Below are 72,089 nucleotides of genomic sequence, written 5' to 3' on the forward strand. Positions count from 1 at the left end.
GATTCCCAAACCTAATGAATAGACAACTCTAAGGAATGTGTGTGATTTTTTTTTTTTTTTGTACCAAGTATATATTCTAGTAGTAAATTCTGCGATGTTCCCTACATCAATGGTGCGTAACCCTGTGCTATTCTAATAGGATTTATGCCTGTCGGCTTTCTCTATGCCCTGCCATGCTGGATAAAGGCAGGCAGAGTTCCCCTGGTAACCATGGCCACTCCACTCCCAACTCTTGGCAAATTCCTCCTCAGCATAAAATAGGCAGCGCTGGGGAGACAATGTCCGCTGATACATAAACATGACAGACTCATCTCTGGAAACCTAAGGTATCCAGCCTCAGACTGCGTTTCGATTTTTCTGATTGTTGTGCCAGATACTTCTATTCAATCTTCCCTTTCAAACATCTGCAACTGGCAAACAAGAAAATCTTAATTCTTTCCAGATTCAAATCTATTCCTAGTCAAATGTCACCCAGGCTCCACCGAGGACGGAGGAAGCAAAACTCTTCATGCATCTGCTCAAATTGAAAAGGTTATTTCACTGTCTTCAGGATGACTCTTGAGCCGCTGGTGGAGGTAGAGGCCGCGCCCTGAATGCAGGGGTTGCTAGGAGACGAGTCCAGCTTGCAGAGCGCATTGGTTGGCGTTATCTCTAATTGACAGCTCCTCACCCTCAGGGTCTAATTCTAACCTTGAGACCAAGACCATAATGAGAGGGCAGCTTGCCGTCACCCCTGTTTCGGGCTAAGGCAAGGAGATTACTGGCGGCCTGTTTTTCTGGGGTTTTGTTAGGCTTCTTTAGGATGGAGACACAGAGGGAGAGAGAGAGAGACTGCGGCTGCTGTCTGCAGCCCCCCATCGCATCACTGGGGGCTTGTTTGATTCCTGCCACCTGAATAAACTTTCCCTTTCACTTAAGATGATCTCCCTTTGAAATCAGAACGGTATGCCAGAGAGGAGAAGCCTTCCCTGAGCTTTGAAAGGATTTGGAATTTGAGCAGGGAAGGTGGATTTCTTAAAAAAAAAAAAAAAAAAAAAAGAAGGAGTGGGAGGGGCAGAGAAAGGAAAGAAAAAGGAAAAAACACAAAAAACCCCACTAGATCTCCAGGTTCAAATGCTGACTCCATCCCCCCCCCCCCCACTGTCATTAATAGTGTTCACTGAGGCCTGTGTTTCTTATAAGATATGATTTAGGACTTAAAGACAAACAATAAAGCAAGAAGCAGCAGAAGCAAGAGACTGGCAGGCCTGGAAAAGGAGGTCTTTCCCTGTGGCCGGTCCGATGAGGGTGTTGACTCATTTTTCTGAACAAAATAACATAGATCATGAGATATATATAAAGCCTGAAACTGACACACCAAATGGGCTGAGAGATCCTTCGCATCGGTGAGGAATCTATGAAGCAACTCAGATTCCTGTGAGCAGAAGGGTGAAGTCAATAAGGAAAGCACATCTGATCCGACGAAAAATTATCCCCACTTCAGGTTTCAGCTACTTCTTCTCTTCCAGGATCTCGCCCCACCCTAAATGCCAATGACCAATTTAAAAAAATGATACTGATTTTGCATTTGGAACGGGAGTGTTGTCACTTCACAGATAGCAAACCCTGATCCCAGCATTTCCTGCAAGAGGAAAATTGTTACGTCGGGGTTATTTCCTGCTTAATAAATATTGCGAGTATGCAACATACAATTTTATTAGAGGTTGTAATAATTGGAGCAAAGTTATATTTCTTTTTCACAAGAGGAGGATGGCTAAAGGTTCATTTAATTGTGAGTGGGTTTCTGGAATACTTAAAATAGGAAAATACCTGAATAGTCAAGACACCAGAGATTACAGACTCTGTTTATCCTTTGTGATTATGAAGAGCCTAGACACCAAAGTCATGTGTTTTCAACCCAACAGAGGGAGAGTGAGATGGATGCAAAAGACCAAAATCAAAGCATATTCTTGAACAAAATATTATGCTAGTTTTCCTCTAAATATTTTTATTGAAATTCCTGCAAAGCAAGGCAGTTTCTAAAAGGAATATTATTTTTAAATGCAAGCTTTGAAGGAGTAAAAAAAAAAAACCCTACAAAAACAGCATCTTTACAGCTTTAATTACATTTTTATTCAATTTATAAATGTGATTTAAAAAGAAAGGGCATGTCCTGGAAAAAATGAAAAATGGTAATGATAAAAACAATCAATAAATAACAAGACTTTCTTCTTATATTCTTTCCTTAAAAAATGTTTGGATATAATTTCAATATACAACAGAGTTGCAAGAACAGTTCAGAAATGTTGTACCCTTTACCTATATTCATCAGTTATCTACATTTTGCCCACTGCATTCTCAACTTTTCTCTCTGTGTGTACATGTGTGTATTTATAGATTTTTTTTTTGTCTGAACCACTTGTAACAGGTTGAAGACAACATGTCTCTACCTCTAAATGCTTCAGTGTGTTTTTCTTAAGAACGAGAATGTTCTCTTACATAATCACTGTACAATTATCGAAATCACAAAATTTAACGACATCACAAATCTACTATCTAATTCACAATCTATAATCAAATGTTGTCATTTGTCCTGATAATGTCCTTTATTGCAATGTTTTCCCAGTTTCAGATAAATTCCAGATCTCAAGTTACATTTAATTATCTAGAGATTTGTCATCATTTCACCAAGAAGGGTCTAGAAGGTTTACGACAGAATACTGTAAGGCACTGTCAATCTTTGGTTGTTTTTAATACTCTACATTGAGAGAAAGAAGTCCTCCCAAGGTGAGTCTGGTACTAATTCTGTTACTCGTAAGATAAATCTTGACCTCTCTAAGGAGAAATGGGTCCCTATTCTCACATATTGCCTATAACAAAAGACAGTCACGGTGATTTTAAATAAATACTCTGTAAAAAATATTGATCTTATACAGAATGAGAAATGTCACTAATTACAAAATAGCTGTAGAAACCAGCATTCATATTTCTAAAAGATTCTTACACATAAGCTGTTACTAGTGTAGGAACTTTTCCATCACAGGTTGAGAGAAGGGGAATTAGAGAGAGATAGTGAGAGAGAGAGGGAAGAAAGGATAAAATAATTAATCAGTTCAGGATGCAAAGAAATAAAACTAGTGAAAAGCAAGGAAAAAATCCTTTAAAAATTCAATTTGTGTATCATCTTATTACCATGAATACTATTTCATAAAAAAGAATCCTCTTTCTGTTGTAGATATTGTCTTGCTCTCAGGTCCTGCAGACCCACTTAGGGTCCAGGAGGCCTGTTGCCCCTCTTATGCCCCCATCAGCCAGAGCAGGGAGAGTCGTTCTTCTCCATGTGGTACTGGCTCTTGAGCACACACGTGGCTGAGCTCTGAGGTTGAACACTCTTCCCAGACAGCTGTGCACGTGGTCCCCACTTACTGCATTTCTAGCCTTCTCCTAACTCCACACAAATGAGTACAACCTAAAGAGTCATAACAGATGGATGTAAAATCACCAGAATGTCCCTCTCGGTGTTTCTCACCAACATAGGACCAGAGCCCTGAGAGTTTCCTGACAGCGTGAAGCTTGACATGTGTGCACACATGCAACCGCCTTTGTACAACCTCAGAACTGACTCTTCTGTGGTCGCCAGGACCACTCCTTTCCCTTGGTGTGTATTTGCCAGGTCACAGGGCTTTCTATGCAATCAAACAACATCCACTATATTTCTCAAGGATGAAGATTCTTTTACAAGCCTGTTTTGAATTCATTTTTCAAAACTTTGCATGTTTCTTTCAAAGTCAGCCACAGTCCCTAGGCCCCAGCCTATCAGAAGAGGCCGTGGGTTTCTCTCAGAAGGTGGCCTTTTCTGGAACAGAAGCTCCTCAGGGTGAAAGGAGGCAGATCCTGATTGCAGGCAGCTGTGTAGCAGGTAAGGGTTTGTTTGACTGAACTGAACAGTGCTTCTAGAAGTGGCTGCTGACTCCTGATCCCTCCTGAAGAAGAGGTTGATGGAATTAGGGACAGCCAGTGTTCTGTTTTCTTCAGCTATGATAACAGGACAAGACAGAAGACACTTTTTAATGATCAAAATATGTTTGGATCTTTCACAGTAAAGACAGTTACCAAATGTGGCTCTGACCTCTCCCTGTGTTTGTCCACTCACGCCAACCAATAGATTTCACCCTAACATTCCAACAGACTCACGACTTTTTTCTTCTCCTACAGAAGGAAACATGTCCTTAGCTTGGAGGAAAAGCAGACTCATACAGTTAGACCCTGATGATGAAAGCATGAGAAAGAAATACATTTCAAATATGCATCTGAATGTCAGGAGCTCCTAAGTAAGGAACCACAGTGTGAAAAAGCTTGCAGAGCAAACTCGTGTCATCCAGTAGACAAATGGCTTTAAGATAACAGCAGACCCAGAGGTTTTCCGAAAAACACTGAGGTCAACTCTATCTTATCTTTAAATGTGGTCATTCTTCAGCCACACTGTCTTCTTCAACCTACCTATGATCCTGCTGTGGTTCTTTTGGCCACATGTGTAAACCATCATTCACAAACACCCACACATGCCACCAGCACGCCCTGCCCTGTCCTCTGCTGGGAGGGAAATGGGCTTCACCCTAGAACCACCTCTGGACCACTGACAAAGAGGACCTCAGGATATTTCAAGGTGCAAAGGACAAAAGTGCTCTATAAATACTTATTATTGTGTTGGCCAAAAAGTTCATTCTGGTTTTCCATACGAACTTTTAGGCCAACCCATTATTTCTAATCCATGCTGGTGTCCTCCTTGACTTTTTTTTACTGTGCTTTGTATCCTTGGAATAGTCAGGGTGACCTAACATGGGCATAAGTGCATTCCTGAGTTTAACCAGGGCTGAATTCATGGCATGCTTTGAGGTTACTTTTCCTTTATTGTTATTATTTTTTTAAGGCAGCTTGTCCCTCATCCAGAATGCCCCTAGTCTTAACCTCAAAGTTTTGCTTTGAGGTTAAAGCATTCAGTCCCCCACTCAAAGCCGAATGTGCTATTTAATGCATTAGCACTTTAGCTCAAAATAAATAGCACTCAAAAACGAATGCGGCTCAAGAGCCATTTTTGAAATCTTAAGCCCCAAAAAGACTGATTTGGAATTTCCTGTTTAGTCCCCAAATAGTAGAGCAGATATGGTGAGGGCAGAGCTAGGTGGAGGAACAGAGGTGGGCCTTTCATTCTATCAAATGCTGAAAGTGGAGAATTGGCCTGCTGTGAAGAACTCACATACCAGAAGCTGAATGGGCTTCTTGCTGAATTTCTGGGTGGAAACTTTCATTAGAAAAAACAAAAAAAAGAAGAGAAAAGAAGTGACCATTTACCATATTTTGTGTGGAGTTGGAGGTATGCAATAACCCTGACCTTAAAGACTCAGAAGACAACTTGCTATTATACGGTGTGTTGCGTGCCACATGCTACACTATAATTATGTATAAACTGTTAAGGGATTACAGATAAGAACAATTAATTCTCCCTTGTGGAGTGAGGGATGACTTCACAGAGGAAGTGACATTTGCACTGCGACTTGAAAAGTGAGTGTGTCTTTGCCAAGCAGTTAAATGAGAAATACCACTCCAGGCAGTGGAATAACTTAAAACTCAGGGGTGGTATGACATTTCATGGCAGGTTCCCAGAAGGATAGTAAGCCTGCGTCAATAGGGCTCAGAGTGCAGAGAGGAAGTGGCGAAAGTCGGCCTGGGTGGTGATGCCTGGGCAGGGTGAATGATGGATAGAGTACCTGCTGTGAACGATGCCTCCTTCCAGGTACTCCAGACACAGCCCTCAGCCACACAGGATGCTCCCCAACATGTAATGAATAAATAGAGAAGTTCAGATGATGAGGGGAGCTATAAAAAGATGGAATATGTTACCTTCAAAGATAATATCTGTGCAGTGAGAAAGAAGTCATCTACCTTTGACAGGGTTGTCCAGGAGTGCTGCTCTGGGGGCCTGAGGTTTGAGCTACAGCTGTCCAGCTGTCCCCCAGCCACGTGCTCACAGTCAAAGGAAGTCAAGACTGAGTTCTCATTGCCAGTAACAGGACATCGCCAGCATGAGCCTCCCAGAGTCTGTACCAGGAAGAACTCAGCATCACCTCTGTTGTACCCCTGCCCCAAACTGAATATTCTGAACCATCACAAGGAAACATTAGACAAAGCCAAACTGGGAGCAATTCTATAAAATACTGGCCTATGCTCTCCAGTTGGTAAAATCTGAGTAAGTTCTGTTGATTACATTATGGAAGTATATCATTAATTGCATGATATAGACAATTGCACCGTGCTTGTGAGAAATAATTCTTTATTTTTGAAAACTCACACTGCAGTATTAGGCGTACAGAAACATCCTGCCTACAGCTTATCTTGAAATTATTCAGAAAGAAAAATATGTAACTGAGTATGTATGTGTGTGTGTGAGGGAGAGAGAAAGAGAGAGAAGGCTAAAGCAAAAAGCAAATGTGTTAAAATATTAAAATTTGGGTAATCTAGGGCCTCCCTGGTGGCGCAGTGGTTGAGGGTCTGCCTGCCGATGCAGGGGACATGGGTTCGTGCCCCAGTCCGGGAGGATCCCACATGCCGCGGAGCGGCTGGGCCCGTGAGCCATGGCCGATGAGCCTGCGCGTCTGTAGCCTGTGCTCCACAATGGGAGAGGCCACAACAATGAGAGGCCCGCGTACCGAAAAAAAAAAAAAAAAAAAAAAAAATTGGGTAATCTAAGCAAACAGTATCCAGGAATTTTTTGTTCTATTCTTGCAACTTTTTTTTTTTTTTGTCTGAAGTATGTCCCATTAAAATACAAAAGAAAAAAAAGAAAAGAAAAATGAAAGAAATTGCAGATGTGAGAGACACTGATAACAGCTGGAGAACGGGAGTTAATCAGAAAATTCAGGGAAAGGGAATGGAAAGAAGAAAGGAGAGCCTGTATTCACGGGGAGAGGCAATTGAGCAGCAAAAGGGAGAGTGCTCGAGGGAGTGAAGGAAAGCATCCGGTGCGACAGGACCTGCTCTGCAGCTCAGCTTCCAGAATCTGCAGGTGAGTCTTTCATTCCAGAGGCTCTTCAGGTTCCTTCAGGAGACTCCTGTTTGTCAGGGGCTGTGGGGGAAGGAGCATAGAGACTTCTCATTCTGCCTGCCTGGGCTCCAGAGAGGAAGCAGTTTCCCAGCAGCTCCCTGAGCTCCAAGCAAGCAGACTGTTCTTCCACACAGTGAGGGTCCCAGCTAGGCTGGTCATCGGGCAGCCACACCTCCCAGGAGCCAGCCCTCGCATTCTGCATCCCTCTGCCCTCTGACCCCTTTGCTGTCAGATGTGCCCGGTTCCATTTCCTCTACAGACGGTGCTTCTGTCCCCTGTGCTGTCGATGTGCCTCTAATGCTAGATCCAACGTGTGCAGTTCAATTGCCTGGCTGCCCTCCAGGATCTCAGAGCTAGGAATCTGCTTTTCCAACCCACTCAGAAACTGCTCTGAGGAAATGAACGGGTGCAGACAAGCTATAGGATGGCTAGTCCTGGACCCACAAACCATTCTGTGGAATTTTATGGTTCTCTGGAGAATGGAGTCACATCAGTATCAACTTAGTCTGTCCGACTCTCAAGGGTTTGCTGACGATCAACATTTTGGGGTCTAGCAGTGCCTCATTTCACAGTGCAAGTTCAAGACAGCAAGTTGTGGAAACAGCTTGGCGTTCCATCTGGCTAATGGAGACTCAGTCTCCGGGTACATGTTGGTGCCTCACCCCAGTCTCCTCGAGGATGACAGCTGGGCCGGGATGCTGTGCTCAGCCTGCAGAACTCTGATCTGCGCTCTCTCGACCCACAAGAAAGCTGAGCTCCCTTCAGAGTGCCTGTGAAGCACACCTTTGTGAAGGCAGCTACCCTCCTACCAGCAATAAATGGTCGCCAATTCGGGACCATTTAAACGGAGAGTCAAAGGTTCTCTGGATCTTTCCTATCAAAGATTAAATCCCTCAGTCCAGGAAAAAAGAAAGTAAAACTCCTTTTATTAACTCCTCCTTTATAACTCCTTTGATTATTATCAGGAAACTATAGGTGGAACCATAAACCAATGACACTGATGATCTTTTCCAATTAGGCTCATGTAACTTTTGGTAGGAAACACTTAGCTGATGGCTTAAATAGTTTTCTTTCCCCTCGATTATACAGAGAAGCAATCTATTGGTGCTGACTCAAAGTCTGATTGCTTTGGCCAGGTCAGTTTATCATTTCCCTGGATTAAGAACCTCCAATTTCCTAATGCTTCTGACATCCAATCCAATTTTTTCTCAGTCTGGAGCAATAGACATCTGCTCAACAGACCCCATTCTTCCTATGGAATCTTATTTTCTAAACTGCTCAAAGTCAGCCATTATTACATTTTCTCTCCTTACTAATTAAAAGAAAAATTGGTCTTCTAGCCTCCCCAAATATGAAGTTCTATTTCTCAACCCAATGGCTATTTAGTCAGTGTATTGAAAATTGTCATCAAATAAAAAAAATAGACAAATCCCCGTACTGTTCCTTACTAGCTAAATACTGATAGAAAATTTATTTAAACATCTCTGACTCTTAGTTTTACTACCTGTAAAAATGGGATATTCATTTTATAAGATAATTATAATATGATTAAATGTACAATTCACTAATGTACACAAATTGTTTAGCATAATACCTGGCACAAAGTAGGAGCATAACAAAAGTTAGTTCCATTTCTCCCCTCTTTCATGAATCCTTTTAATGACTCCCTGCCTAGAGTAGCCTTTTACATTCTCTAGCTATCGAAACCATTTATCTGTGCCAAACAACTCAGAAACTCAACTATGTGTTTTATTATATTTTAGCCAGTTGTTTCATGGAAATTCACAGTATAGACCATTTAGACAGAATAGTTTCTTGTTCTTTCATATTCTGTTCCAACATAGAATATTTATTTAATAAATTCAAACTGACTTCCCATAGTCAGGATTTGAAGTGGTGGCTCCATGAGACCGTGAATTAAATAATTCGTCTTACTAATAGAAAAGGGTACGATACTCTCAATTCTGATAAATATGTAAATGAGCCAATTTATAGTAGCTAATAGAGTGTTCCCCACACAGCAGGCCTTCAATAAATGTTCCTGACTTACTGACAGACAGGGAGGGATCACAGAATTCTTGCATTTCAACCCAAGTGACAAATAGAAATAATTCCCATGTTCTATTAGTCTCCTATCTTGTTTCTGTTATATTCAACCAGCAATGCATAGAGTTTCAGTGGGAAGAAAAGCCACTGTTTCTGTAACCCAACTCTCAATGTCCTATACCACCGAGCTCATAGCTGTTGTCCTGAAAATATGGAAACCAAAGCCTCAAAAATTAATTTCTATTTATTGAGCTCATATCTCCTTCTCTATCCTTTTCCTTGCCTTTTTTTCATAAATGGTATCTTCTCTCAGTCATATTCATTCATCCAACTGAGTCTGCACAAATATTAGAGACTTACCTGTGTCTTTAAAATTATTCCTGATTATGTAATTCTATTATTTGAATACTTATTCTTACTGATTAATCTATTCCTCATACATTGAGCACTTTCCCTGGATACAAAAATGAATTGGTATGTAAGATGACAGCGACCGGGGAATACAGAATGGAAAACAATAATGCAATAAAGGTCAATGCCAGGGTATGGGCAGGGCTAAGTGGGAACCCCAATAAGGAGAGAGCATAGTGGTAAAATTTTCTGAATTTCCCTATTAGAGATTTACAAGAAATAGGAGTCATGCTCGACCTTTTCAATACATAAGGAAATATTTTGTGAAACTCTACATAACAGTAACTGTATCATTTTCCTCTTTTCCAATAAACTTTATGAAGGTATAATTTACCTACAACAAAATACACAATTTTTATATGAACAAATTGATGAATTTTGACAAAGATAAATCTTTGCCTACATTGTGAAGGCTTCACAAAAAAATTGTGAAGACTTCTTCTTACATTTTTTTCTAGAAGTTTATATCTTATTTTTTCACATTTAAAACCATAAACCATTTGGGTTTGAAGTAATAGTAGAGGTTATTTTTTCTACCTGTTTCTACCTGTTATATGTTGACAAAATTAGCTTTTTCCCCATTGATTCACTTTGGCAATGGCTCAAGCACTTTAATATCAGATAAGTAAATGCATACTTTCAAAACATTGCTATTTGAATATGATACATTTTAAAAAGATTTTAAGTCACATTTAGTTTTTTTTCATTCACACTGGAATATATTGGAAGTGTAGTTATTTTGCATATAAGTGTGAAGCATTAATCAATCTGCAATGTTTGATGTTTGTTGATTAAATTATTCTTTGCTCTGATGCACAAGTTGGAAGCTAATAGAATAGGATGCTCTTCATTTGGTTTATTCAAAATACTGACAAATGTCTCAGTTTTGTTTCCACTCAGAACAGGGCCTCATACAAAGATTTGGGGCAGGTAGTTATTAGACAGAGAAGGGGAAGAGCCGATCCCACACCTCAGTGAAGGGGCCGGGGTTCCATCCCCCTGAGAAACTCTATGGAACGTGCTCTGGAATTGTCCTGCTGGACGCCCACTGCCTTTTACTGGGGACTTGACATCTTCCCAAAGCCTGTTGTCCAGAAAGCTCCAGTGTCTCTGAGGAAGCCTTCAGCTAGAGGAGCTGAACGGGTAAGCTGTCTGAGGTAGGACAGTGTCAACGTGCTGAAGACTGCAGACGGACACAGAGGTAACCCAGGGCTACGGCTATAGCACAGCAGGGTCCACTCCATAGACCCCAGAACACAGGGTGAGTTGTGCCATCTGATTGCTGTGCATTTACTTGTTTGTATGTGAGGGGAATGGGGTCAGATGGAATTATGAAGTAGAAGGGACCTAACACATCATTCCCTGTCTGATCTCCTTGCCCTCTAGATGGGGCAAGCAGGAAAGGACTCATCTCAGTTCCTCAGCCCAGAAGGCCAGGTTTCTCATACATTATTCCAGGAATGGGTCCGGAAGGAAAATACTAGTATCTTAGGTAGGAGAAGGCACTGGGATATAACATATAAGCCCACATGTATCCTGATAAATATAGGAAATGTGTACAAAATAAATGGGGTCAGAACCCTGCAAAGATGCGCTGTTATGAGATGTTTTTTCCACTGATCTCTCCAGGACACTTGCAAATCCATCATTAGTGTTTCATTCCTTTGGCTAAAGTACTGTTGTTCAGTGGGGTAGTAGAGGAAGAGTACTAAGCCACAATGTTATCATTGCAACTTTACTATAAATTAATTGACCTACTCCGTGGCAGAATTTCCAATCCGAGGACCCCTTACATAGGTTCAGCATCCTGAACCAACACTGTTGCCATTTTGAATGAAGAGAGTTCCAGGAAAAGAATCTGTAAGTGGTTACAAGGAAAGGGGAGGAGCACAGGTGGTGGGGAGGGAAAAGAGCTACATGTACAATCTCTTCTCGGGTATCCCAAGTTTCACTCATCGAAAAAATTCCTATTTTAAGTTCTGCTACTACCATCAGGGATGCCCCATCCTTGTCCAACCTTTGAGACTGACCCTGATAGATTCCCCACTGTTAAGACATTCATGCACAAGTAGGGCAGTTGAGGGAATTGGATGAAGCCAGTTGGAACAGTGCACGAGGTGGGTTGAGGAGTTACAGTCAAAGCACCTGGAGAGTCAGACACAGCACTGGTCCAGGAGTCAGAATGAGGCAGTCTTGGGGGTGGGGGGAGTGATAAATTAGGAGTTTGGGACTGACAGATACACACTACTATAAATAAGAAAGATAATCAACAAGGACCTACTGTATAGCACAGGGAAACATACTCAATATTTTGTAATCACCTATAAGGGAAAAGAATCTGAAAAATAATATATATATATGCATTTTTTTATTTGATATTAAAGTTCTTGAGCCATTGCCAAAGTGAATTGGTGGGAAAATGGATACTTTTGTTAACATATAATTCTGGAAAAGGTAGAGAAAATAATCTCTACCATTACTTCAACTCCAAATGTTTTATGCTTCTAAATGTAAAACTTAAGATATAAAACTCTAGAAGAAAATGTAAGAAAAAGTCTTTATAATCTTAACATAGGCAAAGATTTACCTTTTTCAAAATTCATCAAATTGTACATATAAATAATGTGTATTTTGTTGTAGGTAAATTATATATATACATATATATATGTACATATATATAAACTGAATCACTTTGCTGTACACTTTAACACAACGTTGTAAATCAACTATCCTTCAATTTAAAAATAAAAGAATGAGGCAGTTTTGGGAGGTGACAGAATGAAGTGAAGTTGGTACAAGACATAGTTTAACTGATGGTATAAGGATTGAGACATAAAGTTAGGTAAAGTTGTGCTGAATGTTTTGTGTGCACTGCTCAATCTAAAACGCTTACATGGTATCTGACTCAAAGTGAGCACTCAGTAAGCATTTCTGAATGAGCCAGCGAGTCATGGATAGAACTAAGTAATTCTAGGCTATGGTTCTCATGGAGCATACACGGCCGAGACTTGGTGCCCACAGTGGTGATGGCACAAAAGCTTCAAAGAGGGGCATCAGGTTAAATTAATGGGTAAAGAAGATAATTATTTTCCTTTGTTCTCTTAAGCATAGGTGCTGCCCACTGCCATTTTCCAAAATAATACATATTAAGAGATTTAGAATAAAACCAGATCACCAAAGCAGAAGGCAGGTTGTCCCCTATATGCCTCCCTGTTCTCCACTAGGCTTTGTCTAGCTGGTCACCAAGACCTAGGTCTCTGCCTCTCTGACAGCTCTCCCAGCTCATCCACTGCTCTCTCCCCATGGGTATACATCCTCCAATCCTCTGCCCACTTTGCTGACAGAAATCCTCAATCTTAAATTCAAACATGAATGTGCCCCCCCTCTGCTTCAACCTCCTCAGAGTGGAGTAACTTTTTCTCTATGTGTTCTTCTCTAGAAATAGAAGAAAGGCAAATCGACACTGGGAATAAAGACATTTCCTTGACTCCCTTGCAGCTGGGTATGCTCAATTGAGCACATTTTTGCAACTAAGATAAAAGAAAAGCGCTGAAGACAGCTTCTGAAACACCCCCAACACCACAGAGAATTTCTGTGGACCCCTGGCCCTTTTCTTCCTTATACCTTCCTCTTTCTTTCTGGCTAGTGGAGAGATCTCAGGATTTGGAGCCAGGAATTTAACTACCCTTATTGTTCTCCTATTTCAAGATTTTCTTCATGAGGCACAAAGACATAATGAGCCCAGACCAGGTACCACAAGAGGGTTGATGTGGCCACAATGCAATCTGTCTTGTGTGTGTTTGAGAGGGCTTGGCGAAGTGTGGGGCCTGGAAATGGTGCAGCCAATCCAAGCAAAGCTAAAGTCCTTTATTGAAGAGACAGTAGGAAGCTTGCATTTTTAATACACTGGTATTAGAAAATAATCTAAACATCTAAAAATCTAGATAACACCAATAATTGTGTTATAATAATGCAACATAAACAGACCGTGTTGGAAAAGACAAAGGCCACTTCTACATAATTAACAACTCGTAAACTAACGTCTCTTTTGCTATTAGATCAAATTCTTAGAGAGGGCACTTGGGACAATGGGGTATAAAGCAGTGTATTTTCCTGATTCCTAACATGGCGTTTTGGACTGTGTCATGAAAAGAACCATGGGTTAAGATTCACAAAATCAGGATCTACTTGCAGTACATCCTAATTAGCTATAATTTGGGAGGAGTCACTGGACACTTCTGCACCTCTGTAAGTCTGGGAAAAGAATATGGTGGGAGCCTGCTTCTCCAGATTGCCACAGGAGACCGAAGGTTTCATGCACGAGTGAAATCTGAGCGTACCCATGCACTATAATGTTTGTTTTTATTATTTTAGAGACAAAAACAAATGGCTAAGATATTCAAAGATTTTCTAGTTAAATAAGAAAAAAATGTCGTTTCAGATATCAGTTAAAAACCATTCAGAATGTACATATCAGTCCCAGGAAATACACTGAATGAGTTCCCTGCATGCATGCATTGTTTGAAAGCTCTCTGTCTGATCACAAGTTACAGGTGTAATTCAGCAAATCTTTTCTGCTTTCTTCTAAGAAATCTAATAAAAACCAGTTCTAGGAAAAGCCTATATGGTTAGAACCTACCAGAGAAGAATATATATTCAGAATACCACCTCCAGGTCCAAATAAATAGATTTTCTTATTATCACTACAATCTGATCTTCAATGTATAAAATGTGGATAAAATAATAAAAGTAAGTGAAAAAGAGTAGAAAGAAGTAGAGCTAAAACAAAATTTCTCAAATAAATAATCCAGATGGTCTGAAATACCTTGGTGAAGTTTTTTCGAATAGTAATGAAGAAAGGGTTTAGATGTTTACACAGTTCAGCATCTTGCCCTGCTTCCCCAGGGGATGAAACCCCCTCTCCTCTGGGTTGTCCTTAGCCTCCTGCATATGTATTGACATGAAATTGCCTACAGAGGGGTCTCAGCTTGTGGGAAAATTTGCAAAGGACTAAGGTGAATAAGAATTGCTCAGTGCTAAACTAGATTTCCTCCCTGGTGAAGTTCACATTTAAATTGTGTTCTGACCAGCTGCGCGAGTAAAATGAAAGCTCAAACCAAAATAAAACAACACTCTTGGTTTCCATCTCTTTTACCATCTCTCATTCAGCAATATTCATTGAGTACCTGCTGTGTACAAGGACTGATTTGGAAATGAACAGGACTGAGAGCTTCACTTCCCCCTTTTTTTGTATCTGAAAGTCAAGAGGTATATTTCAATTAATATAAGATGTAAACAGTGAGGTTCCTTAAATGCATTGCCCCATTCATGAGAGAGATTAAGCTCAAATATATTTTTAGGGAGTGGATGGCAGGGGATCTGAAAAGGCAATGAAGAAAGGCAGCTGTTAAGTTGTATCAGGACTAAAATGTATGATTTGAACTTCGGAGGTTTGGGAATTAGTAAATAAAATGGCTTCAGTAAAGGCAGCAAAAAGAAGGGTGTGTGTATGTTGGGATATCAGTAAAGTGGGGTTACATGAGGAGTATATGGGACATAGTAAAGGGACATAGAAACAGTTGGAAACCTCAGCTGGACCAATGATTTTATCTATATTCTGTGGGTGATATAAAACCAAGGAATGTTTGTAAATAGAGAAGTGACATTAAAAGGACAAAAGAAGGGATTGGACATGCATATTGATTGGGTACCTGCTGTTTCAGCCACTCTTATAGGTGCTTAATCTTACTGCAGATAACCGTGCAATAAATAACCCACCTCAAAGATGGTGAGTCACATTTTCAAAGTCAATTGGTTGACTCCTGTCATTGGCAGATTTGGGATTGGAACTGATTTCTTTCTGGCACCAATACTCTCTCCCTCTCTTTCTTCGTCTCTCTTCCTCTCTCTCTCTCTCTCTCTCTCTCTCTCTCTCTCTCTCTCAATACCATGCCATGAATTATATATAATAATCTGATAATACTTTAAAATATGAACAGAAAATATGATCCTTAACATGCTTGCAAGAGAAGCATAACATAAAAGCAGAAGGTCTGGCAGTAAGATTTTAATAAGTCTTATTCATATGAAATGATGACAAAATAATAACTGATATGTATTGAGCAGTGAATACAAGCCAGTGACTTACATGCATCCCTTCTTTAAGAGTTATGTAAAGGTTGCTACTGGTGGGGAAAAAGTTATGCCAAAAGAAGACGCAGTCTAGGCAGAGGCATGGTGACGTGAAAATAAGACATACGCAGTTTAGGAACTATTGCCCCACTGATACTGTGGAAGTGTAATTTGAGAACAAAGCATCCAGAGGTGAAGCCAGAGTGCCTGGGCTAATGGTGACGGCTTTTCACAGTGCTGAGCAGCCTTGTCTTAAACGGAGGCCCTGGTAACACTCGGCCGAGCTGAACAGAAGCTTGCTGACGATCAGTAGTTATATTCGGTAACATATTTCAAGAAGGAAGTCTCAAGACTAATTAAAAAATTAATCAGCACTCTGACCAACACAAAGGGCCAAAGCACAGCTAAGCTCAGCTATAAGCCACTTTATGGTTTTATTCCTAGGGGACTAATTAATACCTTGTGAAGAAAGGAACAGAGAAATGATCATGTGTCTCTTTGGAATAGGTAGTAGATCAAGTTCTCTGTCTAGAGCAAAGCTCCTATGTTGTGACATCCTTTTGTTGACTAAAATTATAGATATTTGTGCTTTGTAAAGGCATATGCCAGAGAGTCTAGAAATATTTCCCATTAGTCAGGGTAAGTAATGACAGCTGCTGTGACAAACTGACCTTCAAATTTCAGTGACTTTACAAAACAACCTGCATATTGACGCATCCAGCTCACCAGGCAGCATCAGAGTCCAACAGAGTCAGTGCAGGGGTCCAGGGTTAGGGTGCCCTGCTGGTCATTTCTTACTCTGTGCTATGGACACAGCCCTTACATGGTCCCAGCTGCCATTGCGGTCACTCTGCTACGTGCCCATTGCCTGTTCTGGGGTAGAAGATGATGAAGACTGGCTAATGTCCTCTGGCCAAGGTGCTTTGTTGACCTGGCTGTTCAGTGCCTCTTCTGCTGGGGATCAATGTGAGACTCAGAACTCTCTAGGATTCTCACCAGCCTTACTGTCCATCACCAGTCTTCACCCCTTGTGATCTCTTGGTCTCCCATCCATACTCTGATCTTTAACAAAGGGACAGATTACTATAACTTAGTTGTTTCTGAGACTGAGTGCTTTTATCTCAAAGTAATTTTAAAATATCATTTAATATTTTGGGGGTTTATAAATCATTGGTTTTTCCAACCTGAAAGGCTTTTATTTCTGTACTTTCTTTATTCCCTTTCATTCCTGACTGTGAACTGGTTGTTTCTCTCTTAAGCTTATCTGTTTCTTGCTGCACTTTGCTAAATTCAGCCAATGATCAAGAATGAAATCAAGATGTTGATTCCTTTCAAAAAACTTTTTCTAGAGCCTTAAGGTCTAAAAAGTGAAGTTACAAAGGGGAGGAAGATATTTTCAATACATACAAAAAATTAACACAGAGTCATACAAATATTCCTGCAAACCATAAAGAAAAACATAAAATTCAAGAAAACAGTGGGAAGATATGAACAGGTATTCTACAGAAGAGGAAACACAAATAGCAAATAGACACAGAGAGAGATGACCAGAACTCTTATAGGTCAAAAATATACAATTTAACACCACCATGAACAATAATTTTACATCTGTTCTACTGAAAAATAATTAGAAAATAAAAATATTTGAACAAGAATATTTAAATCAAGACTCCATGACTGCAAAAATGGAAACAATCCAGAAGTGTATCAAAAGAAAATAGATAAATAAACTATAACATATGTTACAGCACTCAAAACAAGTGAATAGCAATGACATACAATGATATAATGAACCTTAGCGATATCATTTTAAGTGAGCAAAGTTCATCCTAAAAGATTATATGCAGCATAAAATAAAACATATTTTGTAAAGTTAAAACAACTAAGATAGACATATATAATAAAGCTCTATGTAAAGCGGCACACAAAATGATGACGGATGTGGATGCCTTGAGGGTTGCCTCCCATGTGTTACCAAGGTGATGGGATGGAGAAAACTAAATGGCAAAATGTAAGTTATATTCAAGGTCCTGGCTGTTCTCTTTAATGGTAGGTTCATGAGTACTTATCAAAAGATCCTAAATAGGTAATTTGCTAAATAAATGATTGTGAACCATATGTGGACTAATGTGTTTTTCATGAACCTAGATGATTAATCCGTAATCCAATTATGTGCACTTGACATTCAGAAACTGAGAGGAAGGAAGGAGGGAAAGGGAGGGGAAAGGAAGGAGTAAAGCAAGGGAGGAAGGAAGAAAGAAAGCAAGGGAGGAAGGGAGGTAGGATGGAAGGACACTTTTTTGGTAAACCAAGCAGAAATATTAAGCTTCCTAAAAGTGATGAAATTAACCTTGTTTCATGCTTTTCAGCACCGATAGTCAATGCCAGAAATCTGGCAGTAGAGGAATATCTACTAATTTCTTAGGGAAAAGAAATTGTGAGCCAAGAATATTGCATGCCCAGTTATTTTTTTTTTTTTAACTGTAAAAAAGGAAACAGGAAGACATCTTTAAACAGAAGAAAAAAAAAAGAAATGTAACCCCCATATGTTCTTTTGGAAAAAAGGCTTACTTAATGAAATAACTAATACCTCAGTTGATGTACAGAGAAGAAATGATAAAAAGAAACTGTGCTGTACTCAGTGCAGGAAAACAATAGAACTCTTTGTATGAAATTCTGAGGGAAAGAGCGCATGACCCAGCACTTCTATTCCTGCCTAAGATGTCATTCAGGTACAAAGGCACCATGTGGATTAGAGAATTATTTGCTCTTAATGACAATGAAACCCAATCAAACAAGAAATCAACAAAGAAATTATTGGAATGAAGATATTTTAGGGAAAAAAAAGAGTCAATTTGATTATGAATCGATGAAATGAAGAACTTTAGCTACACAACAATTTTGGGTATAGAATTGAATATATTTCTAATAAAATGCAAGTGAAAAATAATTTTAGGAACCAGGAAGTGAGGAAGGAGAAATGTAAGAGCACTATTTTCTTCATTTAGTGTATTGTACAGTAAACCAACATTGTGTAAAAATGAAACAAATATTTAAGTTGAAGTGTAACTGTGGCAACATCTGATTGTTTTACAGAATCACATTAGTACCTTTAGAATCTTTTTCAGGAATCAAATATGTAGTTATATATTTTTAAGATTTTATTTTTAGAGAAGTTTTAGGTTTACAAGAAAATTCACAGGGAGGCACAGAGATTTCCCATATACCCCCTGTCGCAACACACACATAGTCCCTCCAACCAAAGTCACTTATCAGAATGGTACATTTTTTACCAAGGATGAACCTCCATTAACACACTATAATCACCCTAAAACCATAGTTTACATTAATGTTCACTCCTGATACTCTATGGGATTGGAGAAACATATAGCCATATAACCCATCATTATACTATCATACAAAGTATTTTTTATTGTCCTAAAAACTCTCTGTGCTCTGCCTATTCATCTTCCCCACTCTCACTCCTGGCAACTACTGATCCTTTTATTGTCTTCATGCTTTTGCCTTTTCCAGAATATCATATGGTTGGAACCTTACAGGTTGGCTTCTTTCACTTAGTTACATGCATCTAAGTTTCCTCTATGTCTTTTCATGGCTCGATAGCTCATTTCTTTTTAGCTCTGAATAATATTCTATTGTCTGCATCTACTACAGTTTATCTATTTGTTCACCTACTGAGGAAATCTTGGTTGCTTTCAAGTTTTGGCAATTATGAATAAAGCTAGTGTAAACATTCTTGCACAGATTTTTGTGTGGACGTAAATTTTCAGCTGCTTTGGGTAAATACCAAGAAGTTTGATTACTGGATTGTATTGTAAGAATATATTTAGTTCTGTAAAAAAAAAAAAATATACCAAACTGTCTATCAGAGTGTCTGTACCACTTTGCACTCCTACCAGCAATGAATGAGAGTTCCTGTTGCTCCACATCCTCACCAGCTTTTGGTGGTGTCAGTGTTCTGGATTCTGGCCATTCTAATATGTGTGTAATGGTATCTAACATTTTTGTTTTTGTTTTTGTTTTTAAATTTGCATTTCCCTAATGACATATAACATGGAGCATCTTTTCATATGCATATTTCCCATTTGTATATCTTCTTTGGTGAGGTGTCCATTAAGGTCTTTGGCCAAATTTGTAATCAAATAATTTGTTTTAATATTTTTGAATTTCAAGGGTTCTTTATATATTTTGGATAACATTCCTCTCTCAGATGTGTTTTTACAAATATTTTTTCCCAGTCTGTGTCTTGTCTTCTAATTCTCTTGATATTGTCTTTCTCAGAGCACAGCATTTAATTTTAATGAAGTTCAGCTTATCAATTATTTCTTTTATGAGTTGTGCCTTTGGTATTACATCTAAAAAGTCATTGCCATACCCAAGGTCATCTGGGTTTTCTCCTGTGTTATCTTCTAGTTTTACAGTGTTTTTAAAATTTATATTTAGGTCTATGATCATTTTGAGGTAATTTTTTTATGAAATTAAATTTTTTATCCTGTTAAAGTAAAACTAATTTTCAAAAATTTCATAAAATAACACAACGTGATCTCATTTTTATTAAATGGTTTGTCCCTATATTTTTGCTTATCCATCTCCCTGTCTGTTGATCTAACCTCATATCTATATAAATTTACATAAATGAGCAGCAGTTGTAAACTCACTGTCCAAATTTACCTACAGATATATACTGTTTGGTTCACACAGGATTCTGCCGTCATTTTAACTCAAATCTCAATTCATTTGGCCAGGGTCTGCCATTTCTGTTTCTTTTCAACCACCTCATCCCTACTTGCCTAATAACTGCATTAACTGCATTAATGCAGTATTTATTTCACCTTACTGGCCCTTGAAGTACTATGATTCTCTAACCACTGCATGGACAGTGTACAAAGAATGTTCTTATAATCTGAATAAAGAGATATGTTATATTTCAATGGTCTTATATTCTTTTTAAAGTTTTTATGTCTGTAGTGTTGGAAATTTGTATAATGTATTGGTACAATTTATCTTAAAACTATAAAGTCAATGTAAATATATTCAATGCATGCAATCAGTTAGAGACAAATGCTTGTAATGCTTTTATTTTACATGGTGACTTACATGCAAAATGACTGATAATAGTGTGTAGATTGATGACAGTTTTGATGCCATGTTATCTTAAGCAGATTCTGTAACCAATATGTCAGATGTCAATATTTATAAAGTAAGCACAGTGATATGTGTACCTAATTATATCTTAAAAAACATTAGGAAAAAGGCAGTGATGCACATGAGGTGCTTTGAATAACTTGGAAGAAAAAAAATGATATATAAACTCAAGACGGCATTTGAAAGGATGATAATTTACTATGGGATTTTTTTCACCAATAGATCTCAGCCCCACTTAAATACACTGTCTGGAAATCATTCAATAAATTCCCAGAAATGTGTAGATCCATCTAGATCAGCATACTTGAGCAGATTCTACAAATCAAAGCAAACCTTTGTCATGAGACTTAATCTCAAAACGAAATGACTATTGTTAAGAATTCTCTAACCTTCCTTTAGCCATCACCTGCATGCTAACATTCAAGCTTGAGAGTGGTCTTTCACAGTTGATCTGCAGCACAGATTTTACCTTCCTTTTCTGCATCCCCAAGCTCCTCCTACCCAGCCTCCAGAAACCTTTGTTGGAGGCACAGAAAACTACTCTCTCCTGAGGGAACCATGAACCTCCACGTCCTGATTCTGTGCATGCTATTCTCTCTGCTAGAATAAATTGACCTCTTCCCTGTTTTTCCTACACCTGCAATTTTATGCTCAGCCTTCAATGCCCGACTCTTGTGCCATCTCTGCCAAGAATCCTTTCTGTACACTCAGAGATGACTAAACACACACTTCTGTGTTTCAACAGTGGATTGTTCAGACCCCTCCTGGTGTTCATATCACTGTGAAACTACAGGCTGGGCTTAGGTATTCTCTCTGCTTCCTGTCAAATCTATTAACTCTTGATACCATTGACAGTGAACATGGATCTTATGCCCATGCTGGGTTGAGAGGAATTGAATTACAGTGAAATAAAAACCAAGTTTATAATTTCATGTAATACACTTTAGGTAGGTGGTCCAAGAATTACAGTCCCAGTTATCCTAGTAGTGAGGTATCAGTACCCAGGCAAGCACATCTACTGGAGAGTTGGCTGAGGTTTGATTTCATCCTTCGATTCTATTTTTCAGATGGGATATTGCTTTATTGGGTCATTCCTGTGTAAGGAGTGATTTAGTTAAAATAATATATTTTAAGAGATCACCTTGCTCTATGTTTTACTTTGTATTTGCTTTATGTTTGAACTGCATTGTAAAAGCCTCAATGCCTCTAGAACATAAGCTTTGCATAACAGAAATTGTCTTTTGATCATTATAATAGTCTTACATTATATAAAAGCAAGTGCTAGCATTTTTCTTCTCTGGTGCTCTTTTGGAGCTGTTAATATTCTCAGTATCCAAAACGTGTCCTGAGCCCTGTTGCCTGCATGCTAATATCTTTATTGTAAAACTGTAAAGTAGACAGGACAGGTATTGTCTGTTTTATAAGTAGGTAAAGTATAGGAAGAGTTAACTGATTTTTGAAAGCCTGACATATTTCTATGACACCATAAAAAAGACCTGTTGACTAGAATCAGGATTCTGTGATTCAGCATGTAGATTTACCCTAAACATGGAGTCTGATTTGGGGCTGTTAGAGGAGGCTTTTTGCATTCTTAACCCTCAACTACCTCATCAGCAAAATAAGAAAAAAAAAAAAAAAAATATATATATATATATATGTATATATAAATACTGCTTTCTAATACTATCTTCTTATCACTCTGGTTCTTTGACTACAGAGAACTGCCCTGGGGCAGGAAGAGTCTTCACTAATTATTTCAGCGTGGAGTACAGTACCGACTCCAGAGCTCCTTTCCTGGGTTGGGATTATGTCACTTCTTAGTTCTGAGAACCAGGTAAGTTGTGTATTAATTACTTTGCAAGAAAAGTCACTTCTGTGTCGAAATCACTCTGTCTCCATTCAACCAAAAAGCATAGAAATGCTTGTTGGAGATGAGATATGAAATTCTGCTCATTGATGAAGTGAAAAATGGACAGCCTGAGTGGACAGAGGGTCGATGGGTAGTGTTTCTGGGTAAGTAAAATTTTTGTGAATTTCTCCATAAAAGAATTTTTAAGGTCCATATGGGCCATGAAAACCTGGTATGCTATAAAATTATTTTTCTTGAATAATGACTGTACTGATGTGGTCTTATGAAAGATATGTTTGTGAGGTTAGAGGCGAGCTTCTGCTGGTCCAGATAGAATGTCCCATCCCCAGGTATCTGGGGCCCTGAGAGTCTGAGGATCAGGGCAAAGCAATATCTGGAAGTAAAATCTAGTATTAGAGCTCTGGGGAAGTGCCACACACACAAAGGGGACCGAGGAAAACTCAGGTCATCTTTTCAGAAGCATGAGTAAGGAGCTGAGAAGATAAAGCGAGTCAGAAATAGGTGAGAGTTGAAGCAAGGTCTTACTTGCCTACAGCATCTCTTGCCCCAACACTGCCTAGTTCCATCTCGTGGGCTACTCCAAGGGCTAGAAGCAGGGTAGCCACTGCTGAGGACAGTTTCATCCCAAGCCATGGATCTCACAGGTAGTCTATTCTGAACCTGTGTTGCTCACAGAGTTTCACATTTGCCACTAATGCAATACAAAGGGAAAGTTGAAAACTAAACAGTATTATCAATAGTGACAGAAAGCTTTTAGCCTGACTACCTTATGCAATGATGGATATTGTTTACCATATTTTACTTGTTGCTTTTAAACTTTCCTTGTCAGAATGAATCATGGTTAAGGGGAAGGGGACTAGATTATAGGCAACATGATTTGTCTAATTGAGATTGCCCCTCATCAAGAGGCAGGAGCAAAAGTAAGCAGAAGGAACAGACAAGCTTGTCTGGGGATGAAAATCGTTCTCTCTGCCAGAATCTGTCATGGGTGCACCTGGACCTATAAGAAAGAACACAATCTGTCATGTGGACGATTTTCTTCCTGCACTAAGGGAGTGGTGTTTCAGTTTGACTCTTGCTATCTGGTGGCTCGATAATGAAGATTGATTTACTTATCTCTTAGCTACATAAATTAGTGTACAGGAAAAAAATATCTTGCAGCTGCCCAGAACCTGTCTTTAAAGATGCCTTATTTAGTCTCCTGTTGCGGGCAATGAGGTGTGTGGAAATGCATAGAAGGGTGATTGCCACGTGCCTGCTGTCCCCTCTCATCCTGACTCCCAAAGAATTCTAGTGCACTGGACATTCAGTAGACACATGTGAACTTTTCACAGTGATTTGTATGTTCATGTTATTTCTTTCTCGTTTTGGTTCTGGCTAGATCTGATTTGCTTAATATTCTTGGGAGGAACAAAATAATTCAAGAAACCTTAAGTAACAACAATCAACATTTTGATAAATACAGAACTTACTAATTATTAAGCTGAAATCAAGACTCATTCTTTAAAACAAAGCAATACAAAACATAGACATTTACCTCTTCAAAATGAACAGGATTAATGATGTATCCATAAGAGGGCGAGAGGTTATTAAAGATAATTATTAAAAGTGTTAGTGGCAAATGTGAAATGGTCCAGGTGCTGGGACTTCTCTGTGAAACAGACTTAAACCTTCATAGACCATATTGCTGTGCTATTTACATTATTTTGTTGCATGGCTCTGATATCAAAGCATATCCCAAAGACCCAAGAACCAGGAAACCTGGGTTCTAACGCATCATTAACAAAGGCTGTGTAACCACAGTCCTGACAGGTAATACTCCCAAAGTTCATCCAAATAATGTCCCTCATCAGTACCAAGAGGAAATGGACCAGAAGTCCTCCAAGACCATGACTGCCTGATTATCACTGCCCAGTCAGGCTCACACCTCTATGACTTGGGCTAGTTAACATCGTTAATCTTCGCTTAACTCAACATAGACCTAAAAGTACACCCTTACATCATAGGGTGTTGTGGAAAGTAAATTGAACAATAACACGGATAAAATATTTAGTGTTGTGCTTGGTTCATTGTGACTATTGATAATGTGAGCTATTATGACTGCTTTTGTTATCCATGAGTAATCGTGATGTAAGATGGATTGTAAGTACATTTTACTGAGAAGCAAAAGAACACAAGAGGCAAAAAGATACTTTTTGAATTCAAGCTATGGGAAGGAATTAGGAAAGAACTGTGATTACATACAGAAATGAAGAATGACTAAGAAAATAGGAAGTGGGACGGCATTCATGTGGGTCAAAAAATGAGTAGAAAATGGAAGGAAGGGAATAAGTGCCATGTGAAGAAAACCGAGTCTGATTAGTTGTCCTGTAGGGCATGAGAATGGCAGAAGGAGAACTGGCTGTAAGGGTAGAGTTGGGTCTAGATGTGGGTGTAAAGACAGGTCATGATCGCTGCTAATTCCATTATTTCTGGCTTGAGTGACAGGAAGGATGATGAGGTTCATTGGGTGAAATTCTTAATTTCTTGCTCCACACATTTCCAGGAAGAGGGATGCCCACCAAAGTGAACTTCCTGGCCTCTTTGCTACTCCTTACTCATTCCTCCCTGTAGAGAAAAGTGAGTTAATCTGAACTGGTTGGTTGTGACAGGTTTGGATCCACTTTTCTTAATTGGATAACGTCACTCTATTAAAAGATTTATTGCTGTGGAGTTTGGACCCTTTTCTTCCATTTCGTTCTGAAATAGTGAGAAACAGTCTCCCTCCATATGTGTGTCTTCTCAGACCCAAGTCTTCCCACTGAGTTTGTTCAGCTGGCAATTCCGAGATCTGGATTTGACGCCATGGAGGGGTGTCAGGCAGGGACTGCTGGCAAGTCCATTTGGTCATATGTTAACCAAATCTTTTCACCTCTAGATTTTATCTGTAATAAATCCCCCAACTGTCTGATTCCTGGGTCTATCCCTCACTTGGTTCCAAACTAGGCTGTGCACTGGGGATGCTAAACCCTAATGATGCCATACAGAACCTGGGAAAGATTGAGGACAATGGGGGCAGTGTATCCTGAACTACCCAGTAGACTTCCAATGGATCAGCTCCTTTTACTCTCATACCTATTACCCATGGAAAAACCTGAGACTCTGAGTTGAAGTCAGTCACAGACTTTGTAGGCAGTAGCACAACATTTGAGTCTAGAGATTTCTGAGCTAAACGAATCACATTCTTTTCTGCTATGTCTCATTGCTGATTTTCAATTAAACATGTTAAGGTTAATATTTCTTTAGTTTTCTTCTAATTGTGTGTGTGTGTGTGTGTGTGTGTGTGTGTGTGTGTGTGTGTGTATCTCACATTCCTGGTTGGATTTAAACCTACTCAACATGACAAAAAGGAACAATAATACCTACTCCTTTCCTTGAAAAGCACATAGTTGCTCATATTGTTGAAACTTTACAAATATGTTGTCTGGATTATATTTACAGATTGTAAGTGATTACATATCTTTTAGGGATTTCATGAAATCATGCTTCAAGGGCCCCAGCATTAGAAAGTGTCAGAAATGAAAGTGAAGGCCAAACTAGAAATTCCAGAATTGAATTTGTGCCAGGAACGTGAAAGGTCTTACTTAGATCACTCAGCTTCTTTGCAACCTCAACTTCCTAAAAGCCACCCATCATGGGAAGATGTCTAGGAGATCAAAACTCTGTCAGATGCAGTAAGTGTTGAGGAAAAAGAACCAGCATTAACGTTTAACAACAATGCTGATTCCTTAAGAGTCTAACTTGTTTTGATAATTCCTTTTATTGCAGGTTAGAATTTTTCTTTCTTCAGATGATCTCCAAACCCATATTGGAGATAAGTATAATAAGTATGAATCATGAGTACCTTTATTAGTCATTGTGATGGATGGATGAGATTTACTGACTAATTATATATTAAGTCAAACAGTTCTATTCCTCCTTGAGATCATCTTCCCAGGGTTTGCAGACTGTTTTCCTGTGTGTTTCCTAGACAAAGTCCATTAGCCCAGCTCTACATTTTAAGTTTATGTTAAGCTTATACAACATATTCTCTAGTCTGCTATCCATGCACTAGTTTGAGCTCCATTCCATTTCTTGCTGGGATCTGTACAGGTGTATAAATTTTGCTATGTCAGTGCCCTCAAAATACAATTCCAGGTACCATCTCAGTAGCTCTAAATTCTATTTGTTCATCACGCTGTCTGAATGTATATTAGCATCTTTTGTTCCCTCCTTTTTATTAGCAAGTGTAAATGCTCCTATTACATGTGTTTACCACCACTGTTTATTACTATTATTTGGTTATCCTGAAAGCTTCCAATTTACTTCCTGTTTCTTACATTATTGCATATCAGAGTATCACAGTAAGGAATGCAGAGTTTGTTATATATTTCATTGAATTCTCCCAGTAACCATGCTCAGGCTTAGAAACTTATCTTTGTGAGCAGGGCTACTGATCTGATGGTGCCTTGTCCCAGCAGACAGGCTCATCTTAAGTGTAGCTGACAAGAAACCATGGGTACACATCAGAGTGTCATACTCCCTGGTTGGGTTATATGCAACTACTATCACAAAAACAGTAACAAAACAGTACTACCTTCCAACAAAGGGTGAATGCTAAAATGCAGAAAATAATTTTAAGTACAGAGAATGTACTTTGCTTCCAGCCCAGGTCACTTCTGTTCCAACATTTCTTTTTCCACTGAGGTGAAGCCATGCACCAGGGAAAGGCCATGTGAGGTGCTAACCAGAAGGCAGCTCTCTGCAAGCCAGGGAAAGAGTCCTCACCAAAACCTGAACCAGCAGAAGCCTTGATCTTGGACTTCTAGCCTGAAGAATGGTGAGAAAATAATTTTCTGTTGTTTAAGTCACCCAGTCTATGGTACTTTGTCTAGGCAGCCTTAGCAGGATAATACTATGGGAGTTATTGTCCAAGTGGAGGTTCTACAGCATGTGATTGGCAAGGCAGGGAGTAAGGATCAAAGAGCAGGATGCTTAGAGCAGACAGTTTGTAGGTGGTATAATTATTATTTGTGAACCTATAACATGGAATTAAGTGGATGAGTTGAGGCAGGAAGAAAATATTCTATTATAGTGAGGCATTTAAGGAACTAGGAGATCAAAATGTGGAGACATCACTTGTGCAGATGATGAAGAGAATCAGGTTATGCCAGGATTGTGTAGGAAATGGCATACTTAATGGTCACTTTCCACTTTTCTTGTATGGAGAATGACCTGGAGATCAGGAAATAGTTACGAAAAAAAGTCAAGCGTTGGTGTACAGTATGCCCAAGTCTTTTTTTTTTTTTTAACATTTTTTTTTTTAAATTGAAGTGTAGTTGGTTTACAATGCTGTGCCAATCTTTGCTGTACGGCAAAGTGCCTCATTTATGCACATATATGTATTCTTTTTTAATATTCTTCTCCATTATGGTTTATCACAGGATTCATGAATATTTCTTTTTAAAAGCAAGAGAATAACAGTGCAATGTGAGAAAGGGAGACTTGCTTCTGATAAATGCTTGATGTTAGAAAACCAACACCAGGGCGAGACTTCACAGAAAGTGGGTTTCTTAAAGGACAGACAGGGATCAGTTGGCATAAAAAAGTGAAGGAAGCTCTCCAAGAATAGTGTAATGATCCAGGGGGATTTTCTGGTTTTCAGTTAGAAGCTGTAGTTTCCAAAGACTTACTAGCAAGCAAAGGCAGTGTGGCTTGACCTAAGGCAGGGAACAACAGAAAAATAATGAAAGGATGGAAGGATGGTGTGATGGGGAATGAAAGCAGAGATGGCTGTCATTTAACCTCAATGGATTTAACCTCCAGTCGTTTTAAGTATTTTTATATAATCAAGATCTGTTAACTACTGTATCACATTTAGTACCAAAACCTCAGTGGTTTCATACAACTAAGGTCTAGTTTTCATTTCAGTACAGTCTAATGATGAGTATATTTTGGTGTTTGTCATCCACCTGTAACCTACCTGGTTATTTCAACACAAGCTTTAGCTGTGTTGAAGGAGGGGGAGCAGCAGGGCTAAAATTGGGGAGATGGTGAAGGATACTGAAATGTGTTCTCAGTGCTCTCTCTGAAAACCAATATTTGAAAAAAAAAATAGAACAACTCATATGTATCATTAGAAGATCAAGATAATGAAAATAAGTCTTAGGACTGGGGAATGGCTTGATTTAGTGGACGACAGAGTGAGCTGAAGTTGGGAGGATGCTAGCCTTTCTCATTTGCATCATTAAGTTCATGATCAACCCCTACGCTGATACCATGATTTTTATGAAAAGGATGAGTATTAAGGGGCTATAAAGTTATTCAATTGCTGGTGTCTTAAGTTTGATGTGTCTGTGTGATGTCCAAGTAGAGCTTTTTGGTGGGTAGTTGGAGATTTATTAAACAGGGAAATTATCTGTCCTAGAGTCAGTATTGAAAGCACTTTAACATATAGACTGTCATCAAAGTAATGGTATGGATGTAATTATTCAGAAAAAATGAAAAAAAAAAGGAAAAGAAAAGACGAAACCTAGAACAGTAAGATACAAAACACATGGCTACTTTTCCAAAAAAAGATATGCAGATGGCTAAGAGGTACCTGGAAAGACACTCAACATCACTCATCACTAGGGAAATGCAAATGAAAACTACAGTGAACTATCACCTCAGGCCTGTTCTAATGGCTTTCAAAAAGACAAGAAAAAAAGTGTGGTGACAAGGATGTAGAGAAAAAAAGAATTCTTATGCACTCTTGGTAGGAAGGTAAATTTGTACACCCACTATAGAAAGCAGTATGGAGATTACTCGAAAAATAAAAAAATAAACCACATATGATTCATCAATACCACTCCTGGATATATATCCAAAGGAAATAGAGTCACTATATTGAAGAGATATCTACACTTCCATGTGCATTGCAGCATTATTTACAATAGCCAAGACATGGAAACAACCTAAGTGTCCATCAACAGATGAATGAATAAAGAAAATGTTTACACACACACACATACACACACACACATACACACACATACACACACACACATACACACACACATACACACATACACACACACACATACACACATACACACATACACACATACACACACACATACACACACACATACACACATACACACACACACATACACACACACATACACACATACACACATACACACACACATACACACATACACACACATACACACACACATACACACATACACACACATACACACATACACACACATATACACACACACATACACACACATACACACACACATACACACACACACATACACACATACACACACACATACACACACACACATACACACATACACACACATACACACACACACATACACACACACATACACACACACATACACACACACATACACACATACACACACACATACACACACACACACATACACACACATACACACACATACACACATACACACACATACACACATACACACACACATATACACACACATACACACACACACATACACACACATACACACACATACACACACATACACACACACACATACACACACATACACACACACATACACACACACACACATACACACATACACACACACACACACACACACAAGGATATTATTCATTCACAAAAAGGAAAGAAATCCTGTCTTTGTGATAACATGGATAGACTTTGTGGACATTATGATAAATAAAATAAGTCAGACATAGAAAGACAAATACAATATATTTTCACATGCAGCCAAGAGGAGCCTAAGAAGACGTGTTGTTTAAATGTAATATAATAACCTGCTTAGGAATTTGGATCAGAGGAAAAAAAATAAGATATTAGTAACTAAGGAATCTGAGTAAGTATGGACTTCAGTTAATAATATTGGTTCAATATTGGTTCGTTAATTGTAACAATAGTACCACACTAATGTAGGATGTTGATAACAGGAGAAACTGGGTGTGGGGTATATGAGAACTCTCTGAGTTATTTTTGCCATTTTTTGTGAATGTAAAATTATTTTAAAAAATAAGTTTTACTTTAAAATTATTATAAAAGAAAAGAACTGTTGAGTATAATTGAGATAGGAAATTTACACAGATGTTACCTTGGTCACTGATTAAAATGTCCTCCTCACCTAAAAAAAAATAAAGAACTTTTTCCCATGGAATATTCATAATAGTAATCAGCATCTTCCCTGAGAACTCCAACAGATGTGTCTTACTGGGAAGCATCCGAGGCCTTTTGAAGCCTGCAGAAATTCTCATATGTATTGATGGCAAAGAGAATTAAAATGAACAGAGTATAAAGTAACAGACATGTCAGGATGGATTTGACCAGACTCCAATTTCTGTAAGACATTCCAGCTGACAGCCTGCTGTACTGTACAAGGTTTTCCACAATTTCTCCTTCTTCTGAAAAGTTATAGGACAGCAGCAAGCATAAACAAAAGCGATCTGACCTGCTACTGCATAGGAGTCCTCATTCCATTTCTTTACCACACTTGTGTCTTAGGTCGAAGAGCCTTCCTGACCTTCTTCCTCTCTCTCTCTCTCCTTAATGTTACTGAGCCCTGCACCACACAAAAGCAGGTAGCATGGGTCAGGTGATTGTTATCCACTGAGACCAAAAATGCCAGAAACCACACAACTAGACTACAGAATTACAGATGCAAGTCTAAAGTTAGGTATCCCTAACGATCTCACTTTTCCTCTCCAGTGTAAGACTGCCCAGAATGGTCTGGCAAACACAAACCTCCATTGGTCTGACTAATACTTTCCAAGGATAACTCTCCATTTCCAGGAAAATCATTTAATAAAGATTAGTCTTAAAATCCTGAAAAGTCCCAATACGGTACGGACAGAACAAATTTTCAAAACAGTTTGAAGTTGAATTTCTGTTACTAAATTAATCTGAATATTGAACATTTGTGTGTTATCCAACTTCACACTCAAATTCACAGCATTTTCATACATCAATGCATGGGATCCTCACCACTGGGCCGAGAAGATATGACCAGGCTTTGCATGGTCCTCCCTACATCACGTCCTGGGTACTAGAGATCCTGGAATTTCTTGCCTGTCTGCCTCTGAGTCTCCATAGGCCCTGGATGTGTGCAGGATTCTCTTTTCTGGCTTCACAGACACATTGTGCTGTCATTTTGCAGATCTGGGTCTGGGGAGTAGTTAAGGGGGAGGAGGTGTGCATGGCACAGACCTGAGCGCTGATGCATCCTCATCAAGGTGCTGAATGGCTCAGCATAAGGGAGGGACCCAGGGTTGGGAAGAGAAGACCTGCAGCCTCTATTTGTACTCTCAGGGGAAGTCATATTTTCATCCAAGATCCAATTTTCAATTTGAGTAAAATATAAAGGAAAATCCCACATAGAGGTTGATGATTTGGATCTAGTTGATGTTCCAGAAGGCCGAGGCCGTTGCTGAGGCCATTGATGAAGTCAGGTCCTGTGACATACAGAATGCATGTGGGCGGCTCTAGGAGTCCAGACTATCTGGACGTCTCACATGGATCCTGGTAACTGATGAAATGAGTGAGACATGACTGCAGGAGTCCAAACTCTACTCCCTGTGGCATCCTGATTTTTACAGCTGGTTTTGCTCTTGGTTGAAAAAAGCAATGTGGTATAAACAGATTAATATGAACTTTAAAGTCAAATGAGTTTATATCTGTACTCTGACACTTTATCAGCTGAGTGACTTTAAACAAGAAATGTATCCTCTAGGTGTCTCAACTCTCTCACTGTCTTATAGGAATATTACAGAGTCACACAAAGATGGTAGATGTCAGAAAAGGAATACCAGCAATTTACATGGAAGCAACGTAAACGTCCATTGACAGATGAATGGATAAAGAAGATGTGGTATATGTATATATATATTCCACTGTGTAGACATATATATATATATATATATATATATATACACACACACACACACAATGGAATACACACACACACACACACACACACACACACACACACACACCATGGAATATTACTCAGCCATAAAAAAGAATTAAATAATGCCATTTGCAGCAACATAGATAAACCTAGAGATGATCATACTAAGTGATGTAAGTCAGACAGAGAAAGACAAATATATCACTTATATGTGGAATCTAAAAAAATGATACAACTGAACTTATTTACAAAACAGAAACAGACTCACAGACATAGAAAACAAAATTATGGTTACCAAAGGGGAAAGAGGGGAGGGATAAATTAGGAGTTTGTGATTAACATATACACACTACTATATATAAAACAATAAACAATAAGGACCAACTATATAACACAGGGAACTATATTCAATACATTATAATAACTTATAATGGAAAAGAATCTGAAAAAGAATAAATATATATGTATGTACAACTGAATCACTTTGTTGTACTCCTGAAACTAACACAACATTGTAAATCAACTATACTTCAACTAAAAAAAAAAATCATCTATGAGAAAAAAAGAAATACATGCAATCTAGTCTGGGTTCTATCAAAAGCTTTGTGATTTTGGAAAGTTACTTAACATCTATGAGTCTCAGTTTCCATGGTTATGAAACAGAATGCTAATAGTAATCCTACCCATCTCATAGCATCACTGTAAGAGTTAAATACATGTGTCCAGCAAAGGCCTCTCAAAATGATTAGCCTATGGCAGACATTCAATAAACATTATTGACCCAACCCTGACTCTCCATCATGGATCTTAGACTACATCTGTCTCTTTCTTTTTATACACTTAACACAGATCCAATCTTCCTTTCCTTTCTGGTTTTGCCCAATTTATGCCATCCCCCAAATAAAACATTTCCTCTTCCCTATGGTTTCTACTAAATTTTATTTGTACTGTTATGCATCTTTCCTTTTGGGCACTAAATTCTTTACATGATTGTAATGGTTTACTTAATTTGAAATGAAAAAATATATAAGTTTAGCAGCCAACTGTTAAACTGTATTTTTTATTATTTTAGTATTTTCTGTGAGCCGTATCACTTTTTCTTCAAAAAAAAAAAAAAAAAGAAGAAAAGAATTGATGGCCTTTCCCCTGTACTTTTACTTAAAAAAATGTTCTTACTTCGTCATAATAGTTAAAGGAAAAAGCTTCTTAATATCACTATGAATTATTTAACTGAAGAATTACCATCAGAGGCACAGTAGGAAAAATTGTCCATAAACCTCACAAAGACGTGAGTCCACCTACCATTCAACTCACGTGGTCATTGATTTTAATGAGGTCAGAGAGTGAACGGAGGGGGAGTAAGAACATTTCCACGATTCCCACCATCAGGGAAGGCAGGGAATTTTTACTCACGCCCCTAATCCATACCAGAGGCTCAATCAATATCAGAGGACCCTTCATCCTCATTAACTGAGTCAAAGAAAAGTCTCTCTGCTTCCAGTTTGCACAACAAAACAGTGAGGGCTACCAAGTGGAGTGGATTTTCCAATGCTTAACTTCTTGGATTAGGGACACTGAGAAGTGCAATTAAGAACAGCTGGCCTTGGAAGCTGCCCTCTCCCTTAAGAGCATTGCCCTGCAGGTGACCGCCCTGATTGGTTGGGGTCTAGTTTATGGCTTTAGAATTGACGGATTACAGTAGGGCTGCTAGGCACTTAGGCTGTATACAGGGCAAGGGGGCAGTGGGGGGCAGGGAAGGGTCTCTGGGAAGCAGCGAGGAGAACTTGACTTTCATCCCTGCTCTAACATGAGGAGATATCCCCACTGTCACAAGCACGTCACATAGCCAGTGCATCTGTTTCTTTATTTGTAAAATTTAAGGTCACAACTCCTATCCTACTCATCCTACAGAATTGTTGTGAGAATAAATAAACAGGAAACAAACAAATGCTTTTCAAACTGTAAAGTGCTGTGCAGTAAGGGGAAGTAGGATGATTTACAGAGGACTGAGGGTGACAGAGATGATCCCAGGTCAGGATCCCAACAATGCAGCAGGTTTCACCCTAGCCCCACCCTAACCCTTGTAACAGCATCCTCCATCTTGGCCTCAGGTCTGTGGGTACCTCCATCCAGGAGTATTCTCTCACCTACCGCATCTGCAGGAAGAAACCAGGCCCTGTGTAGGGAGGAGAAAACCTAACATTTGTAGGTTGTCCAAGGGGGGCTAGACAATCTCGCATAGCGATTTAATTCCCACAACTACTTTTGGCATTGCTCTTATCATCATCCCCATCATCATCATCAATTCATATTTAGGGCTGAAAATATACAAAGCTACAAAAGGTCAAGTATCTTGACACCAGATGGCCAATTCATGGAGGAGCCATGATTCAAAACTAGATTCACAACTAGATCCATCTAAATACAATTCATGCTCTTTTTGTTGTCCCACTATCAATGGAGTGTGAGATCTGACAACAAATAGAGCCCTGAAATTATAAGAACTGAGTCAATTTTTTCATTAGCAGAATTAGCATCAATGTAATGCTACTTAGATAAGCTATGCTTCAGTTGACTAGATATTTTATGCAGGGGGATAGATAAAGCACCGAACACTATCCAGAGAGTGTCCTATTTCTGGAGTACATCTTCCTAAGAAGGTTAGCTAACCTCTCTGGACCTCAGTCTCCTGATCTGTGAAAAAGACAAAAAAACAAAAACAAACAAACAAGAAACCAACCAACAAACAAAAAACACCTGTAAACATTCTTGGAGGCTTACCATGGAGCAGAAACGTAGAACTCTTCTGGGCACTTTCTATATACAGCCTGTCTAATCCTCCCAAGGATGTCATATGTAACCATGTTACATAGACAACAGGAAGGTACAGAAGGTGCAATAATCTTTCCAGGGTCACAAATTAGTGTATGGTGATGATGTAGCTTTCAAATCAAATGATATATAAGGTCTCTGTAGCTCTAAAATTATACATTTCTAATTTTTGTCTAGAATAAAATTAATAGTTAAAAAATTATAAGTTTATGATACACATCTAGAAATAATGTTTCCTTTCTTCCAGGGATTTCTAGAAAATTGTTGGAAGCATGAAGTATCATTTACTTATATGTATAGCTTCAAATGACTTTTCTCAAGAATTCACATTTGAGCAAATGTGTGTGTATGGTGAAGATAGCATCCTGCTAGTAGAAAGATAAATTGAAAAAAAAGTTTACTAGGAATTGTTCACAATATAATGTTATGTGTAAAAAGCACAGCACAAAAGTTGTATGTTCAGCATGATCTAGATCATAATGAAATCTATATAAATATGAGTAGAGGAGAGGAAAAGAAAGGACTAGAGGTAATTATACCAAAGTGTTCACAGTAGTTTTTCTTCTGAAAACTGAGATTATGGAATTAAAAATTTTCTGTGTATATTTTTTAGCCTCCAAACTTTCTGTTGCATATTTTTACAATAAGAAAACAAGCTTATTTTCAAATAAGAATAAAGTATGTCTACTAATAATATAATTATTTTAATATTTATTAGACTAGGAAGAGCTCAGGAACCTTAACAGCATTTTAAGTACTTTAACAGTGTTTTGTATTTGTGTCTTTAATAGACTGAAGGCTCAGCCCTGACAGTACCCACTGCAGGGGAAGCTACCAGCAGTGTCAGAAGTTCAGGGAACATGATTAATATCTGTGTCAATAAATGTGGCCATTAGGTGGCTTCCTTTATTTTATTACTTTCTGCTCCAATTCTGGCTTTTTTCCCACTGGGGATTACCCTGGATAAAAGACCTTGATTCTTGTTTTCCAAGTATTTGTGTGAACATTCTGTGAACTTGACCTGTCTGGCCACCCTGAGCTTGCCATGGGAACTCGGGCAGAAAGGCTCCGTGGGGATCTGCCTGGCTCAGGGCTGGGATTGGGAAGGACAAGGACAGAGGGAAGGACAGACAGCCCAGGGCAGTGAATCAGGGAGGGAACCTCAGCCCCTGACCCGCTGACCCATTCCCAGGGGGAAGGAAGTTGTTGATGGGCGTTGCCTTTGCAAGGAATCTCTTTCAACATCTTTGTGTTTTTGACCCCATGTGTCACAAACACCACCCTGTTTGTTTTGAATAGTCATAGAAATGGCCAACAGTTTCATTTTCCACCATTTGTTACTTTTAGATACACACACACACATATCCATCTCAACAACTTAGATGCTATTTCAAGAAAAACAGCCACAGTATCTTAAGATGTAGACACACCGCTCCTGTGTACACACGGCTCTGTGTCTGGAACATGACCAATTTAAATAAATAGCATTTCTTTGAGGCTAGTGGCAGAGAAAGAGGAAAAATGCAAACCCAAAGACATTCAGAGAATTCTTACCATAGCCTTATGGTTTCTTTGTAGTAGTAAAAATCCAAGGATAAAAAGAGGATAAAGCATTCTGTCTGGCTGAAGGATTCTGTCTCATTTTCAATATGCTTAATGGACCATTCAAGTAATAGCCTGAAAGATGTCACTGCAACTGAGCGTGTGATGAGAGAAAGGGCCTTGTCCTTTCCCCGCCATTGCTGTTAGAGCCGAAATCTACCACTGCTGGGCATGATTACTGGCCTTCTCAACCATGGAGTGGCCTGATCCAGTGCGACTCAGAAGTCCCATTAAATACACATAGCATAAACCCTCTGCCCTCTGTAATAAGGGAATTCCTGAAAAAGAAGTAGTATTAGGAGTCCCTCTAATATGGAAAGTTATTAGTATAATGTATTCAGCAGGGAGAAAAAACATTAAATTTGAATATGTCAAAAATAGCAAAGCAGGGCTTCCCTGATGGCGCAGTGGTTGAGAGTCCGCCTGCCGATGCAGGGGACACGGGTTCATGCCCCGGCCCGGGAAGATCCCACATGCCGCGGAGCGGCTGGGCCCGTGAGCCATGGCCGCTGAGCCTGCGCGTCCGGAGCCAGTGCTCCGTAACAGGAGCGGCCACAACAGTGAGAGGCCCGCGTACCAAAACAAAAAAAAGCAAAGCGTAAGTAGAACGAATTCTATATTCGGGATCTGGTAACAGATTATCCAATTTGTGTGTGTGTGTGTGTGTGTGTGTGTGTGTGCGCGTGTGTGCATGTGTGTGTGTGTGTGTTAGTTAATTTTTATTGGCTGATTCATTTTGTTGTGCAGTGGAGGCTAACACAACATTGTAAAGCCGCCATACTCTAGATTATCCAGTTTTGTATGAACACTGACCGCATTCTTCTGCAGAAGTCCCTTTTGTGTTTGTGTTTCTGTGTTGCATTTGAAAATACTAAGGCCTATGGATAATGTATGTCAGCTTCATATCTGTATTGATTTTTTATTCTTTCTGAATTGAATGTGAATATAAATAAAACCTTGACCTTCATATTAAGAGCTCTACCAAAAGCTTCCTTTGTTTGCAAAGGATATCACTAGGTTCCCTCATATGAAGCTCCAGCATGAGTGGAACATAAAAAAAAACACACCACTTTCTGTTAGAAATTCAGAAAACCCTTTCATTTTTATTTCTTTAAATATAAACTCTATATAACTTCTGTCAAAAGCAAAGAAAAGCCAGTAGGTACCTGAGCTATGGCAATATTTCCCCAGCTGAAAAATGAATGTACATTCATAAGCATTATGCCCGGAGACAGGATGGGGAGGGGGAGGGGAAGGGGGAGTGGCTGGATGAAAAATCAGAACCTCATTCTGTTCACATCAATAGCAAGACCAGAATCCTGACACTGACCTTTTTTATTTTATTATTGATTTGTGTTTTTTGCATAAGAGCATCAAATTGGATACAACTAGGTAATAAAATCAGCTTGATAGGCTGAAAGAAAGAGAGAGAGAGAGAGAAGAAAAAGGAGAGAAAGGGAAGAAGAGGCTGAAAAGTCAGGTTCTGAAAGCAGAGAACTGTGAAAATGGTTACGGGGGTATTTTATAGACTCTCACTAGTACAAACACACAAACTGTACACTCCGTTGACCAGGCTTAAAGAGAATTAGAGCTGGATGTTAAAACTATCTTCATTGTTTTAGGGGAAAAAAACCTTTCAGTTTTTAAGTTATCAGGAAAATGTATATTACATTCAAAATTTAAAACAAAGCCTGAGAAGTCCCATAATCTAGGGCTGATGAAAATGTTATCTGAAGCCAGGCAGCTCTGTTAAATCCTGGATTTGTACTTTTAGCTGAGCAAATATTTGTAAGACTCTTAATGGTGCCTCAGGTTTCTCATCAGAAAATGGACTAATAGTTCTGCTTAAATGACTCAGTACAGGGGATGCATTGAGAATAGTGTCTGACTCAAAGTTGGTACTCAGTAAATATTAGCTGTTACTACCTAGTTATCAAGAAAAATTCAGAAGTTCAGTGAAACCTCACTGGATCACTGAGAAAATGGAAGACATTATGGATAAGTGAGAATTCTAATTTATATCAGACTATGATTTTATATATATATATACATATATATTTTTTAAATGTTCATGTATACTTCATAACCTAGATTGACAAATAGTGTATTACCAAATGAAGCTAATTTAAGGAATATTTAAAAACAGTGGATTTACATCCATTGAAATTTCTAAAAATTCTTCAAAATGATTTTTCAAGTAATTATTTCTTAGCTTTCAATTTAGTGTTAAAGTTGCTTGAGATGCATTGAGAATAGTTTAAACAGCTAGTGTAAACATGGTCTCCAGTTCCAAATGACTGGATACTTCATAAATTCACATTTTTTCCACCTTAGTTTCTGGTTAAAGGATGTGAAATTCTAGCTGAGGGCTATAGGCAGTAGGTAAGAGCTGATAGCTGGAAAAGGAGAGCAGTCTCAGGAGACAGGAAATTGTGCTCAGGTCCATACTAACGGCTTAAGAAGACAATCTGGAGTTTAGATATTTGATTTCCAAAGCAGATTTTTTCCTTCCCCTCCTTCTTTCCTGCCCTCTCTTTCTCCTTCTCTCCTTGTCTCTCTCCACTCTCTCTAAAATATAAATTAGCTGTATGTGCTTTGGAGTAACTAGGGAAAGGAGAAAAGGCTTCACAGTAGTGGAGGTGGTCTCTGACCTGGGCTTATAATATAGCACGGTTATTTTCCTAATTTAAGAGAAATCCTATTAAAAGGGGCACTGCTTTGGAGGGCCACTAAGAAATAAAACTTCACTCCAGCTAAATTCTAACGTATTATCAACTTTAAAACATTCAAATTTGGAACTTTTAGAATATAAACATTGAATGCTGAAACAAAGAGAAAAATTTAAGACTTGTAGTTTTGGCCAAGATGGAACACCAGGAATCAGAGTTACTCTCTCTTACAAAATAAATAACCTCAGTGTTTTCTCATCAGTAATATGGAAGAATTGGATAATTTTAGGTGAAGCTTAAGGCTCACCTATGGCTTAACACAGAATTCACTTTGAGTTGATACCAGATCTCAGGTTTAATCATTGCTCAGCATTTCCTGGTTCTTCAGTGGCAGACTCTGGATTCCAATTGCAGTGTTAAAATGTTTGATTTAAGTAGTCATGTTTTTTTTTAATACAAATTTGTTTAAGTATAATTATACTTAAGGCATTCAAACTGATGGGTTTTGCTATTTGAATACACTGAAAATATCTCAATCAAGATACTGAATACTTCCATCATACCCAAAATATTTATTTTGCCTCTTTGCAACCCAAATCTTCATCTAACCCCACCTTCAGGGAACCACTGTATCTATTCTCTGTCACTGTGGATTAGCTTGCATTTTCCTAGAATATCAAATAAGTGGTATCACTTTTTTTTGGCTTGGGTTAATTTCATGCAGCATACTGATTTTAAGATTTATCCTTGTTCATAGATGTATCATTAGTTCATTTTTTCCTGAATAGTTATATATATATATATATATATATATATATATATATATATATATATAGTCTAAACAAAGCTGCTTTGCACATCTGTGTAGAGTCTTTGTGGAGACATATGTTCTCAATTATTTTGGGGAGTGGTTAGAATATACTAAGTATTATGTTTAACTCTTTAAGAAACTTTTAAACTCTTTTCTTAACTGGTTATAGAAGTTTTCAGGTCATATTTTTTGTTCTCAAGAGTTTAGTTTTCAGTATAACTGAAATATAATGCATGAATTCAATGCAAAGTAATTTCTATGCAGATAATCTATATTTCAATCCAGCTTATTTTAATAACTTCTTTTGACTCAGATGTCCTACAATATCACTATAATTTATGTAGATGTGTATTTTATTTGGTTCTTTTGGAGTATGGTGGGTTTCTTAGCTCTGAAGATTGGTGTCTTTCATCATTCTTAAAATAATCAGCTATTCTCTCAATAATTATTTCCTTTCTTTTATTCTAGATATTATCTCTCTCTAGTACTCTGACTAGATCTAATTTAGGTTTTCCTACACTCATATTAATGTCATTTGATCTGATTTTTTTTTTTTTTTGCTTTGATTCCCAATTCAGCATTTTCCATAATTTCTTTTGATGTGTAATTTTTTTAAATCTATTTTCCCATTTACTAATTCTCTTTTCTGCTGGATCTAATTTATGTTTAAACTTTCCATTGCATATCTAATGCCCATTATTACATAGTATATTTTCAGATTCTATTTGATTTTTTTTGAAATCTTTTGAGTAATTCTTGATAATTTCTTATTCTTTTATTAATTTTTCAAACACTATTTTACTTTGTCAACCAAATTATATATACTTATTTTATATTATAATGTGATTCTGTTATCTATTTTTGTAGCCCTAATTGTGTTATTTTCTTTACTTCTGTTCCTCTCTTTCTGCATATATTTAGAGATTCTTGATTAAGAGTTCATGTTGTGTGAAATTTTATCTGTGAGAAGTCTTTGAACTGTCTTGTGTGTGTTTTCTGGGAGAGGGCTTTTGTTTGCTTTGTAAGGTGACTAGGGGCTCCACATCTCACTTTTTTTTTTTTTTTTTTTTTTTTACATTTCCTATTAGTGTCCATCAAAAACTATAGCAGTAAGTCATCTGAGAAGGTCAGAAACCTCTGGGGCAAATGTCAGATCCAGGACTGGCTAACTATCCAGATTAAAGTTTTCTTGGCATTTCTACATCCCCCTCCCAATTACTTGACTTTCCAGCCAATATGACCATGTGTAAAATATAAATATAAATTATTTTCTGTCAGTGTTTCTATGACCATATAATCAATTATGTTGCTAAGAGAAGAAAATCCTTATTTATTATGTCAAAAATATTGAATATCAGTCTATGGGTCACTCTAGACTACAGTAAGGTATGAATATGAGCATTCTAGTGTTTTGGGCCTCTTGGTAACACCTTCTAGCCAAGGTAAGAGAGATCATCTGGCCAGTGGAAACTAAAGTAGGGGAATACATACTTATGCACATATACTATGGCTTATCCTAAGTTATTTCTCTTCAGTAGAGCCATTTAAGAGAGAGAGTATGAAAGAGATTACAGATAGTCATATTGTAAACAGGTTGTTAAATATGAATGAATGTTCATGTCCCCCAAAATTCATTGGTTGAAGCCCTAACCCCCACTGTGTGATGGTATTTGGAGGTGTAGCCTTGGGAAGTACTTGGGGTTAGATAAAGTCATGGAAGAGAGGCCCTCAGGAGGGGATTATTGGCCTTATAAGAAGAGGAAGAGACACCAGAGCTTCCTCTCTGTCCTCCATGTGAGGACACAGAGAGAAGGTAGCCATCAGAAGGGCAGGAGGAGGGTCCTCAGACTAGAACCCAATCATGCTAGCACTTCCAATTGCAGTCTGTTAAGACAGTGCAGCATAAATGGGAGATATCTGGGACATCTTTAATTATAGGGCCATAATCATGTAGAGGTAGTGATCAACTGGAATGTAAAATTGGCACACAATTAGGTCATAAATATTGTGGCCACTGACTGTCCAACTGTAAGTATTTTATTTCACTTTTACTAAGTCACTGCAGTTATTTATTTTATCAGGTTGCTGGGGAGCTTATATTCAGTTCAAACTTACTAGTATTCCTATAGCATTTCAGAACTGTTTGCTCTTAGATGATTATTGTCTCACTTTCACAGAGCAGAAAGATAAGTATCATAGAAAATAAACATGTAAAAAAAAAATAAGTCATGGATTTGTAGTCAGACTTACCTAGTTTTGAAACCCTATTTTAATCACCAGGTGAGTGATCTAGAAAAATATTTTTTACCTTCTATAACATTGTTCAATTTTATAATGGGCATAATAATATTGATATTTTCATTTAATGTTAGTGTAAATGCCAAACACAGCACCAAACACAATCTGAGATACTGACAAGAATGAGATACTGACAAGAATTAGCTCCTGTGTTAGTTAACCTTTGCTGCAATAATTTATGATAACAAACAAGCACTAAATCTAGTGGGTTGACACAGTACACATTTGTTTAGCTTAGGAGTCTTTGGATCAGAGATGTAGTCTGAGCTAAGCTGGGAGGTTCCCCTGGTCTTGGCTAGGCTCAACCATGTGTCTGGAAGTCAGCTGAGTGTTGGCTAACCTAGGATAGCTTCGGCCAGGAGATTCTGTTCCAGAAGTCTCTCATCTCCAGCTGGTAAACCCAAGCTTGTTCCACAAGAACAAACTCTTAGAAAGGCAAAGACCTCAAGGCCCAAATGTCAAGCTGGCACAGTCACTTCCACTGTGTTCTCTTGGCCAAAGGCTCATCACACACCCACCAAGAATCAAGGGGTTGGAAAAGAGGCCCACCTCTTTAGGGAGAAGAACCACAAAGCCCAGAGTAAAGAAAAAGGGAAGGCTGACAGATTGAGGCAATCAGTGCAATGGATCTACCTCCCTTCCCCTTTCTCTGGGCTTCCTGTGACTTAGACTTGAAAATGCCTTTGCCCTTAATTATCCAGATATATCAGCCATTTTGAATTGTCCATTGAATCAGCTTTCTACAAGTATGCATTTACTGTAGGAAAATAGTTTATTTTAAAATAACATTCTTAGAATTAAAGCTTTCCAGTGATCTGTATATGGTAGAGAGCAGAGAATAAAATGCAAGCACCAGAATTTACAAAGCCTCTAAATTATATATTCTTATTTATTTATTTATTACTTAAGACATTCCAGGTATTTTCTTCAGTCTTTGATATTCTACTGACTTCTTCTGATGCTCCTTTATCAGCAAGATGTGTCATGACTCCCAGGCATAGTGTAATGATGGTGACTACAAATGCCTATCCAATCAAGCTGGGTTTTGTCTGTCTTTGTCTCTCTGCTTCTCCCTCTTTAGGCCCTTCCCTGGTCTAATGGAAGCTCCCACACCCCAGACTGAAGCAGGGTCTTTATAAGCCTCACTTCAAATTAATCTTCTTTAAAAATATATGATATTATTTTCTTGCCTTCTTTAGCTCATAAACATTCCCCAGACCTAAGTTCACAAGTCCCAATTCGACTTTCATCTCCTCCCCATTGGTATGACCTCTGCATTTTTTTCCCTCTCACCCAACCCTGCTCTCTACCCAGACAGACTGTCTTCAGTTAGAACTTAGTGTATGTGAGGGTTTGTACTGCATAGATCATGGTATTTTCCTCTTTCCTTTGTCTACACCCTCACCTACTTTTACTTGCCCACAAGTTTATATATATTCATTCCTGGACTCAATCTTTTTCCTTCTTTCCTATTTGCCATCAACTTACTTCATCTCTAGGACATTTGCCTTGAAGAACAGTAGAAAACAGAGTGAAGGTGTTTTGGGTGACCTTGAATGACAGATTCTGGACTCATAGTCTTTCTATTCCTAGAGACATTTGTTTATTCTTAGATAGTAGGGCCATAGCGAATCTTCAATCAACAAAAAAATAAAATCCATTCTTATTCCTCCTCCATTGAAGAAAGTGATTTACTAGCTTTTTCTTTTCCTCCTTAACTGCCATAATGATATTGTCATATTCTTTACTAACCTAACATCCTGGCCATGTTTTATGGACACATGATTGATCATTTACCTCTATTTTTTTTTTTTTTTTTTACACTGGAGGAGCACCTAAATTAGTTAAGGAGGGTCTGGTATAGCTTTACTGAGATATAATTAATATACCATACAATTTACCCATTTAAAGTGTACAATTTTGTTTTAGTATATTAACAGATATGTGCAACCATCACCCATCAATTTTAAAACATCTTCATCACCTTAAAACTAAACCCTATATCTTTTTTTTAAATCACTTCCCTATTCTCCCATCCACTCAACTCAGCTTGAAAAATAAACTCATCTAGTTATTCTCTCCATAGATTTCATAGGGAGTTAGCATTGAAGACCATTTACAAGGAAAAAATACTGTATAAAATATCTTGGAAATTCCCTAGAATTTTCCCATAAATATATTACAAATAGCCATATTTATATGCCAAGTTGGAGAACAGCATAGCATTTCTCAATAAATCCAACATAGCCAGATTTGTCTCCGGGATTGGAAAAGACAGCTGTTTCTTCAAATCACCATTAAAGGAACTAGTTGGCTTATGTTTAAGGATCATGGTCTTAAAAATAAATGATGTGATATGGTAGCAACTCAACTTGGAAAGATACTTTTTTGCTGAGGGGCACATAGACATTGAGATTAACTGGGAAGAAGAGATTCAGGTCTCCTGCTGCATGCTCCCTTCAGGGTATCATATGCTCCTCTCTCTCTTGCTCTCTCTCTCTCTCTCTCTCTCTCTCTCTCCCCCTTTCTCTCCTCTTCTCTGTCTCTTCCTCTTTTCTTCTCCCCCCTCACCCAACAGGAGAAAAACAGCTTAGCTTAATTATATATACAATATGGCTCCATAAAAATGGATTCCTCTAAGAACAGTCTTGAATCCAAGCCAGGCAAAACAGACCCTTTCCCACGACCTTTCTAAATTGAAGAAAGTGGGATGAGAGAAGCAGCTTCTCACTGGCAACAAAGCTTTGAGATGTGAGGTTTGTGATCTGTGAACATTCATCTTCCCAACCAGGTGATAAAGCTATTCCACAGAACAAGGATAACTTGGAAAAAGAAATAGAGATGAGAGATGGGGAAAAGGATCCTGGTGACATTGGAGCTCTAATGTCATTTAGCCCTGAGCCTACTCCGTGCATTACTCTTCCCTCTGTTGGGTTATGTGAGCCAATATAGTCCTTCTGTTTTCCTGGATCTCAAGTTGGGTTTCTGAACTTTGTAACTCACCCCAAAGTCTTTACTAATAAGACTGTGATTTATATATTGTTAATACCTCCTTGTTAAGCAGATGGAAAACATTGTCAAGGTATAATGAGATTTTTCTCAAGGTCTGGGATTCAATGTCACAATTCAAGGTCACATCTTAAAGACAAATCCAACATTAGTTCAATTGAAATGGATTGTTTCATGCTAAAAACATTTCTTAGTATTCTATAGAGTGGGCTAAATATATATGTTATGTTTGGGGTTTTAATCCAGAGAGAAAGGTACTATGGGCATAAAAATTAATATGACCTAATTTTTGCCCTCAAAGAGCTTAGAGTTAAGTAGGAATAATATACATGCAAACATAATTTATAAAGCAACATGAATGAAATATTTCACATAACAAAAAATATATCTGCTACTAGCAGATAATATTTTTTTCAAAATTTATTTCCTTTACCTTGTACTGAAAAACAAGGGTTTTTTGTCTTCTAGATATGTAATTATATTATAAATTCAAATATAATTTTACAAACTACATCTCTTTCCCCCTACTCTGTCTCTACCAGGATTCCCATGTTCTCCTAGGTCAATATATTTCTTGTGCCTTGGCTAGCTGAGGAATCTCTTCTGGTTAATACCCACATTTGATAGACCAGTGTTTAACTTCTGCTTTTCCCATTTACTAGCACAATGTCCTTGCACAAGATAGTTCCTCTTGGAATCTTATTTAAAAAAAAAAAAAACAGGGATACTGAGATAATATTACTCAGCACATGGAATTGTTAAGAGGACTAACTGTGATACTGTATGGGCATCCCAAATCTTCTAGAGTTTCAGAGTTATTCTCATAGTTAATAATTGAAACATAGTGGCCTGAGAGCCTAATCCATGAATCACAAAAATCAAGTAATTTATTTAGCATTGTCTTATTTCTTCACCTTCTGTATGTGCTCTGTTACTTGACTTTTCTTCCCTCAGTAGGCCCCTGGGTACTTTTGTAGACACGAAGTGCACTGCTAGTAGGCTTCCCTCTCCCATCTTTGTGTGGGAGAAGCATAGCAATTCATCCTTTCCCAGAGGGTGACAGTGTACTCAGGTCCACCAACCCGATACTGCTTCCAACCCCTGCCCCTGCCCACATCTGCCGCAGACACACAACAAAGAGAAAAGATGCTCTGTTGGCTTGAAATAACAGTTTTCTTCCTCTGCTCCATTCTCTCTGTGGTAAACCACCTATAATAGTCTCCTAGAGAAGAACTTCCACATTATCTCCTGGGGTTGGGGGGTGAAAAGACAAAGCACTTTTACTTGGGAGTTTCAGAAAATTTGTCAGCCTGTGTTCAAGAAGCAGTGATTCACGCAAGGTATTATTGTCAACCGTGATCCTTGGGTCATTGACTTCCATTCTTCCCATTAAGACAGAAACCTTCCTTACAGTAGAATACACATTATTTTTTTTACTGTAATTCTTTTTTTTTTTCCCTGACAAATGAATTAGATAGCCATACAAAAATGTAGTGGAAGTCTGACCTTAGTTATACTTCAGTTAAAGTGTTTGTGTTTCCAAGTAAGCCTGGAATGTTTTAATTGCCAAAAATATTGCAAATCCCCACATGCAGCTAGGAAAATGCATATTCTACTGTGTCAAGGAACTGTGGGAACATCAGCTGACATATGTTCTATCAAGGAAATGCAAAAGGGAGAAGAAATCAAAATGAATATAATTTTTAATTTACAAACTTGCAAAAGAAGACCTCATAAACAAAAATGGATATAACTCTGAAACCACAGGTTTCCCATAACCTATGGCTGAGGGAAAATCAGAAAGAGGAAATGTGAAAGGTATGACATACAGAGAATGGGCCTTATATAGGGCTGGGTATTACTAATACCAGAAAGTGTCTTTTCCTTAGAGAGGGAACTGGTTATATCTATAAATTGTAGAAACAAGTCTAGTGCAATCTAATTTAAGCTACATACGCTGTTTAATTATGAAATCTGAATAGAAAGAGATATTTTCTTGAAAGTTCCTTCTACAGCAGCATTCTACCTCCTAACTTTCCTTTCTTCTTTCCACATGTGTACCTACTATGAGGGTCCCTTCCCTGAAAAATATTCACAGTCCAGGGAAGGGTGGAAGACTGAAAAAGTAAGTATCTATGTGGTATAAATATTACCGAAAATCACCCTGGATTATTGAAAATCCACTTGGTGTGAGGGTGGAGATGAGAAAAATCCTCTTAAAGAGGTAATGATATTTGAGCTAGTATCAAAAGTGTGTAAGAGTTAGGTAGACTAGAGCTCATAGAAGTTGTCCAAAAAGAGAGAGGGTGTTTGTAAAGTGTCAATAGGTGAGAAAGCATGTACTGGGGATCTTGTGTTTATCAATGCTGCTGAAAAGAAAGTGCCACGGGGAGATGGTGAGACCTGAGACAGCAGAAGGAGGCAAGGCTGTATCATGAAGACTTGTCAGTGCCATGCATCTCATTTAAAGTTCTGCAGTTAACAGCAGGAGGAGACAAGTCTTGGCAATTCATGGAAAAATCAAATTGTTTGGAAGGATAGGTGTGGGGTAAACTAAGAACTGAATGAAAAAGTGACTAGCAGAGAAGTTTGTGATTCCAGGAATCCAGATGGAAGGAATTGATAGAAAATAGCCATTTTCTATTCAACGGTTTGGCTGAGAATTTCTCACTGGCTAGTTGGTTCTCATGCCCTGTTCCGAACCCAGCACAGTGTATATTGGGGAAAGATTGATCTACACTGTGGAAATGACTCCCTCTGTGCTCTCACTGCCAGGGCCCCGGCTTTGACCTCAGGTCAGGGAACTAAGATCCCACAAGCTGCATGATGCAGTCTTAAAAAAAAAAAAAAAAAAAAAAAATCAACTATGAAGTCCTCAGTGTCCAATGTGGGGTGCTGCTTTCAGAAGATCCACAAGTTAGCACATTGGGGCTCCAGAGGAAGACTTTGAAATGGCTATTTCCATTTCTCTATTTTCAAATAAAGAAGACAGTATACCTTACAGATAATTACTGTGTGAATTGATTTGGTTTCCTTACTCCATTCTATGTCAGATGACCATACATCATGCGCTACAGGGGAGTACCTGGACAGAGGTGTGAGGATACCAGCTATGGGCTAAGCATTAGAGCAGCACTTGCACTTAGCTGTTCAACATCAGCACATTTGGATTTACTGACTTCTGTTTATTTGTTTATGGATTTACAGATGATATTGTCCAATTTCATCTGAACTTTCTTACAAAAAGGACAATTATTGTAGAAAATCACTGGAGAGAAATAGTAGATTTAGGATTACACTAATGATGCAAGCACATGTGAATGGCAAGAAAATAGCAAAGCTGTGACCTTTGCTTTCACTGGGAACCCTTCATGAGCCCTGTTACAAAGGATACCAATGACTGCCAGCTACATGTTGCCAGTAGATACCCTCGTGAAAGCAAATATACTCTCTTCCTTCAAACTAAGATGACATTTTAATGATGAATGCAGGAGTAGCTGGCTTTTTTTTTAAAGAATTCACTGCTATTTGCTAAGAACATTATATAAACAGGTGTTCAGAAATATTTCCATCATTATGTGATTCCATTGCCAAAAAAAAAAAAAGTAATTCACCTGTTTAAACAAGAAAAAACCTCATTCATGCATTTTTAAAAACCTTGGAAATGTAAGTTTTACTTTTTATAAAAAATTAAAGCATTTCAGTGGGATTTTAACCCATCTGTTAATAATATTTTAAAAAATGCAATACCTTCCAGTTAGTTAGGAGAACAACTGATTGACATTATAAAGTCAGAAAAATTGCGGGACAAATTTTAACTCCATTGGAATATGGGCTTTAACGTTAAGTATCATAACTTAATAAGCGCAAAAATGGATATTTCCTGCATATCACTGTGAAGCGTCTTTTTCAGCTATGATTGTCATTAAAAAGCAGTGGAATAAATTGATCTTAGATCCACACACTCAAATTGTTGGCACACTAAGTGTTGAACCAAGTTTTCAAATTTAATAGGCCATATTTAATTACATTTCTCACATGAAAGTGTTGCACTATTAAGTAATTAATTTTGATTGCTATTTATTTTATTTTTACCTCAACTTTTTAATTCCTATTTAGTGTATTTTTAGTATATATGTGGCTATCAGTAAATTAGTACTAAAAATAAAAGTACCTATATTATTTATCAGTGCTCAAAACTATTTTGTAGGAAGGGATGTGGCAAAAAATGATGCCTGAAGACCCTTACCTAGAACATGGTTTACCAGGTGTCAGCAAGTAACGGTCAAAGCTCCAATCCTGCATGACTGTTTTAAGTATTGTCTGTGGCTGCTTCTTTTTTGTTTTTTAATTTTTATTGGAGTATAGTTGATTTACAATGTTGTATTAGTTTCAGGTGTACAGCAAAGTGAGCCAGTTATATATATATATATATATATATATATATATATATATATATATACACTCTTTTTTAGATTCTTTTCCCATACAGGCTATTACAGAGTATTGAGTAGAGTTCCCTGTGCTATACAGTAGGTCCTTGTTAGTTAACTATTTTATATATATATTAGTGTATATATGCTTTCAAAGGCATACTTGCCTAGTTGGGACAAAGACCTTATGTCTTGAGAAGTTGAAATTATTTTCTATTTGGACCTTTATGTAATGTTTTCTATCCACAGATTTAAACAGTTGATAATAAACATAGTCAATGTATTTGTTTTCCTGATGTACCTGTATAAGGGTCTTAGGGGAAAATAGTTTTATTTCTAGAGTAACAGTTCAGGAGTATGCCCCCATGTTTTCAAGGGACAGAAACATACATTTAAGGAACAAAAGGCAGTTCTGTGTTTTCTTTCCTCGAATTTCCTTTCCCCATACAATTTTCAGCCCAATATAATATCCCTGTATGAGACTGCATATGGCTGCCCTTTATTACACAGGGCTAACATTTCTGGTGTTTACTTGAGCAGAGCTTATGCAATGAACTATTTTTTGAAGAGATTAATTTCACCAAGTATGCAAATCTCCTTCAACTACTACAAAACCCAAGCATCTCCAGGGGACTGACCACTGGTGTTGAGCTGATCCACTCTGTTATTTAAACAGCAACACTGCTGTCCAGAAGTAAAGAAAGTCCATGAGCAACGGGTAGCTTAACGGACTACCTGACAGAATGAAAAACAACAAGAAGGGTCATGGACATTTGGAAACATTGAATTACTGAGTGATTTATTTGGAGATTTTTAGGTGGACAGATGTGAACTTCCTGGTGGAACCTGTACAAAGATCAAGAAAAATGGATTAAGGAACATTCTTGCTAATCCAGTTCACATTGTGTGGGTAAACTTCTGACTCCTGTACCCTTCATGTCCACTCTTTAATCATCACATAAGTTCTGTCCTCTTCAGGTCAGTTAGTTCGTTATTTCCTCGCACTTGACTCAGGTGAGAGACCACAATCAAGCGTCTTCTACTGATTGGTGCTGAAACCCAGCCATCTAGACTCTGTCCATCCATCCCTGCATCCATGGGTCTGATGTTCACACATCTCAAGCCTATTCCCAAGGAAGAAATAATCACTCACCACAGAGCCATCATTACAAATGTACATATTTTCATTTACTGTGACCCTACCAAATACCTCGATATATTAAGATCCAATTCTAATGTCACTGTTTTGTTTTCTATTAATTAGCTTATGTTTCATAAACAATTGTCTTTCTCAATAAGGTCAGAAGACTCTACTTTAGGTTCAAATTGAAAGTATGAGAAGAAAAGAGAAAACCAGTATTTCTGAGTCTATTTTCTGCACCTGGTATTACACTCTTTTTATGAATGGGCATTTGACATTCATAAGCTCATTTAGCCTTTACACTGCATTGTGAAGAAAGAAGGCAGGGCTTTCTCCACTTTACTCAAGACCAGACCAAGACACAGAGAGGGAAAGTGTTTACCTGAAATCGCCAACTAAAAATGACAAAGGTGGGATTCAAACCCAACCTGTGTATTTCCAAAACCATCCTCTTAACTAGCTTCCTTTCTATGTTCTAACATGTGTTTCAACACATTAAGATTTCGGTTTTTAGTTTCATCCAATTACCAGTTAATCTGAAGATTTATCTTTCCCCAATATTTCAGCAAGAGGTTTTCCAGAAACTATCATCTTATTTGTTCCTCATGTCTTTCTCCCTTCTACTCCCCTCCCTTCTTTTTCTAAAAAGAATTAAAAAAAAAATAATATAGATATACATATAGATAGATATACATATATATATACATATATATGTATGTATAACCAAAACACTTTGCTGTATACCTGAAACTAACACTATTTCAAATCAACTATACTTAAATTGTAAAAAAAAAAAAAAAAAAGACAGGATACTGTGGTTGGAAGCATAAAAAATAAAAATGCAATTAACATTATACAAAAAAGGAAATCTCAGTTCATTTGTTAATTCAGGTATTTTTGGTGTGTCTCCTCTGTACCTCTGGATTCATCCACTCCTTATGCCTTGTGGGTGTGAACTCTTACACCTCCATGGGCTTCACTGACTCCCACTCCCAGCTGTTGTTACATCATCCCCTTGGGATCTCCTAGTGAGAAGGGGGTTTAACTCTACCAGAGCTATAAACACAACAGTTAGCCCTCTTGCTGAGTCTGTTTGGAACCAAGTGCTCGTGTCTGGATTTTGGATTTCTGGCCCACATCCTGATAGCTGCCCTGTCCTCCCAAGACTCTTCATGCCTGTGGTCTGTGCAGTGGACTGCAGGGTCTTCTACCTCCTTGCAGCCCCCTCCCTCGTGCTCAGAGTTGGCCTCTCCCACTGTAGCTTGGGTCTTCCCACCTGCCTTTTCTCTTAGCTGTCCGATAGTCTGGTTCATCTTCTTGCAGGATGGCCAGGATGCTGAACAAGTACGGGAAGTGTATCATAATCTTTACATGATGTTCTTCACTTTAACAGTAGATTTTGTTACATAACCTATAGTTGAGTTTAATGCACACCCATCAACTCACAAGTAACTCTGCCCCACTATAGGGACGATTCATGTCTAATGCTAAGTGCCAGCTACTAAGGTAAAGTGGTTTTACTCAATCGATCTCCAAGTACCTGGCTTTTTCCAAGACTCAACACTGTAGGAACACATACAATAATGAGACAAAGTTCTTCACCCCTTGGCCTTTTGAATTTGAGAAGTTTTATGGATTGAATTGTGTCCCTCCTAAAATTCATATGTTGAAGTCTTAGCCCCCCATGCCTCACAAGGTGACCTTATTTGGAAATAAGATCATTATAGATATTACTAGTTAAGATAATGTCATCAGGGTGGGCCTAGTCCAATATGACTGTGTCCTTACAAAAAAGGTGAATTTGGACACAGACACACACACACACACACACACAGAATGCCATGTGAACATGGAGGCAGAGATTGGGGTGATGCTTCTGAAAGCCAAGGAACACCAAAGATTTCCAGTAATTCACCAGAAGCTAGGAGAGAGCCTCGGAATAGAGTCTCCCTCACAGCCACAGAAGGAGCCAACTCTGATGGCACTTTGATCTTGAACTCTGAGGCTCCAGAACTTTGAGACAATCAATTTCAGTTGTTCTAAGACACCCAGTTTGTGGTACTTTATCACAGCAGCACTAGCCAATCAACATAGCAGGTGAGATGTTCGCCCATGTTACAGGTGTAAGACCAGGAAACATTGTGGGCAAATGCAAGCAGTGGTCGAGCATAAAAAGTGCATCTAGATTGAAATATGAGTCATCCGCTTAACAGTCACTTGCTCTTCAGGAAATCATGTATCTTTTCTGAACTTCAGCTTTTTCAGCAGAAACAAAGTTGGTATTAAGTACTTTTCTCATGGGTTGTTGTGAAAGGAGTGCACACAACATACAGGTAAGTATTCATTATCCACTAAATTAGAGTTTTTAAATATCAAGAAAAGTAATGACAAAATTAAATGAGGTCAGAGAAAGTGGGAATTTCTGTATGACAGAAAGTGCACTTCTGAAAATATTACATGATTATGATTTGTATTTAAAAAGAGATTTCTAATGGTGTGGAGTTTTAATTATTTTTGAAAGGAGAACGTTAATAAAGTAACACATCCTTGTGTAGCTCTTCTGTTTTTCTAAATTATCACTTATTTTTAGTATGAGTGTCACAATTACTTTATTTTAAATATCTGCTCTTCAACCACATTAATCCCAAGTATCTTTCCATTGAGTCTTCTGTGATTTGGAGGAGATAAGTAAGAAGCAATAGCTGAGATAAGTGTATGCAAAAAATAAGTTTAACACCGATTTATCTGAATAATCCAGCCCAGATCTATCATTTGATACTTTAAACTAAGTTTTATTCCCTGGCTTTACCAGAACCTTCAGCAAAAGAGTTATGGATTATTGGCAAATCTTACCTTTATTCTGCATCTCTGTCTTGTTCACAATCCATCAGAAGCCAGCCCCTCTGCATACTGTCCCCACCCTTCTCTCCAGCCTCAAGACCACATGTATTCTCCACGGTCTTCTAATCAACTTGCATTGACTGAAAAAGCAGATGTGTTAACTAATGCCTCTGTCTTTAGCTGTATTTTTTTCCCTCGGTCTGGAATCTGTCCCTCTGTGTCTTATCGGTCTGGTGAATTCTTACTTATACTTCAAAGCCAACATTTATTGTTACATCCCTTATGAAACTTTTTTTCTTTCATCCATTCTCTCTTATTTGTTCTTCCTCAGAGTTACATTCTCATAATGTGCTCATTTTCCATCCTGAATATGGACCAACTGGGAAGTGCTATGTCTTGTCAGACTGCAAGCAACTGGAGGTTTGGGGCCCGAGGTCACCCACGCATCTCCAGGTTCTAGAGAAATATCTGATGCTCTGGAAGATGCTAAAACTTATCTTCAGGACAAAGGAAAGAAAAGCAGAAAACCTATTAACCAGAATGTTTGAAAATCTACTAATATCTTGCAAGAAGAATTGACAGTTTTACTGGTGTTCTGTGGACCAAGCGCTGCTCCAATTGCTTTATGAGGTTGAACACCTTGAGCTCACAGTCACCAGATGCAGTAGGCGATACTTCTAGCATCCTCAACTTGCGGACAGGGAAGCTGAGACACAGAGAGGTTAAAGACTTTGCTCAAGGTCACCCATCCAGGAAGTGGGAGGGGCAGGATTTAAGCCAAAGGCTCTGTTTCTAGCCTTGGTGAGCTTAACCACTGAGCCGTGGAGCCTCTCAAAGGTGAGGGGTCTGAGTCGAGAAACAGGGCATACGCTGATGACAAGCGAAGCTAACGAGGTTCCCCTGCCTCCCCTCCCCTCTCTGTGTGCCCCAGTCCTGCTACCAGCAACTCCAGCATCCCTCCTCTGGGAAGTCCGCTGTGGTTTCATCTGTCAGAATGAGTTAGTATCCTTTTCTCCACGAGCACAGGACCTGACTGTCCATGTCTACTTCAGCTTTTACCTGGTATCACAGTGCTTTGTTTATATGGACAATTTCTTCGGGATACTGTTCAATTTCCTGAGGACAGAACTTACTTGCTGTAAGTTTGATTAGTATAAACTATAGCTAGCAGTTCATCTTGCCCCTGGTGCCTGTTTGACAAATATTTATTGAAAAGATGGGTGAATGATCCCACTGTAACAAGAAGGCATTTAAAATACTTTAGGGTAAAAACAATTGCAGCAATTCAGAGTGTTTAGCAAACAAATGCAGTGGAAAGCCATTACAACATGGAATAATAAAACACAGGTTAGCTTATGTACTAAAGGGCAAATTATGTTCCCAAAAGGTAACCACATAAAACAAATCCACAAGGCAATGGAGTAAGTCTAATACCTCTTCCAAATACCAGAATCAGAAAGGTCAGGCTGCACATTTGCAATGAATCCAATCCGTTATACTGTCAAACAGGCTATAAGGCAAAAAGAAATTTACTATTCACTTTGAAATTTCCCCCATAAATAAAGCATATGACTCTAGTCTTATTGTTGGGATGTGTGATTTACTTGTGTGTGTATGTAGGTTTTTAAAAATGAGGAAACTACATATGGGTATATGTGTATACACATACTATATGTACATATGAATTATGTATGTACTGTAAAAGGAGACTTAAACGAGAGTGCCAGTGTGATGGTCTAACTCTAAAACTATAAATTTCTAAGCCTGACTTTCTATCCCTCTTTTCAAGGAGGATGCCGTGGGAGCTGATGCTTCCTCCGTGCACACGGAGTCAGATGAACCATTCATTTCTGCAGATGCTCAGAGCAGCACTGCTTCACAAATCGGCCCATGTTTAACTTCTTTCCTTCTTCAGAGAATGTGAAAAAACAGAGATTGTGTCCATTTTTGTTAATTACTTCCTTTTCTCACATAATATCATACATGACCAACATCATGTCCCAAATGGTAAGAGAAGGTATGATTCTCTAAGAGACATACTGATTCTCCTTATTAAACTGTGATTCTGCAATGTTTTCCTCTGGTTATAGCATTGGTGCCTCCTTTCAAATGCCATCATCACACACTCTGGGGTGATCTGCCAGTAAAGTATGGATTTTAAAAGCCTCAAGATTTTAAAGTTTTTCAGGCAACTTTGAGTGCAGGCAGAAAACTCATTTTTAGACTTCAGTCAGAGGACATCGGTACTCTGAAAGTCGGAAACCTTCTTTTATGCCAGGGTTTCTTCCTGTGATTAAAAACATGACAACCTAGATAGGTCGATTTGTGTCATATTGTAGAGCACAGGGAGCTATATTAGGTATCCTGTGATAAACCATAATGGAAAAGAGTCTGAAAAAGAATGTATATATGTATAACTGAATCACTTTGCTGTACAGAAGAAATTAACACAACATCGTAAATCAACTCGACTTCAATAAACTTTTAAAAAAGAGGACAAAAAAAAAAACCATGATGACCTAGTAGAAGTTAACAATGACTAACTCCCCCAGGGCAAGACCTCAGGATCTGGCTCTTTTGCCCATAAAAAAAGCACATGGTAAACACTTAAAAATGGCATGGAGAGGTTAAAGTTATGTTATTTACCTGAAATTTGGAAAACATGGTTTCAAATGAAAAATAACAAATATAAACTCAAAATGAAATGATTGAAAGGTTATTTCTTCATTAAAAAAAACTTTGGTTGGCTGCTGTGCTCACTCTTCACTCAGGGCCAGACATCCCCAGTGATTTCACGTTTGCAAACAAAGATGCAGTCTGTGGAACATCCTGGGAGACATTCACAGACCTGGGAGCATCTCCTTCCAGCATCACGTGTCTTTCCTCCCTCTGGGGCCCCCAGAAGTCCTGTCTTCTATGGGACACCCAGCTCCTTTCTCATCACACCCTTGTTTCCTCTCTGGGGAAGTCCCATCGGCACTGAATTTCAACAGCCACTGACCCTGAGGTGTGAAAGTAAGTCGCCTTGGCACTTGTCTTGTGAAGGTATTATTCTAGCAACATGTTTTTCTTTTACTGGAGCCAAGCCAGGCCTGGAGGAGAGACTGCAGATTAGAGGAGAGAAGTTATCACACGTACGGCTGAGTGTATCTGGTAGCTGAGACGCAGAGGAAGATCCAAAGTCAGAATAGTCAGCTATTTACTGGCTTCGGGAGATGGCTGTGTGAAGACGGTCCTGCGTGGCTCTCCATATCTTGTGAAGTAGCCTGAGGTGGTCTGCCGGGACAGGGGCAGGCAGGACAGCCTGGAGCTTAGGGGCTGAGGGGCCAGGTCACGTTGGAACCTCAACCGTACACAAGCAGAGAGAGAAAGAGAGATGACAGCTCGGAAGAGGGGCACATTCGTAGAGGAACCAGAGGCTCTGGCCAGGAATTTGAAAGCAAAACAGAAAATAAGTCAACTGGCAACCAAAGCAAGAGGTTTTGCTTTCCTCCTCATGATGACTTCAGACATAGTGACCTTTCTTCCAAACCATCTAGCTTGTGGAAAATTGGATGCCGATAACTGAATTGATACAGGCTCTTTGAATAAGGAGGTCATCCATCTCTCCAGTCTGGGGGCTCTGCCATCTGCAGACACACGTGCGTGGTGAAACTTAGCATGACATTTTCTCCCTGACATTCTTTCTCATTTTTTAAATATTTTGCTTCATCCATTCATTCAACAAATACCTAATTGATACCTATTGCTAATGTATTGGTAAGGGGCTCAGGAATTCCTCTTTGGGTGCTGAACTCTTTTGTCTATGCCATTTTTTAAGAATGTAATCCCTTAGTCTCAGATATTAACATACATTTTCAAAACCTGATAATTAAATTAAAATGCAGATTCTGGGTTCCAGAATGGTCCAACATGACCCCTGAGACTATGTATTTCTAATAAGCTTCTAGGAGATGTCTAAGTTATTCACTTCTGTACCTCACTTAAGTAGCAAAGTTGAAAAGTTGATAGCTGGTGCTTCTCATACTTGGGCCAAGTAACAGTTACCCAGAGAGATTTTTTTTAAATGCTGGGGCCCCAGCAGGGCCCAGCTCCACACATTCTTTTTCAGTTGGTAAGAAAAGAGACTAGGTATTTGTATTTTTTAAAAAGTCTCCGAGGTGATTCACATGGGACCCAAGTTTTAAAAGCCCTGCTCAGGACTGTCCCCCTAAATTTGTCAACTCCAGTAGTGTTCAGATTTAAAAAGGGCTGATGCACCTGCTTATATGAAGCCATTTGACCCCAGACAGAGAAGAGTCAGTTACAACGTAGGAACAGGGACTTTTAGTGGCCTAACTTTAAAGAACTCCTAAGTTATGTATTCCTGCAGGATGCCAACCTCTGAACTCTCAGCCACGGGAGCTAAGAGCCATGGTCATAGATGGTTCAGCCCTGAGGAAAGAGCCCTGTCACTGTTTCTCCTGGATATCTTGAGGTTATAGTATGCTCTCTTGTCCACTTAATTCCTGTTGTTCTGTTAAGATCTGACAACAGAACTGCTGTTTCTCTGGATGTGAAAAACCCAGATTCTCATAAATAATGCCTCCCCTCTCTCTCTCTGCTAAAATCTGCACTAAATCTTATCAGAAAGGGGAAGAATTTACTACTGTTTCCCTCTTTGAGCTAGAGATCTTCCATTTTCTTCTCATACTAAGTCAGGTGAGGACCAAAAAGATGTATTAAAAACAGTGATTTTGGGCTTCCCTGGTGGCGCAGTGGTTGAGAGTCTGCCTGCCGATGCAGGGAGCACGGGTTCCCGGTCCGGGAAGATCCCACATGCCACGAAGCGGCTTGGCCCGTGAGCCATGGCCACTGAGCCTGCGCATCCGGAGCCTGTGCTCTGCAATGGGAGAGGCCACAACAGTGAGAGATCCGCCTACCACACACACATATAAAAAGTAAGAGTCTAAATAAAGAGACTAAAGAGTCAAGATTTAATTAAAACAAAGTAATACTGAAAAAAAAAAAAAAAAAACATGGTGCTTTTGTTTTATTCATACCTGGTGAGCATATTCATATCTCTGAGTTAAAGACCCATACATTTAGAGAAATGGGCACACATAATTGTTTCTACATTTTGAGCTAGAATACCAGTCTTCAAGTACCCAAGGACACTAGAAATAAGACAAGAGAGACAAGCACTCTGCCTCATGGAACTTATGGTCTAATATTTATTTGTGGGTCAAAAAGCACAAAATGTCAATTCATTCGTTTATTCAATAAGCATTTACTAAGTTTTCCTGAGGGCAAGAACTACAGTTTCCACAGGTTTTATATCAGCAAATGGGACTTTGCATAAAATAGGCATAGACATGCTGTTGTAGTTCATCCAATATTTGTTGTTATTTCTTGAAAAAGTGTATGTGGATGTTAACATTGTCCCAGAGTCCTAACTTCTATGATAACTGTCTGTGATAAGACTTTTCAGATCTTTCTCCAGTGACTTCATGGAGTAAGTCTGCCTTTGCGTCCACACATTCCTAAGTGTTCCCCACGATGTCCGGCACAGAGCAGGGTCTACAGTAGGTGCTCTCAAAGGTTATGAATTAATTTCACATCTTAAAGACACAAGCACAACACGGACAGGCCCCCTAAATACCATCATACTGACCAGCCCGCCAGTATAATGGATCCCAGTAGGAAAAACAAATTAAGCATCTCAAGGCTTCGGTTTTCCTCCTCCCTCTTTTCTTTGGATTTCTCTCTCTCTCTCTCTCTGTTATCCTTTCTCATCCCATGTCCAATGTCTCTTTTTCCCCTTCTATTTCCCTCTGGGCTATTGATCTCCATTTCAAACAACTTTGATCTAATCTTGAATAGAAAGGCTTTTAACCTCATAGGTCACCTTAAGAGAAAATCCTGACATTGTTATGTAAATATGTTTTATTTTTTTCTGTCATCTTATACTATTTTAAGCATTTGCTTTAGCAAGTGGTTATAGTATATATTAGCATCTCAGGAGTCTAGGTTTATCTTTACTTGTCTCCTCCATAAAATACAGAGAGCCTGCTTGCCTGTATAAAAAAACTCAAGAACAAGAGGAAGAAAAGGAAGCTAACATTGATAGAAAGCTCACTTCTCACTTCTATACCCTGTTGGGCAGATTCATTGAAGAATTACAGATCTGAGGGGTAGAGGAGATTTTTCACCTGGCAGCATTGTGCTGATTGTCATTCTACTTTTTAGTGCATCGTTTCTCTCTGTGGAAAGAGAGATTCTCCACTGTTCCATTACAGAGATTGAAAGTCAAACTTACCATTCTTAAAGACATGCTGAGCATTCAAGAGATGAGATAAAACTAAACCCACATACATATTGTGAAACTAACACAAAAGTAAACATGGAACTCTCATTTTATTATTACTATTGTGATTAAAAGATGGATGGTAGCAGAATTCTTGAAATAGGAGTTATATAATATAAAATAATTATTTCACATTATTCTATTAAGAGCAATAATTAAAAACTAAGCATGGAAGAAAAAAATGAGGGGAAGAGTAATTATTCTCTTGACAATACACTAATAGAATGTAACTTTTACAGTTTTCAGTTGGTTTTCCTTTAATAAAGCAAAATTTGTGATATACTTTTGAGAAAATCTATATCTTTCTAGAATGTTTTGATTTTTCCCAAGCTTTACCACACTTAATTTTATATTTTTTTTAGACAATTGTGCTTAGTATTCTAATGCTAAATTCATAGCTATGAAAGTTCTCTTTTCATGCTTACAAATCATTAATGTACATAATATTTAATTCAACTATATGATTATTATAGTACTGAAAACAATTACAACAAACAAATATGACTTTTGATCAGCATACACTTCAGACGGACAGTGCATATATGTGAGTCCAGTAGAAACAGTCTACTGGCCACCAATGCTCAATTGGTTATGGGTGTAGTACAATGTGTTTATGTTGGGAATGGTAAAGAGTGGTTTGGGAAGGGCAAGCAATGCTTAATTGATATGTCAAAAGTGAAAGGAGAACTATTTAAACTCAACAATAAGAAAACAAACAACTTGATTTAAAAATGAGTTATAAACTCTAACAGACACCTCACCAAAGAAAATATACACAAGGCAAATAAATGTATGAAATGATACTCCACATCATGCATCATCAGAAAAAACAAGTTACCATTACACACTTATTAGAATGACCAAAATCTTGAATACTGACAATACCAAATACTTGCAAAGATGGGGAGTCATAAAGCCATGGAAAGACATAGAGGAACTTTAAATTCATCTTACTAAGTGAATGAAGCCAATCAGGCTACAAACTGTATGATTCCAAGTTTATAATATTCTGAAAAATATTCTGAAAAAGGCAAAGCTATGGAGACAATAAAAAGATCAGTCACTGCCAGGGGTCAGAGGGATGGATATGAATAGGACTTTAACGGCAATTAAAATATTCTGTATGACACTATATTGGTGAATACATGTCACTACACATTTTTCCAAACCCTAAGAATATATAACATCAAGAGTAAACCCTCACATAGACTTTGAGAGAATATGATGTGCTGATGTATGTTCATCAGTTGTAACAAATGTACCATCTGGTAGGGGAGAGCTGTGCGTGTGGCAGGGTGAGAGCAGTTTTAATGAACCTAAAACTGCTCTAGTAGTAAAAAAAAGTGTCCAAAATATCGCTGTGCATACAAAGAAACCTGAAAGAAAATATCCAAAATCCAAAGAGTGGTGGGAGTATGCAGGAAAAAAAAGTGAGATAGGTATATTCAAATTTATATGGTTTTTCTGTGAATTTCATTTTCTTTTTCCTTAGTAATCTCTTAGCTCACTTCCATTTAACTGATGTAAGATGAACCACTGATCACCATTCCCAATACAAACAAGCTAGCTGATGTGTCTGCCAATACAAGAGGGTAAAAATTATTTTATTAATAAGGTTGATTTAATACAAATATACCACCATCTGCAGCATAAGGTAGTATCTGTTATTTTTGTTTCAAATATTTATGGAACATTTTTCTAATTGTCCTACATTAGCCAAATTCTATAAATTTCAGAAATTAGAAAGTGCACTGGTCACATTCCTGAACTGTGATGCAATAAAATACATATAAATGCAAACACAATTTTTAAATGACTGCAAAATCGTGGATGAACCTAAATATTATCATACTAAGTGAAGTTAAGTTACAGAGAAAGACAAATATATGATATTACTTATATGTGGAATCTAAAAATTAGTAAAAACGAACTAATTTAGAAACAGAAACAGACTCACAGACATAGAAAACAAACCTATGGTCACCAAAGAGGAAATAGAGGAAGGGATAAATTAGGAGTATGGAATTAACAGATGCACACTACCATATTTTAATAACTTTATTTTGTTTTTCTTTCTTTTTTTTTTCTCCCTTTTCTTCTGAGCCGTGTGTCTGACAGGGTCTTTGTGCTTCAGCTGAGTGTCAGACCTGAGCCTCTGAGGTGGGAGAGCGGAGGTCAGGACATTAGACCACCAAAGACCTCCCAGCCCCATGTAATATCAAATGGTGAGAGCTCTCCCAGAGATTTCCATTTCAATGCTAAGACACAGCTCCACTCAACAACAAGCAAGCTCCAGTGCAGGACACTCCAAGTCAAACAACTAGCAAGACAGGAACGCAATCACACCCATTAGCAGAGAGGCTGCCTAAAATCATAATAACGTCACAGATACCCCAAAACACACCACCAGATGTGGTCCTGCCCACCAGAAAGACAAGATCCAGCCTCATCCACCAGAAGACAGGCACCAGTCCCCTCCACCAGGAAGCCTACACAACCCACTAAACCAACCTTACCCACTGAGGGCAGACACCAAAAGCAACAGAAACTATGAACCTGCAGCCTGAGAAAAGGAGACCCCAAACACAGTAAGTTAAGCAAAATGAGAAGACAGAGAAATACATAGCAGATGAAGGGGAAAGGTAAAAACCAACCAGAACAAACAAATGAAGAGGAAATAGGCAGTCTACCTGAAAAAGAATTCAGAGTAATGATAGTAAAGTTGATCCAAAATCCTGGAAATAGAATGGAGAAAATACAAGAAATGTTTAATAAGGACCTAGAAGAACTAAAGAGCAAATAAACAATGATTAACAGCACAGTAAATGAAATTAAAAATTCTCTACAAGGAATCAATAGCAGAATAACTGAGGCAGAAGAACGGATAAGGGACCTAGAAGACAAAATAGTGGAAATAATTACCACAGAGCAGAATAAAGAAAGAAGAATGAAAATAATTGAGGACAGTCTCAGAGACTTCTGGGACAACATTAAACACAACAACATCTGAATTATAGGGGTCCCAGAAGAAGAAGAGATAAAGAAAGGACTGAGAAAATATTTGAAGAGATTATAGTTGAAAACTTCCCTAATATGGGAAAGGAAATAGTCAATCAAGTCCAGGAAATGCAGAGAGTCCCATACAGGATAAATCCAAGGATAAACACAAAGACACATATTAATCAAACTATCAAAAATTAAATACAAAGAAAAAATATTAAAAGCAGCAAGGGAAAAGCAACAAATAACATACAAGGGAATCCCCATAATGTTAACAGCTGATCTTTCAGCAGGAATTCTACAAGCCCGAAGGGAGAGGCAGGACATATTTAAAGTGATGAAAGGGAAAAACGAGCAACCAAGATTACTCTCCCCAGCAAGGATCTCATTCAGATTTGACAGAGAAATTAAAACCTTTACAGACAAGCAGAAGCTAAGAGAATTCAGCACCACCAAACCAGCTTTACAACAAATGCTAAAGGAACTTTTCCCTAGGCAGGAAATACAAGAGAAGGAAAAGATCTACAATAACAAATGCAAAGCAATTAAGAAAATGGTAATAGGAACATACATATCAAAAATACCATAAATGTAAATGGATTAAATGTTCTGACCAAAAGACATAGACTGGCTGAATGGATAAAAAAAGAAGACCCATATAAATGCTGTCTACAAGAGACCCACTTCAGACCTAGATATGCAGACTGAAAGTGAGAGGATGGAAAAAGATATTCCATGCAAATGGAAATCAAAAGAAAGCTGGAGTAGCAATACTCATATCAGACAAACTAGACTTTAAAATAAAGACTAATACAAGAGACAAATAGGACACTATATAATGATCAAGGGATTAATCCAAGAAGAATACATAACAATTGTAAATATTTATGCACACAACATAGGAGCATAAATAAGGCAATATATAAGGCAAATGCTAACAGCCATAAAAGGGGAAATCAACAGTAACACAATAATACTAGGGGACTTTAACACCCCAGTTTCACCAATGGACAGATCATCCAAAATGAAAATAAATAAGGAAACACAAGCTTTAAATGATACATTAAACAAGAAGAACTTAATTGGTATTTATAGGACATTCCATCCAAAAACAACAGAATACTCTTTCTTCTCAAGTGCTCATGGAACATTCTCTAGGATAGATCATACCTTGGGTCACAAATCAAGCCTTGGCAAATTTAAGAAAATTGAAATCATATCAAGTAAATTTTCCGACCACAACACTATGAGACTAGATATCAATTACAGGAAAAATACTGTAAAAAATACAAACACTTGGAGTCTAAACAATACACTACTAAATAACCAAGAGATCACTGAAGAAATCAAAGAGGAAATTAAAAAAAAATACCTAGAAACAAATGACAATGAAAACACGATGGCTCAAAACCTATGAGATGCAACAAAAGCAGTTCTAACAGGGAAGTTCACAGCAATCCTACCTTAAGAAACAAGAAAACTCTCAAATAAACATACTAACCTTACACCTAAAACAATTAGAGAAAGAACAACAACAACAACAGAAAAAAACCCAAAGTTAGCAGTAGGAAAGAAATCGTAAAAATCAGATCAGATATAAATGAAAAAGAAATGAAGGACACAATGGAAAAGATCAAGAAAACTAAAAGCTGGTTCTTTGAGAAGATAAACAAAATCAATAAAGCATTAACCAGACTCATCAATGAAAAAATGAAGACTTAAATCAACAGAATTAGAAATGAAAAGGAACAGTAACAACTTACACTGCAGAAATACAAAGGATCATGAGAGATTACTAAAAGCAACTATATGTCAATAAAATGGACAACCTGGAAAAAATGGACGAATTCGTAGAAAAACACAACCTTCCAAGAATGAATCAGGAAGAAATAGAAAATATAAGCAGACCAATCAGAGCAATCAGAAGCACTGAAATTGACAATGTAATTAAAAATCTTCCAACAAACAAAAGAACAAGACCAGATAACTTCACAGGTGAATTCAATCAAACATTTAGAGAAGAGCAAATACCTATCCTTCTCTAACTCTTCCAAAATATAGCAGAGGGAGACACACCCCCAAACTCATTCTATGAGGCTGCCATCACCCTGATACCAAAATCAGACAAAGATGTCACAAAAAAAAGAATACTACAGGCCAATATCAAGGGTGCACATAGATGCAAAAATCCTCAAAAACTACTAGCAAACAGAATCCAGCAGCATATTGAAAGGATCATACACCATTAGCAAGAGGGGTTTATCTCAGGAATGCAAGGATTCTTCAATATATGCAGTTCAATCAGTGTGATAAACCATATTAACAAACTGAAGGATAAAATCCATATGATCATCTCAATAGATGCAGAGAAAGCTTTCGACAAAATTCAACACCCATTTATGATAAAAAAAAAAAAAATCCAGGAAGTAGGTATAGAGAGAACTTACCTTAACATAATAAAGGCCATATATGACAAACCCACAGCCAACATTGTTCTCAAAGGTGAAAAACTGAAACCATTTCCTCTAAGATTAGGAACAAGAAACAGTTGCCCACTGTCACAACTTTTATTCAACATAGTTTTAGCCACAGCAATCAGAGACAAAAAAGAAATAAAAGGAATCCAAATTAGAAAAGAAGTAAAACTGTCACTGTTTGCAGATGACATGATAATATACATAGAGAATCCTAACGATGCTACCAGAAAGCTACTAATCAGTGAATTTATTAAAGTAGCGGGATACAAAATTAATGCACAGAAATAAATATCTTGCATTCCTATACACTAATGATGAAAAATCTGAAAGAGAAATTAAGGAAACACTCCCACTTACCATTGCAACAAAAAGGATAAAATAGCTAGAGATAAACTCACCTAAGGAGACAAAATACTTGTATGCAGAAAACTATAAGACACTGATGAAAGAGATTAAAGATGATACAAAAGATGGAGAGATACACCATGTTCTTGGATTGGAAGAATCAACATTGTGAAAATGACTATACTACCCAAAGCAATCTACAGATTCAGTGCAATCCTTATCAAACTACTACTGGCATTTTTCACAGAATTAGAAAAAAAATTTCACAATTTGTATGGAAACACAAAAGACCCCAAATAGCCAAAGCAATCTTGAGAAAGGGAAACAGAGCTGGAGGAATCAGGCTCCTTGACTTCAGACTATACTACAAAGCTACATTAATCAAAACAGTATGGTACCGGCACAAAAACAGAAATATAGATCCATGGAACAGGATAGAAAGCCCAGAGATAAACCCATGCACATATGTTGACTTTATTTTTGATAAAGGAGGCAAGAATATACAATGGAGAAAAGACAGCCTCTTCAATAAGTGATGCTGGGAAAACTGGACAGCTACATGTAAAAGAATGAAATTAGAACACTCCCTAACACCATACACAAAAATAAACTCAAAATGGATTAAAGACCTAAATATAAGGCCAGACACTATAAAACTATTAGAGGAAAACATAAGTAGAACACTCTATGACATAAATCACAGCAAGATCCTTTTTGACCTATCTCCTAGCGAAACGGAAATAAAAACAAAAATAGACAAATAGGATCTAATGGAACTTAAAAGCTTTTGCACAGAAAAGGAAACCATAAGCAAGATGAAAAGACAACACTCCAAATGGGAGAAAATATTTGCAAATGAAGCAACTGACAAAAGATTAATCTCCAAAATACAAGCAGCTCATGAAGCTCATGGGCAGAAGACTAAATAGACATTTCTCCAAAGAAGATATACAGACTACCAACAAACACATGAAAGTATGCTCAACATCAGTAATTATTAGAGAAATGCAAATCAAAACTACAATGAGGTATCACCTCACAGCTGTCAGAATGGCCATCATCAAAAAATCTACAAGCAATAAATTTTGGATAGGGTGTTGAGAAAAGGGAATCCTCTTGTACTCTTGGTGGGAATGTAGACTGATACAGCCACTATGGAGAACAGTATGGAGGTTCCTTAAGAAACTTCAAATAGAACTACCATATGACCCAGCAATCCCACTACTGAGCATACACCCTGAGAAAACCATAATTCAAAAAGAGTCATGTACCACAATGTTCATTGCAGCACTATTTGCTATAGCCAGGACATGGAAGAAACCTAGGTGTCCATTGACAGATGAATGGGTAAAGAAGATGTGGCACGCATATACAATGGAGTATTACTCAGCCATAAAATGAAACAAAATTGAATTACTTGTAGTGAGGTGGATGGACCTAGGGTCTGTCATACAGAGTGAAGTAAGTCAGAAAGAGAAAAACAAATACCATATGTTAACACATATATATTCAATCTGAGAAAAAAAAATGGCTCTGAAGAATCTAGGGGCAGGAGAGGAACAAAGATGCAGATGTAGAGAATGGACTTGAGGACACGGGGTGGGGAAAGGGTAAGCTGGGAAGAAGTGAGAGAGTGGCATGGACATATATATGCTACCAAATGTAAAATCGATAGCTAGTGGGAAGAAGCCACATAGCACAGGGAGATCAGCTCGGTGCTTTGTGTTCACCTAGAGCGGTGGGATAGGGAGGGTGGGAGGGAGACGCAAGAGGGAGGGGATATGGGGATATATGTATACGTATAGCTGATTCACTTTGTTATACAGCAGAAACTAACACAACAATGTAAAGCAATTATACTCCAATATAGATGTTAAAAAAATATGCAAACAAGAATTGAGCTGGGAGATGGGCCCACTTGAATTCTAGTCTCTACACGGGCAATATTTCACTGTAGCCTTGAGTCACTTCTCATTGTGTAAAACGATTTCTAAAGTCTGTTATGGCAAAAGTAGACACGATTAAGGTTGCCTTTAACCTATGTATATACAAAAGTGTGTCAATTATTTTTCAGGTCCATTAAGTGAGGAATATCTGGTTTTGAGAATGGTTATTCCTCACAGTAAAAGCACAGAGCCTGGCATACCACACTTTTGATAAGAGAAGTTGGATAACAATTTGGTTGAACTGAAAGGCTGCAGGGAGCTGCTCTCTCCATGTTTGGCCTGAAAGCAGTTAGCAAACTGGAAGGAGGCTGACTTCATCTCACTTCCTTTCTTCTGCCACCTAACCTTCCCTAAGCAGACAATTTAAAATACCATAAAACACTCTTGCAAACTCCATCTCACCATGTTAAACTTGTTTTCAGAATCCAAGGTGACTTCTGGAGGTTCCCACATCTGCACCTTTTCCTGCAGACCCAGAGCCATTCCTTCAAACAACCTCCTCAAATGATTCTAGGTGTGCAACGAGGACAGAGTGGATACATGAATCTTATGACATCTCAGAGTCCAGGATGAAAGCTAACATGCAGCAAATATGACTTCGCCCTACACTTCCAGGTGTATGCAAATGCACTTCATTATTCTTTAACTTATGGTAGGTTCTATTTTGAGCCCCTGGTCAGAGGTGGAGGCAGACACAGAGTGCAGCTCTGCCGGGAGCTCACAATCTGTATGCAAGCCCTGCGGGGTCCCTGGGGGAAACCTCCCAGCCCCGTGTCTTCTCTCCTTGAAGGCATCTGCTGAGATGTCCAGCCTCCAGGGCTCCTCACATCCCACCGGAAGCTGCATTGAGACGTCCCAAATTCCAGTCCGCCCGCCATGTCAAATCCAAGGCTCCCTTCACTCTGTGGCAAGCTGGAGGCTCAGAATTCACTCTGCTGCTTTCAAGTCACTCTAGGGCATGCGGATCTTTGCAAGGATCTCCAATTGCCTCTGCCTACCTCAAATGTCTGGGGAGGGTGTCTGGCATGAATATTTTTATAAAAGTTCCTCCCCACCATAACTGCCCTGGTGAATCTAATGGCAAACATGGTTAAGAGCCACTGCCCAGGACTTGAGTGTACCCACTGCCTCTGTGGGTGATGACATCCCAAGGACACAAGTCCCTTCTCATCTACAAAACTTCTGAGTTCAGCTGGAGCCCATACTCCTTCTCACTGTCTGAGAGTCAATCTACCCTCTGCTAAATCTCCACCTCCAAACGCTCACCTTCACACAGCCAGGTGTGGCCAAGTTCTCTGGTACATTTATATAACCTCACTGACTCTCAGTTTCTTCATCTATGACATGGGGACAAGAATCAGAACCCAGAATGTTTATATAGGTGTGAAATAAAAAGAAGAAAGTTTCTGTCTCATAACTGACTATTGATAAATGGTAAATATTTGTCAAGCACCTCCTGTGTGCTAAGCGTTGTTCTAGGCATTGGAGATAAAGGAAAGCAAAGTCTTTGTTCTCACAAAGTTTACCTTTTAATTATGGAAGGTAGACAAGTGAGTACATATGTAAAATATTTACGTCTTAGGGAATAATTTGTGCTAGGAAGAGAAGCTCAGCTTGGCACATCCATGTCATAGGGGCAGGCAAACAATTCATTTGGCTCTACTTTGGACTCCATGAATCACAGTAGTAACTCATGGACACTCTTCTCATCAAAATCCTCCAAAATGATTTGTATCTCAGAATTTAATCCAAAATCCTTACTGGCAACACAATGCTCTTTTCAACTCACCAGAGGCTCTTTCTGTCATTCTCCAAGTGGACATACTCTCTGTCTCTAAATACATGTAGTAGTTTATCCACACCTCATCAGTGTCACTTTCATTGTGTGCCTTTGTAATATTATAAAAGACTCCTATAGTTTCTCTCCTTCTATAGAACTAGGTAACTTTGAGATTTTTCTGTTTCATAAGAGAATATTACGTTTTTGACATTTTGTTTTATTTTGTTTGGCATCCTAGAAACTGCGTTAACACATGATTTTTTAAATAACAGGTGCTCAATTAAAGCATGTTCAGCATAAATGAAACACTAACAAAAGCCAGATATAAATACACATTTCAAAGATGTGTTTGTTGTTACCTGGAATTTTTGCATCACAGGAGCATTTTTGTAACATTTTTCATCTTTAGCAATTGCTCTTCAAGCCTTTGGAACTGATGACATGTAGAGAAGCTGAATTATGCTGCTTGGCTTCTCTAACAGAAAAAAAATATTAAGAGAACTACTGGGATTTGCCGCACTTGAGCTATTATGATTCCAGCTAAGGTAATGAGAGAAGAGGATGTGGCAGGAGCAGAAATGTGTTTTGATATTTATTTAATTTCAGCCTAGCATATTTACACTAATTAGAGCTGTGCTTTGCAGACAGATGTTCAAATCAGCTGGGAACACAGGAGGCAAATAAAAGATTCCTAGAATTCCCTGTGGTTTTAGCTGGAGTGGCAGAGTCCTTGGCATGGACAGGTTTTATGTGCAGGTATGGAAGCCCCCTTTGCCATCACTCTTGAATTTCAGGATGGAATCTGAGCTACTTGTCCTAGCACTCTTTGGATTCCAGATTTCTCACTGTTGTTTTCATTTTGTTTAGTCTCATTCCAAAGCTGGCTCTGCTCCCTATCTCTACCCTGAACCCAGTCTGTATTACTGCTCAGCCCAAGATTCTCCTCTCCTTTGACCCACTGGATGCCCTGTCCTCGTGAAAATGGACACCAGTGTCAATGTGATATGGAGTCCAGGCCATGTGGAAATCTTGGTTCTCTTACTTTCGAAGTTGGGAACTTAGTGTAATTATTTTATAATTTTCCTAACCTCAGTTAACTCATCTGTATAATGGGAATAGTTGATCTTATTAGAGGCGTGTGTGCAGATTGAATGAAACAATGTACATAAAGTATCTATCACAGAATAAGTGATCAAGTGTGTGACTCCTGGTTCTTAGCCATAACCATCCCAGTTAACACACCCCAGCTGGAAACTACTAGTAATCCAATGTCTGCTGGAAACTACTAGTAATCCAATGTCTGCTGGAAACTACTAGTAATCCAATGTCTGTTCCATTGCCCTCAGTAACCTTTTGCTTTCTGTTAAGACACTAGGACATACACAGATGTTGCTGTGTACTCTAATCTTTCTGCATATTTATCATCTATCTATCTATGTTATCATTTAATTTATTTAAGGAAATTTCAGGACTTCCCTGGTGGTCCAGTGGTTAGGACTCCACACTTCCACTGCAGGGGGCACAGGTTCAATCCCTAGTCAGGAAACTAAGATCCCACATGCCACGTGGCAGGGCCAAGTATACACACACACACACACACACACACACACACACACAAATAAAGCCACTTCTTTCCTGGCTCAATATATATTCTCTTTCCATAAACTGTGTACCTCTCCCACCAGGTTTAAAGCCCCTGCGGTTTAGTGATGAATGGTCACCTACATGACAGATTTCTTGCTGAGGCCACCTGGATGGTCATGAAACTCCACCTCCAGACTAAAGCAAGGGTCCCCATTCCTGGCTGACACAAGCAGGGATGCCCATTATGGTTCATAACTGGAGCCAGAGGCAAAGCTGAGCCTCAGTTCCGGGTGTGAGGAGTCCAGCTGTTGTT

This window comes from Phocoena sinus, chromosome 13, assembly GCF_008692025.1.
Source record: "Phocoena sinus isolate mPhoSin1 chromosome 13, mPhoSin1.pri, whole genome shotgun sequence".
Classification (NCBI taxonomy): Eukaryota; Metazoa; Chordata; class Mammalia; order Artiodactyla; family Phocoenidae; genus Phocoena; species Phocoena sinus.